The sequence below is a fragment of the Melospiza melodia genome, chromosome 4 (assembly GCF_035770615.1).
Source record: "Melospiza melodia melodia isolate bMelMel2 chromosome 4, bMelMel2.pri, whole genome shotgun sequence".
Lineage (NCBI taxonomy): Eukaryota > Metazoa > Chordata > Aves > Passeriformes > Passerellidae > Melospiza > Melospiza melodia.
This window is the reverse complement of record NC_086197.1, coordinates 82,435,823-82,507,911: the sequence shown is the minus strand read 5'-3', so window position 1 is coordinate 82,507,911 and position 72,089 is coordinate 82,435,823. Positions and strand designations below refer to the sequence as shown.

The window sequence follows — 72,089 nt, the reverse complement described above, 5'->3', positions numbered from 1 at the left end:
CATTTGCCATGGTGGCAACATCCACACAGGCAGCATGTTCAGATACTAATTAAACATTCAGCTCCATTAGGCCTGGAATTAGTTTCTGCCTGCTGTGGCATCTGTGCTTATCTCATGTTCCTGCTGTGGTGGCTTATCTTATGGGAAGTTCCTTCTGTGGCTTTTGACAGTGTTTTGACACACTTCAAGTGCATTCTTTAAGTCCTTACACTGTCCACTCACCCTCAGGTAACTCTGACTACTTGTAGTGGCCAAGTGTCCAAATTACTGCTCACAAAAAAGGAGCCAAGGAAGAGCCATCAAGTTGTGAGTTGTTTCTTCCTCATTTGTATGTAGGACTGTTTTCTTTCTTATAATCAAGGTATGAACTCTTGTTTGGTGATGTCAACATAAAGACCAATGACAACCTGATGGATTCCTAATTCCTAAATGTAAAGATTACATTTAAATAAACAACATTAGTCTCCACCTTCATATTCCTCATTAGAATTTCAGCTGAATACACTAATCTTTGACACTTCCAACTGGAGAATAGGCGCATATTTGCATTTTTTCCACACAATTTAGTTTGAAATACTAAGTCAAGAAAAAGTCAGGACAAATAAAAAAAGCTCCTTTACAATCTCTGGAGGCAGAGGACACTAGTTGATGTTACTGTCTGCCAACCTGCAGAAATATGGATCTCACATGCCATAAGATAACTGCCAGAAACATACCTGGGTCACTGCTGAAACCCAGCCACCCAGGGACTGACTGGAAGTCATTACTGTCTGACAATGCCACACGTGAAAACACAATTTTTCGAAATCTGTCCTGACCTTTAGACAAGAAATTGTACTAACACAAAGCAGCACTCTTAAGTTGCTGAGTACTATGAAAAAAAACCACAATCATTTTTCTAAGAGTGCTCAATGTATCAAGGCTGCATCATATATAACCCAGTATTTTTAACAGACCAGAGAAACCAACTCAGGAGGATTTAGGCCACACTGTCAACATTCAGGTAAGAATAATAATGAAAATACTTACTGGAATTCCATGCAATTGTGGCTTATCTATCAAGCTGTGAAGCTCATTCTTTGAAGCTTCTACTTTTTCTAAGTCTGCTGCATCCACCATGTAACTACAACAAAGAATAGTTATTTTTGGCATTGACCACTACCTGCAGAAATTTGTATTAAAACATTTGAAATGTGACAAATGTGTTGATATTGACAAGAGCATTAGAAAAATCCAAAGTTATATAAGCCCCGCATTTACTGATATAGGAAAATATTGATATAGGAAGATAACAGATTTAGGCTGTTAAATATAGCCTGTGGGGGGAAAATGGCTTGGAATATGCAATTACTTACATGTCTGGGTTGCTACATGTGCAAAACACACTACTTTTATTGTATTGGGTCTTCTTATGTGATAGAGGTCAACAGAAAAAAACAATCAATTTTCTTTATGTGTAATATAAAGTAATACCTAATTTTACAATAATATATATTACAAAGTACATTTTCTATGGACATACAAAAGAAAACTTACACAACTGCATTGACCCCTCTGCAGTAACGCTCCCACATGCTTCGAAACCTTGGCTGTCCTCCAATGTCCCACACCTGAAAAAGGACAAACACTCCAGCCTCAAAACACTTTTTAACTACATAGCCCTAACCCAACAGAATAAATTAAGTCTTACATGCAGCATGCAGATTGCATTGCCAATTCCAAAATTTTATTAAAATGTCTTCTTGGTCCCTTCTAGCTAATGGAAGGGGACATGCACATTCACAGAGTATTTCAGGCCTGTGACACTAAAAGCTCCAAATGTTTTTTGGAGAATGTTACTCTTTCCCACTCACTAAAAGAAAAGTCTTACTCAGATACTGAAGTGAATTATTGCAAATGCACAGTCTCAAAACCAAAAAGAGTATCATCATTGTATGAAACAGTTATGCAGGTTAATATTTAATGTGGCTAGAGAGACCTGAGTTAAGAAGGTATCAGATTTTCAACAGGCTAAAGACAGATAGTAAATAAACAAAGAGTTGGTCAGAGAGCAGACTGAATCCACAAAAGGGATAATGCCCCCCACTCCAAGGAGCTCCAATACCTCCACAGTTCTCCCACTGGTTCAACAGATGTGCTTTAACAGACACATGGATTAATTAATCAGATCCAGAAAGGAAACAGTAGTACAGGTAGGCCTGAAGTGATTAAGCAATGTTTCTTGAAAAAAGCAAGCTCACATTCTGCTTATCCTACCACAAAAGCTCAAATCCTATAAATACTTACACACGCTATTAGTGCCCAGCAACCCCATGGAATTCCTAAATTTGTTAAAACATTAACACACTATTTTTCCGTACAGGAGTTACATATTTTCCTTTACTAATTGGTATTTTTGGTGGATGACAGAATGTTGTTTCAAAACTGTTTCTCAGATCAAAGTACCAGGTAACATATATACATAATGCAGGTCAGGGCTATAGGATAATGTATCTGTTACAGCTACATCCAAAGACAGTCCTGTTACAAGTGACACACAGATTAAGACAGTGATGAACACTGAAAAATAAAAGTAATGGATTTGTTCCTCTGCCAAGGACAAAGAGAATTATTTCTTATTTTAAGCAGATTTAGCTGTCAAAACAATATACACTGCATACCAGATCTAGGAGACATATATATTACAGAAGCAACTGAATTTGGAAGTAATATATACAGAAACAAATTTTTTAAAGAGTTGTCCTCACATTTACACTATAAATCTAAATTAAGCCTTCTGTGGCAACAAAACTTTTCACAAAAGAGCAAGGCTTCACAGACCCATGGGGTAAGGCCTTTTTCAATGAATGTCCACTATTTTTTCACAGCCTGTAAATAATTTTTATGTATCAATTTCTATATAATTTTCAATATCTTATATTCATATTTTAGAAAGAAGTACTTCCAATTCACCAGTAAAAATCATTCCCTGATTGATATCTTAACAGTCCTTCCAACATAAAATTATTGTATCACCTAAATGTAGAGTGCTTTTGGATTCCCTGAATAAGATCAAAAAATTTTACACATGAAAGAGCTTCTGACCATGAAGTGGGTATCAATTAATATCTGGACTGACATTTGAAGCACTGTATCAAAGGTCTTAGTAAAATAAACCTTTATACTTTAAAAGCTTGAACGTAATGAGTATTCAGCATTATGGTTAGGTGACAAAACTTACACCAACACTAATTACTCCAATAACTCATCAAGACCTTGAAACAATCCAAAGCCATCTGGTGCACATCTGCGTGTCTTGAAAAAGAAACTAAATTATTTTCTTGGTAGACCAGAGGAAAAAGAAAAGGGAAAGATGATAGGGCAGGCTAGTAGTCAGAATAGATTTTTGGAATTCTGATAGCCATGAAAATCTACAAGATGATGCAGCATGGACTAATCACAAAATAAATAATACAAGATAAAAAATCCTGGGTTTGTCCTTGCTTGATATATATCTTGCAGTATTAAATTGCACTGCAGAACAAGATTACTCTCATTAGGAGAAAAAGTCACCTTGAAACAATGGAAAGATAAGTCATTTCCAGTCAGTTTCCCTAATCAGGCTTACAGCTATTCATTAAAGTACAACATGAAGGACACAATATAGACTAGGTGTTATTAACAGAGCTTTAGAACCAAATTTACATCAACATAGCAATAAGTACGTGATACATGAAAAAAAATAAATGCATTAAATTAAAAAAAACATTACTTCTTTCCCTTTGAAATCAAATTTTTTTAATAGCAACTTTCTAATACTCTTTATTATATTGAATAGCCAATGAAAGAGTTAACTACTTAATTCAAAACACAAATTGCTGCACCAACCATTTTCATAGTACACAACTGAACAGACAGAACTGTGAGAATACAAGAGGTACCCAGGAAGGAAAGGGGAGAGGTCTTAGTGTTAAAGAAGTTTTCTTACATGATCCTTACATGTTTTGTATACCAACGATTTTTGCATTCCAGCATTTAATACACAGGTAAAAAGTATGTTCTGGGTATGAATAGGCAAGAGACTAAACTTGAACGTACAGCTAACTATAAAGAGAAGTTTACTTTGGTTGTTTTTTAGAAGATGTTGGTCTTCAAATCCTCCCATGGCTTTTACTGGCCCCTCAGGAATAAAAGTTTCTTAATATTTAAAGATAATTTTACCCCAATTGATAAAAATTGTGATTTTAAGAATCAGCGAAGATTACAGTATGACCAAATTGAGAGAAAGTTTCTTTTGATACACAGTACCATTGACTCACAGGAGATTAAAATCTCAAGGATTTGTTGCTCAGGCTCAAACTCAAAGGCACATATCTTGTTGGTACTGCATTTTAATCTGTTTTATTCATTTCTATCTACTTCTGTAGTGTAGTAATTCTTATTTGTACTTGCAGGTCTACAGTGTTGTTATTTAGTGCAATGTTTTAATCTGTAAACTAGATCACCAGGATGGAACCACTGTTTACCATGTACTTACCTGAGATACACTGAATTCTTCTGAAAGAGGAAACTTTGGATTTATCTCTTTCCAATTTTTCAGGAGGATCTAAGGCTCCATCTTAAGACTGTAGCTATTAGCTGTGTTTAAGGAGCAGATCCTTTTCTTTTGCACAGAGCTCTATCATGGCAGTTGAGCAAAAATGCACATGAATAGATTCAAAGATTTTTGAAAGCTTTCAGTTACAGGAAGGTTCATTAACACTCTAGCTGTGTTTCTTCAAATTAGCTCATATTGTGGGAAGGCTTGATGGTTCATGAGAAAGTTGCAGGAAAAGCATTTTCTAGATGTCATGTTACATGGCTTTTTTCAGATATGCTGGGTAGGAGATTTCTTGTGGACAGAGATTACAATGACAAATTTCCATCTTGATGTCAGCGTGTGGGCTCAGTACCTACAATCTCACAGTAGTCAGCAAAGTCTAGACAGCCTTTCAGCTGATCAGATACAACATCTTGTTTAGGATGACAGAATTATGCTCTAGGCTTGACAGCACTGATGACAGCTCCTCTGACTATTACTAAAAGAGCTTAAGCCTCACTGCAGACATATAGCTGTTAACATGCAAGATGAATCCAACACTGCAAATATTTGAACTTGGAAATGTATCTTTCCTCTTGGAAGTATGCAGAAAGTGCCAGCCATAAAACCTAACCCAAACAAACAGGTGAGGAATTTGTTAAGCAGAGAGGAGTATTTGGAGAGAATAAGGCAGCACCAGTAACATCCACCACCACAATGTGCACAGAGAAGCCCAAGATGTGACCAATGAGCTCACACACACACAGCAGTCATTGCACTCAGAGCCAGCTCAGCGTGTAACAGGGAGCAACTGCAAAGCATGGGACAACTTCAATCACCTAAAATTTAGGCATTTAATCCAGGTGACCAAAATTTCTCTTTGGCTACTGAAGTGCTCAAAGGGCACCAACAGCAGGAAATTTTTCTGTTTGTTTCACCCACCTTAGCTACCTAGTGAAGCACCCACTGCTCCCCAGCAAGTTCAGACAACTGGCTCAGGCTGGGTTGCTTAGCACCTGTCCAAGCTCATGAAGGACAAATCCTAAACCATCACCTATTCTAGACTGGAATCTTCAACCAAAAATATCCTTTTTTTTTTTTGTCTAATAAACAGAAGAATAAAAAACCTAATAACCTTAATTTTTTTAATAAATTGCCCTGTATATACAAACCTACACAGCCTGACCTGTAGTACCTACCAGCCATGCAACTTAATATGGAAGTTAGAATATCTTACAACTTTAGAATACTTACTAATTATTATCCTATATAATGGAAATGCCTTCATAGTTGCCCTTAAGTGTCAAAAAAATGTGCGATGTGGTTACATTTTCTGCAGGCAGTATTTCTCAGAACAATATGTTCTTTGAAATCAGTCTTGGCCCTTTAAAGAACTCTGTTCTCCCTCCTCCCTGGTGATAAAGTCCAACTTTTAAACACATCATTTAGGCATTTTAATCAGGTCAAATAAAAAAAAAAGCTATATGCACGTTTCAATGTTCATAATTTAATATTTCCACCGAAGAACTGAAAATAGAATTGCAAGAAAAAATGTTCACAAAGTATCTTCAACTCTTGACAACAAGCACTGAGGCATTTTAATGGGAGAGAGTATTTCTAAGTGATCAGGGGCTATTTGCCATTTTATAAGACACAAAACACAACGCTAGAAGGATCAACAGGACACAAAAGCAAAGTCCTTGTACTTCCATAACTTCCTAAGGGTCCTACCAATCTATTTCTCTCGCCTGTCAAGGTCCTTCTGGATGGCAGCAGAACCCTCTGCTGCACCAGCCACTCCTCCCAGCTCTGTACTACCAGCAAACTTGTGGAAGGTGCACCCTGTCCCACCGCCCAGGTCACTAATGAACACACTGAACAACCCCTGGGATTTAGCACCAGTAACTGGGCTTCCTGCTGTGGATCACAGCCCTTCTGAACCACCAGTACAGCTCTTCCTTGCAGACAACTATCGTTAAACACTGGGACATCCAGCAAAAATTCTTCTTTTACAGAAATAACTGCTTTGACTTGAAATCGGGCCAGACACAGCACAGCTTCTTCAGAGTGATCCAAATCATACAGAATAGCCAGTATGTGCTGAAACACTGCTGGAGCTACACTCAGAGTACACACATAAGCTTGTATTTGAAATGACAATATGACAGGTAAGAAATCCTAACTAGCAGGAGGAAGCATTACAAAGCAGGAGGATTCTGCTTCTACGAGGATGCAAAGAGACCTGAAAACACTACTGTCCAGAGCAGGAGAGCTGCAACAAAGGAAGCTGGCAGAGGAATGCACAGAGCTGGTATCCTTCTCCTGCCTCCCTGCCTCATGGGAGCAAAGTGCAGCAGCAGGACGCGCAGCCGGGCTCTCCCGCAGCCGGGCTGTGCAGGGTGCGGTGGAGGGACACCGGCACCTAGCGGCGACAGCCGGGGTGACCACAGCCCAGCCCGCCAGCTCCGGGGCCCTGAGCACCTGCTCTCCCCTCCCTCCGGATCACTATGGCCACCAAGGGCAGAATCTGCCTGGCCGTGCCATTTTAAGAAAAACCAATGCAAGAGCAAGAGAAATGAATCTGTGGCATTATCTGTGCATACACGTCTGTGGTGCTCTATTTCCTTTTAACTGAGACTGTTCTAAACCATCACTGCAATAACCAAAGGTCGCTTGGCTGAAGATTCCCAATCACTTTAAACAGGAGTTCACAATTCAAGTCTTCTGAGGTTCTTAAAACTTGGCTTGCTAAAGTAAATTTTTTTAATTGCTTTCTAGCTTGTTGAACAGTAAATCTCACCTAAGCAAAAGGACTGCTAATACCAAGCAGATCCAGAAAAATCATCAAAATCAAATCACTCACCAACAGCAAAACTTGTTTGGAATTAAAATCTCAAAGCAATTCAGTCAGATATTTTTCTCAGGGAAAAAAAATATATAGCCATCAGTTTTGTAATGAACTTCAATAGAACAGTTCTAGCAGATCCCTACATTGTAGTACATAAAATGCTTTGATGCTAGAAATCATTCTGTACTTCAGTACCTCAACCACAACCTCAAAATATAAAGCTCCCTGCTTAGATTTCAAACAACATGTGGTAAAATCCTTCCTTTATTGCCTTCTCTTCTTGGAAGTAATAGGTGACAGCTTATTAAACATATTGCTAAGTCAAAATTTGACAATTCATGGTTAAAGCTGACAGCCTTACATTTCTAAACAGGTTTAGCTTCAATTCAAGAACATCTGAAACTGGCATTTTCCTATGAAATGTTTTGGCTCAAGTAAATAATCAGCATTTTTCTTTTAGCATGGTTCAGATAAATACTCATACACACACACACACCAGTGACCATATTTTTACATATTTAGATTAGATACTAAAAATAAGTGTAAATCTACCAGCTTTTGGAAATGACTGCCAAAATTAGAAGACAGAAAAGAAGACCATGGGTTTCAGTTCTTTCTGCCTTATGGAATTGTGTGGAATCTGCAGATGGAACTGAAGTAAAGAAACCAGGCAGTGACACTGCCCTAGCATAGTACTCCCTTCTTATTGGCCTACCCCAAGGTAGAGCAAATAACAGATAAAGGATTAGTATCACCTAATTGCTGGGTTTGCAACTTACTTTTCCAAAAGTGATCAATCTTAATACTTCTAGAATGCCAATTTTTCACTTGATGACTTTTTGACCTAGCTGACTTCTCAGCCTGAACTTTAGAGTAAGTTTAATTGATTCTGTTTAGCAGGGTCCCATGAAACCTTCAAAAAAGGTCAGACACAATGTCAAGTCTTTGCTTAGCAAAAACATCATTCCTGTCATGTTTAAAGAACTTCATGGGTTTAGTAAAATAATAGTTTATCCATTAATTTTAATAGCTGACAGTTGAATATCATAGTATTTCTATGAGAAGGGTTACCTGTTTTGTTGGGATAAAAAGGCTAAAGAAAATTTTATTGTGAATTCTTGTTACTGGGCTGCATAGTTCATAAAAGGATTCTAGCAAGAGGCACTGCCTCATCATTCTTGAGTCATCAACTTATCAAAAGATTATGTCATTTTTCTCTAAGTAAAATAATTTGGGAAACCTTATCTAGCAATAATCTGTAAGAGTCTGACCTAGATACAGGAATAGTGACATACAAGTAGTTTATCCTGACAGACTCTAAAAGAAATAAGCATCTATGCCTAAGAGTTATATTCCCTACACCTCTTTCTTGCACTGAATGCTGTTGTAGCAGAGACACTGTGAGAATGAGTCAAGATATTGTCCTAGGCAGATTGGCTTCCAAATTAAATATGGTTTTTGAAATTATTAAACATATTAATTATGTTAGCATTATCTCCTTATTCTTAAAAATTCTATTATAGCAACTACATATAAAATTACTTTTGAGATCAAAGAGTAAAACAAGGCACAGTTCCACAGAAACTCACCCACACACTCTGCACAACTTAATCTTGCAACATCATTTGCTCAGACAACTCTGTTATAAACTATTAGTCAGTTCCTTCTTGAACTATCCTGCCTCAAAAAATACTTTATCTTGATAACTGCTTACTAGTAAAAGATTTTTGCCTAGTTTAATGAACCATCCACAACTTTTCTGTTTTCTGCTACATCTGACAATTCTGCAGCAGCATTGGTACACTCCTCCACCTATGCTTTATGTTTTCTCTCTATCAATCATGGCCTCATTGCTTCTGTGCAAAAGAAAAAAAAACAACAGGAAATTCCTATTCCTGTGGATTATTTATCAACTATGTCTGAATGCAGTAACTTTTTTATTGACTGTGGCACCTCTGGAATTTGATCAGTAGTTAAGGACTCATGCCAGACCAGAGGAACTGAGGGTGAAAAGAACTTACATATTATGGAAAAGGAGGGAAAAATCAAGGTAAAGACAAAAATCCAGACTCCCTTAATCTAATTTTAGCTAGAAGTTGTGAATTTCATTAAGACTAATCAAACAACAGGCAGCACCTTAATGCTACTGGAGTGATTTATCTTTATTTTGATGCCTATGTGTCTCTATAGCTGTCAGAGACGGTTCTCTGATAAATGATTTCAGCTAGATGTCCTACTTCAGCATAGCTAGCATGTGAGCTAAACCACACTCTCCACTGAGACACCTAAGTTAAGGGGCAAGCCACTCCAGATTCCACTTACAGCTGGGAGCAGGGGGGAAGGGGAAGAGAGAAGATAGATACACCCTCAGGAGTCAACTCAGTTACCTCAGTATCTCCACATTTTATGACCTTCCTGAATCAAAAAAGTGCAACAAAGCTTCTGCCAGGCATGGAATACAATGAAATCACACAGATTAATATAACAGAGAAATAGATTACTATTGCTTTAAATAAAGTTAGTCTGGAGCTAGAAAAATAGATAAGGGACCCTATAACCTTAAAAGAAATTTCCTGTCCTTCATATTTCCAGTTAAAATTGCTCTATTATTTATTCATTCTGTATCAATTCAAACATACACACCTACCTTTATGGTAACATTGCCTTTTGTTATTTTTCTCATATTGAAGCCTACTGTAGGAATCATATCTTCTGTGAACTGCCCCGACTGGAATATAAAACCAAAATTATATTTATTATAAAACAGTTGATACGTACAAGAAAGATTCTCATTTGCAATCTAAAAAATGTTATTTTACAATATTGTAGATTATCACATTCATTTTAAGCAAGAGCACTGGCCAGCACTTCAATTACTGCATTGTCACATAATGGAAGACTGTTCATTTCAGTCCCTTTAAATGATCTTTTATTCTCTTCAGCAAGAAAGATCACCCCAGAAACCACGAGACTTCAGCTAATTCTTTATCTGATCCTTTGGCAGCACAGCCAAAATATAGAACTGTAGGATGATTTCAGTTGAAAGAAACCTTCAAAGGTCACCTAGTCCATCACCCAATACAATAAAATATTATACAACTGGCCACACCATGATTTTTCCTGTAGTTTCTCACTACTGTTACCAGTGGTTTAACTCCAAATATAAAAACAGTGAAGAAATACCCATGCAGAGAGCACTATGTGCAGACTTGTTCCCTCTGCATAGGTGACAGCAGGGGAATCCTGCTGCAGAGCTAAGAGAATGCCATTAATATAGAAAAATACAAGGTGCTAACTCAGTGTACCATAAACCCCAAACATAAACCCTCGGCACAAAAATGCTGCCTCCTCCCCCACTTGGGAGAAATATTCCCACAACAGAAACACTTCTCATCAAACCAATGGGAACCTTACAGACTTCTACACACTACAAAAGACACCTTTGGAGGATTAAGATGGAACTCAGATCTGAGTAGGAAGCTCATCACTCATTCTTCCTTTTGAAAATGAATCATTAACAAGCTATTGTGTCTCCTAGACAGGATACAGCAACAGGCAATACCTTACGGATGTCCATACAGAGGCCCAGGTGCTCTCTGAACCTGGTTTTCCAATCATCCAGCAAGGAAAGCAGCACCTTCTGGGCCTGCCACTGCCCTCCCACATCTATCAGCCCATATTTACCTATCAACCCTTGTGCCCTGGGTTGTCAGTTGTTTTTGGTTTTGTTTTTTTCTGTAGGAATATAGGGGTATATGGACAAGGCAGGATGCAGTCGTGTTCCACCAGTCGCCTCTCATCTGAGAAATGGAGGATCAGAGCTTGAAGGTGCACTGGAACAGGAATGTGTCTCTCAGTCTACCCCTCCAGGGCTATTCCTGGGATCTGTACAATTTCTGAAACTTTTCTCTTTCCTGTTTGTGGAGTGAGAATACACTCTGCCTCCAGTTTGCATTTACAATTAAAGGTTAACAATTTTTAATCTGGGGCTTTAAAAGTTGTATAACTCTTAAAAGTTACATGATTGTCTCACAAGATTTTAGAATTAGATCCTTCAGGAAATAAACAACTTCTACGTGTTTGTTCAACCTTACTTATGGGAATCTTCTTGCTAAATTCTCTACTATACATCTTCATCATCCTTTGTCTTTTTCTTCCCTGCATCAGTAACTTGTCAACAGCAGTAGGCAAAAAAAAAGTGAAAATAAAAGCCCATGCAGTTTTATACAGATACACATACCCAGCACTGACAGAAGATTTAGATGGATGCAGTATGACAAACCCAACCAGTAAACCCTCTTGTGTACCAGGTACTGGTCTGCCCAGGAAAATGGTGGAGTCACCATCCCTGGAAGCAGTCAAGAATGGACTGGATGTGGCACTTCGTGCTATGGCTTAGTTGACAGGGTGGTGTTTGGTCAAATGTTGGACTTGATGATGTTTTGACTTCTTTTCCAATCTTAATGATTCTATAATTATATGATTTTTAAAAAATATGTAGCACCTGTATTTGTGGAGGACTGATGTATAAACACATATGAACACATAAACACTGAAAATGTAGCATCACTACTCAAGGACAGGAATGCCTGGAAAACCTGAGTTAACTCAGGAGGCTGTAGGAAGTCAGAATTCTACTTTAGTCAGCAAATTATACATCACATGTAATACACTAAACTGGAAGACAAAAAATAAATAGAAAAAAACAAACCACCGTAACTCCTCCAGTATTGGGGATAGAATGTAAAGAATTAACATGCTCTGGATTGGTCTTCAGTCTTTTGCTCTAAAAATTCCCCATTCTGGTTGAACGGAATCAGATACAAAGAAAGTATTATGTCTACAGTTTTTCATTTTCCCACACAGTGAAGAAAAGAAAGGAACAGGTTCAATTATTTGCTCATGTTAGTCCAAGAGCTATTTACTCTGTTGTAATGACTTGACCACCACAAAGTCTGTACTACTGTGCTTGCTAAGGAAGGTTACGTGACCTAAAATTGCCTATTTTTGTGAATATGAAGTGCAAAAAAATTTATTGGCATATTTCAATAAAAAACAGATTACCTCCTGACACAAATGAAAAATCACTGATGCTACAATGTAACGTCCTCTGAAAGTTTCTGAATATTGAACTGATAAGGAACAGTGTCATTACCCCCTACCATATCAATAACCATGGACCAGATTCTACTCCATTACATCAATGCACATCCACAGTACAAGGCAGTGACTTTATCCATGGTTTCCATTGGTAACTAAGGACTAAATATGGCTCTAACTCTGAAGAGTAGAGACTGACTCAAAGGGTGTATATTCAGTCTTAGCATGACAGGATCTCTGAGTGCTCTTGCAAAGTGAAAAAAATTGTAATTTCCAATGTTTTTTCTCGATCCACTGCAACAGCTATTGTCATTGTCACACTCTAGATATGTATTCAGAAACATACTAGAGTTCCAAATCTGTTTGCCCTTCACATATCAACGGTATTCAACAGAAAATTATTATTAATATTCTAATATGAATATTATTTTATTGTTATTAAATATACAGTTGTTATGTATAATATTAGTTAGCCTTGTCCTAATTTTTTTTTTCAAAAATCTCCAACTACTTTTCTTTGATGATTATCATGGCACTTCATCTCCAGACTGGAAGATCCAAAATCTATAAAACCTGCAATGTGTAACCCTCCCTAAGTCACAAGACACGAATGCCTTGTAGAACACTCTTAAGAAATAACATTTGCAGGGAAAATCAGATCTGCAGTAACAGGAGTGCTCTGGTGTTGAAGATAACATCCCAAACACCATGGGATTCCATTGGTCCAGGGAGTGGACAAACAGTTACACACAGAAATTCTGCCACCACACACTACTGAGGTCTCTGAGCCGCTGTGCTCTTCTCTGCTCTGTTCATGAAAACAACCCAAGAAGCAATGTAGTTTGTCATGCCTTTTCCCCATTCCTCAGCAAGGCCCTCCCTTGGGAAATGAACACTTCCAATGGGCATAAAATGCACCGAGGCCTACCTCAGCAAGACTACCTGAGTGCCTGACAAACCAACTAAAATACCAGCTACAGGTGTATTCCATTGATTGCTGATGTCACCCAAAGCACACTTCCACGGGACACCTGCCATTCCTTTTTCTCTCCACTTCTTCATTCACACTAATGCATACTGTCTTATTTTTCCCTTATTCCATAATCATATACAAAAGCAAGTACCAAATATCATACTCGGGTTTTCATTGCCTCGATCTCTCTGACTTTAACCCATACACCTCCCAGTTCAGTTTTTAGCTTTTCACAATAAGGACTGAAGAACATCTAGAAATTTTCATCTTCTAGCAGCTGAAGCTGCGATACACCTAATAAGAGATACCACCTTGCAGAAAAGCTTCAGTAAGCTTCATGATTAATAGTAAGCAAATATAACATATTTACATATATATATATATATTTATTTATTTCCATCCTCTGAAGGAAAGCAAATCTGGACTCAAATGCAGTTTGGAGGGCACAGCAAACGAAGAGGAGAAATGTATTTCAGCATGGTAAAAGAGAAAATGTCATGGTAGGTGTCAGCACTAGTGAGGCTGCAAGGCCATCACCACAGGGGGAACAGAATGCTGGAATCAGGCTTGAATGCTGGGGAAGAGCTACGGAGGATTTGTGGGAGGCATCAGCATTGCTGCAACTGCTGGGAGGAGAGAATTCAGTAACGGACAAGTCGCGGCCTTGAGGGATGCAGAGCGTATTATTCTGGGATACACTGGATATGGAAAGCCAACCTGAACCACGGCAAGAGCCCATGCCCACGAATCTGCTCCAAGATGGGCATACTTTGCAGCCAGACCCAGAAGACATCTTCCTCCTCCCTCTGAAAACACTTTCACACACACCTTAGCATCCTGCTGTGAAATTCTCGAGGTGGCAACGATGCAAAAGCTGCCTCATGCTCTCTCCCGCCCGGCCCCCCTTCCTTCCTCCCTCCCTCCGCATCCCACCGCATCGCCGCGGGCCCTCACAGCAGGCGGTGGCACCACCGCAGCAGCAAAGCCCGCACTTGTTGCCGGGGGAAGGCCGCGGGGCGGCGGCCCCGGGCGGGCGGGCGGCCCCTCCAGCCCCGCCGGGCGGCCGCGCCCGCCCCTGCCCCGCCGGTGGGCACCGCTCCGCACCGCACCGCCCTGCCCCGGGCCGGGGGCCGCGTACCGCCAGCACGGTGAGCAGCGTGGTCTTGCCCGAGTACTGCAGCCCCACCAGCGTGAGCTCCATCTCCTCCTTCCAGAACAGCGAGCGCAGCCACTCCAGCAGCCGCGCCACCAGCGACAGCATCCCGCCCAGCGCCCCCGACCTGCGGCAGGCGCCCAGCCCCAGCGGCACCGCTTCGCTGCTGGGCATGGCAGCGCCGGAGGAGCCGAGGCGAGCTGAGGCGAGGCGAGGCGGCGGCGAGGCTCGGGCCGGGCTGGGGCGGCGGCGGCAGCGGCGGCGGCGGGGCTGCGCGGGGAGCCGAGCGCCAGGCAGGGCCTCACGTGACGGCGCCGCCGCCCTTCTCCCGCCGCCACCCGCTGCAGACAGGGGAGGGGCCGGGCCGAGCCGAGCCGAGCCGAGCCGAGCCGAGCCGAGCCGGGCCGAGCCGAGCCGAGCCGGGCCGAGCCGGGCGGGGAGCGGCGGCAGCGCCCTGCGAGCGGCTGGGGCTGGCCGGGGTCGGGCAGCCCTGAGCGCCCTGCGAGCGGATGCAGCTGCGGGGCGGGTTGGGACACCGCGGGTATCCTGTGCGGGAACAGCTGGTCCCTGGGGTGGTGTGGAAGGATGGCACGGCCCGGCACAGTCCTGCTGCCATGGGCGGGCTTTACAGCATCCCCCACCCAGCGAAGGGGGGGCGAGGCCTTACGAAAGTTGCTGGGTTTGGGCTGCGTGACAGCATCGCTTTTGTAGGTCCATCACGTCTGGTGGTGGCAGTTCTCGCACCCCTAGGCTAGGACCTCCACCGTTCCCAGAAAACTCTGCCCGAATTCTTCATTGTGGAGTGACAGGCTTTCAGATCCAGGACCTACCATGGTTTTATTTGGTTTTTCCTGTGATAATTTTTGGAAAAACACCCATAGTACGATCCTTGGCTCAAGAGATGCTTGTGATGGTTGGTTTTGTATAGTGATCAATGATGAGAACATGCCACTTTACCAAGAATCTGCCTGCACCGAATAAGTGACGTTCAGTATAGTCTTGCCATAGAGTATTAGAGGAAGGCTTGTTTTTCCCATACCCACAGGGCTAACACTTCTGCATCCATCTGCCAGTCTCAGAACTTGGAACTGAAATGTGATGCTCTGGAAAGGTCACAGTGCTGGTGGTATTGGGTGATGAAGGACATTCATACAGCTATAAAGGCGCATACACCTTTACTGTGGATACCTTTTCTATTGAAACATGGCACAATCATCAAAGCATTTTGAAATTTGGTTTTCTTGGTCTTTTTAGAGACATAATTCAGCAATCTGGAGGATGCAGTTGGTGACAAAACTTCATTGATTATATCAATTGGATCTCAAAAGCATGAAGCTCCCAAGAGCAGTTGGTTGTGGGCTAGCTGTAGAGGTGAAAAACTGCATGGTTTTTCATGCCTTGGTTTTAGATACAGTCAAAACTGCTAGTAGTGTAATTCTTAAAGTACTGAGTTATTACTCTTGTAAATTTAATTGCACAATTCCAAAATTAAATTGGGCACTGGAGCTGGCCCTGCCACCCAATGGTAATGTTGGAGAATAATTTTTCATAGCTTCTCTTAAATCTGATTGCTTTCAACAGAGGGCACTTCTTTTTTTTTTTTTTTTTTTTCTTTCCCAGTAGCATCAGGTTTTGTTCTGGCTTCAGGTAGTCCATTTCTCCTAATGCTGTTGCCTAGCATTGGTATTTTGGTTGGAGTCAGAATTTTGAATGCCACTCTTAAAACTGTGACAGTGATCATGTCTTCGACAGTTTCAAAGTATGATACAGCTCTTGAAGTTGCTTGAAAATTGGTGGCAGAGTCACAGGAACCAGGTCAGATCCTGTACAGAGGGAGAGTGTAGCAGAACTCTGCTGGTTTACTTGTCTCTGAGCAGCAGCCAGATGGCTGCTCCATACATAGGTGCATCCTCAGCAGCAGTCACAAATGTTTGGGCCAGTTTACAATTTATGCTACAACTAAATGGGGAAATCACTGGGGAAATGAGTGGAAAGTTGGTGAAGTGATTTATTCTGGTTGGATGTGTAAAAGGACTGGGAAATCATTCACAGGCAAATCACTAAACTTTCATTTTTCCGCTATGTGTCTTGCAATTTTTAAAAACTTGTTTTGGCCAAAGCAGTTACTGAATTTTGGGTGAATAGGTGAAATGTTTCTGGCTGCCTTAAAACTGATAAATATAAGAATTTCCCCCATCTCCCCTCATCTGGTGATGTGTAAAATAAAGACAATCCATTTGTGAGAGTGATTTCTGGGAATGAAGTGGTTCTGATATGGCATGGGAGACAACTCACATAAAATTGAGCATTCCCTATTTTTGCAAGAAATATTAAATTTTTAAATAGTGCTTGAGTTTCATAGTGCTGGAAGTTTACTTAAAAAATAGATAGTGCTTGATGTTTACTTAGCAATACATTGTAAATATAATAACATTCTGAAAAAATACATTTCAGGCATATCTTCATAATAGGCTGGCAGAAGATGCACAGATAAATTCCAAAACATTAATTCACTTGTACAATGACTGAAGTCTTTTATAGTGTCTCAGGGGATTCTCCAAATTTAAAGTTCTGTTACAATGTTCTAAAATCTGTTATATCTTTTGCAAAACTGCATGATTATAAAATGCATTCTTAATTTTACAGACTCTTTGGTGATAGAGTATTGTACATGAACATATTGCTGCCTTGCTACAATTAGCAGCTCAGAGGACATTTGTTTTCATAGCTAAAAGCTATCCTGTTATCCTGTGTGGCTGTAGACAGACAAGCCGCTTAATCTTTCTAGGAAACATTTAACCACTGATAAAATATTTTGTGGTGGTGTTCACAGGGGTCCCAGGAAGAGGGAAGAGATGAGAATCTTGACTCCATGTTTCAGAAGGCTGATTTATTATTTTATGATATATATTATATTAAAACAAAAGGATATATAAAACTATACTAAAAGAATAGAAGAAAGGATTTCATCAGAAGGCTTGAAAGGGAAGAAATGGAATTATAATAAAATCTTGTGACTGACCAGACAGTCCAAGCAGCTGGACTGTGATTGGCCATTAATTAAAAACAACCACATGAAACCAATCAAAGATGCACCTGTTGCATTCCACAGCAGCAGATAATTAATGTTTACATTTCATTTCAGGCCTCTGAGCTTCTCAAAGGCCTCTCAGCTTCCCAGGAGAAAAAATCCTAATGAAAGGATTTTTCATAAAATGTGTCTATGACAGTATTTTTACTTTTCTGTCTTTTCTAGTGAGTTTTACACACTGCAGGACCATTTTAACAGTGTTATGGGACCATGCAGCACCCACTTGAGTCTTCCAAGTGCTCTGAAGGGATAGCAAAGCTGCTTACTCCTTTCAGAGACTTATTTGTGCTATAAAAATTCATAAAAGTGTATCCTACATTTCAGGTAACAATGGTGGGGATGCAATAAACACATGGTCAGCAAAATGACTTCAACCAACACTGCATATCCAGATCTTTCACATTAGGGGAGAAACGAGGTATTTGAGACTCAGATTTGTAGTTCGAAGCACTACCAAAGAGACTGAACCCCATTATCTGTATTTTAAGCATGCATTCACTAAAATGCATGAAAATTCACTAAACAGCTGGAGATCATAGAATGATTATGATTGAAAAAGACGTCCAAGATCATCAAGTCCAACCTTTGAGTGATCACCGCTTTGTAAACTAGACCACAGCACTAAGTGCCACATTTAGTTGTTTCTTGAATGCTTCCAGGGATGGTGCTTCAGCCACCTCGCTGGACAGATCTTACGGAGAAGAAGCTTTCAGCTGAATGAAATCTCCAGAGAAGAGAGCATGAGAAGAAGTAATGTCTCACTGGTATATTCAGGTTTGTCCTGATATACCAGATGTTTGGGGAAAAAAGCCTGTAGAATCAATCATTTCTGCTAGTGAAGCCCTACATTAGGGAATGACTAGTCATCTTTTCTGTTTGTGGGCCAGAGTCAAGCTGCTGCATTGCTGAAGGGAACAGAAAACCATGTTGAACTTTTTAGTGAGATGCCCACCGGTGTCTGCAGGTGTCATCTGTGCCCTCTGCTGGCTGCAGCCCCTGAGGCTCTAGTATGTGCCCTAAATTCTTGTCATGCTCTGGTGAGGGAAAAGGTGAAGAAGGATTTCTGTTAGGACTGTTAAAGCGTCAGATTAAGGTTTTTAACTCAAAAATGCTGTGATTTGGATGCCTAAACTTGGTATATGCAGTTCGTGCTGAAATAGTACATAGGATTTACAGGCAGCCTAAGTCTCTTAATTACTGGCTGCCCCAGCACCAAGGTACTTTGTACTCTGTTGTGACATTAACCATGTTATTGTTGTGGGACTGCAGGGTGCCATTAGCCTCCCTTTAAACGGGTGGTTGTTTTGTGCCTGCCTCAGGAAATCATCACTTGACACAGGCAAGCTGTCTCCTGTCTCAACCTGCCGGTAGCCTGAGGGAGCAGTGTGGTCCATGAGACTGCTAACATATGGTATATTTCTTCTGCATGATCCTGAAGAGTTCTGTTGAATAAATATATTTCCTGATATGAAAACAAAGGCAGAGACAGGTGATTGCATATGGTCTAGAGCCCACATAAATATTATGCTGAACACCACCCTCTGGAACTGTGTGCACAGAGCCAAAATGTCAGTTGAATATATAAAGTAATGATCCATGTTAATTTTCATGCTGTCTGTTTGTGTCTAATTACTAATCAGTAAAATACTTTATCAGTTATAAACTAAGGCTTATACAACTATATACTAAAAAAGTCATCTAATGACTACTAACTAATGAGAAATATAATCAATATACCATGATGGTGGTAACACAGTAGTGAACATAATTAAATCCAAATTTATTCCCTTAAGGATGTTAATATTGATAGGTGCCCTTTACATTCTTGCCCTTTACTTTCTTATATATAATAAGGGGACAGCAAATGGGGGAAGCTTTTGCAGTCCTGAGTGTCAGTGACAGTGAAGAGAGGATGACAGTGAAGAGTTGCAAGAGTATTGAAACAACTGCATGAAAGAACTATTCTCTAGAGACCCTGATCCTTCACTGGTGTACACAAAAGCTTAGAATTCATCTTGAATACAGCATGCTTGCATCATCATTATCATCATGAAAAATATTGTGAAGTAGGATTAATATTCAGTGAAGCACTTCCAGAAAAACAGACAGGAAGGCCTGGAATAGCCACACTTTAGGAATAATTTAGAAGTGGTAAGGGATAAAGTTAGACTACTAAATTTTGTGAATCTGTTTCCAGCCATCTATACAATGGCTTTCAGTAGCACAGGAGAAAAATTAGAAGAACTAACAACAAAAAAAGTCTTTATGAAAGATGAAATCATTAAACAAAACAGTATTTTTAAAGACACACAATAAACATTTTTTTTGTATCAATGTTTTTTTTTTTAAATGAAACTCATTACTCCAACTTGAAGTCTCAGGCCCTAATTTTGCTGGCTATCTGCCAGTGCAAAAAAGCTGGCACAAGCACAGTGTGAAAAAATCTTTCAAGTAAGATTTAAGTGCATATGCTTAAGGGATGGAATTTAGTTGTCATCTTAAAAAGGTCATCAGTGCTCTATAACTGAATGTGTTTTAAAATTATGTAACTGTCTCTACTGTCTTGTTGTTTGTACTGAAAAGTGATGGATAGGTGCATGTAGAAATCTAATCTGTCTGGAAGTTGTCTAGAACTTATTGCACAGGTCTGAAATCTTCTATACAATTCTTTGCTGATATATATATTTACAACAGCTTATCCCAGTGTGATGCAGGGAATAAAGCAAATTTTGCTGAACTCTTCAGGATCACATCCTAGGCTGTCTACAAAGTGATCTTGCTGGCCTCACAAAACATCTCTTCATATTGCCATTTTTACCCCAAAAAATGATGATTAGACTATGTTTTTATTCTGTTCAGATTCCTTAAGTGCCAATTGCTATCTCCCTTTGATGTACTAATATCTTTGTATGTCCCAGAATAAGCAACACAAGAAACTAGATCCAGATTTTTCAGATGGAGAAGCAGAATTTCAATTAAAATTTTAGCATAATGTCAAAACATCAAAGGAGGGTATTTAACAGCTTTCACTTAAACAGATCCTTTCATCAAACCCACTTTGCATTTCCCTGTCCCTAAGTATTACCAGCCTGAGGTTTCTCTAGAAAGGAGAAATACAAAAATAATGAATGGGAATTAAAGTGAACTATTCCTCTAGTGTTTAATCTTTCCAAAATTACAAGAACGCAAGAAATTAAAACTATAAGGCTAACTTATGATTACAGGCAATACAGTGAATAGAAGAAAATCTCTTTGGAACAGAGTCCACTTAGGAGAAAATAAATTTGTCTTTGAATATATGACAGTCACCAGCAATCCAAGCCATAGCACTCCTTTCTTTCTTTTTTACTTTTACTCCATGGAAACTCACTGACTCCATGGTGACTCTTTATCATAGAATATAGGTAAGACAAATATAATAAGAGAAAAATAATATATTTGGAAAATACTGTAATTTAACACATAGCAGACCTAAATCCTGAAGTCTGTAGGATTTAAAGCATGAATTGCAGATACTCATAGGTAACATAAATAATCCTGAATGAACATTTGAATGGTGGCTGGCAAAGCACTGTGCATCAGAGCACAAGGTAGATAGCTACACGTGCAGCTTAGGAAGGCACAGTTCATTGCAATAGAGTGCTTTCCTCTCATCTTCCTTTTACTTTCCTGGTCCTGGCTGTTCTCAAGAAAAAAAAGGTATGGGATTGGATGAATAGGTCTAATGTATCAGTTAGTGTGTTCCTTCATCTTTGCAGTGAGCCTTGGGGAAAGGTTGTCAATATTAAGTAACAGGTAGATAAAAATGCTGAGTGGGAAGAGACTGGTCTGTCCACATTCCCTACTGCTTCACTCTTTCATTTCTGCAGTTCACTTCCTCTGCATCCATTGGGAGGTCCTGGGTGCTCTGTTTCAACTCTTCTGTGTTTTTTTTCTTCTCATTCCTCCTTTTTTGATGATTTCCTGCTTGAATCATCACAAATGTTGTGCGTGATATTACCTGGCTGATAGTCAAAAGTATTCATGGCAAGACCTGCAGACTTTTTGAACCTGCAAGCTGTCTTACCATAAAGTGCTCAGATCCAGTATCTTTCAGTTTAGCCATGTCAAAGTGTTGTGAAAAAAAATAGAATTTCATATAAGTCATACAAGTTTTGTTAAGGCATTACTAGTGATATTTCCAGTTTTTAGACACCGTTTGATAGTTACCATAAATGCAGTGTGAAGGGAGATCAGGCACAGGAGTTATGATACCAAGCCTTTTCTTTGCCCAGGATGAAATAACCAATATCAAAGCTTCAGTGGAAAAAAGCATGCTTTTGCACAGGTGATCAAAACCAGATGGACTCTTTTGTGCTGAACAGTCTGCTGCACATATATATTTTTATTCATGATTCCACTTGGAACTGTAATGGCAGAAACAGCTTTGATTCATGGACTTACCACTGTAACTGGGATGAGAAAATTGTTACTTCCTCTTGATAACTTGCTCTTCAAAAGCCATAAAACATTATTTCTCCATGTTAAGTCTAAAGGCTTCATCTATTTTTTCTGCATCTCTATTATGACCAACAACCTGAAAATTCAAAGAAAATGGATATAATAATATGTGTTTTCTGCTAGATTAAGGAATGAACTTTTTATAAGTAAATGACCACTATATTGAAATCCTGGTTATTTTCATTAGTGAGGCAGGCTATATCTGTGAGAGATGGTGAATTATTTATACAGATCATGCCTGGCTCTGGGGAGATTTTTAATGTATCCATGCCGGCAGCCACTCTTCACCCATCGGAAAGCCAACTGTCTATTAGGTGTCTGACATAATAATTTGAAAATGTTATTTTATCAAATAAACTGCAGCTAATTGCTTCTAAATGCTTTAACTGACTATATGTTAATCATAACTAGAGTCCTGATATGATACTGAAAGTAGTTTTCTTCTGAGGTATCTCTGCTACTTTCATAATGCTTTTGGCAATGGAATAGTATTAAGCAAATACTTTCAGTTCTGTCAGCAAACTGAATCAGAAAGGTGGTCCTGAGATTGTCTCAGGTCTCCAGTGACACTTATCTTTCTGCCTCCACTGCTGGGTTTTCCTAAGGAGCAAAATGAGGAGTCTCTTTTTACCAAAGAGGCTCCTCAGGAATAACAAGGCACACAGTCCCATGCACAGACTTTTGTCTACATGGCACATACAACCCTATCCAGTTCCTAGGGATGGCTGCATGGAGAAATTAGGACTGGTGACCTGTGCTGCAGGGAATGCACAGGCAGAGCGGGCTGAGATTCATAAAATTAGAGGGTTTTGTGAAAGTGGTTAAAAAAGCAGGCCTCTGAGAGCAGATTTGTGAACATTGCTAATACAGCAAAAAGTTTTCTAAGCAGTAGCATAGAGAAATAGCACAATAGACTTTTGTAATGTCTTTATAAATTGCAACAAAGTTATTTAATGTATATCTTTAGAAAGTTAGTATGAATGAGTCTCTGTGCTTTGTCTCTCATGAACAAGGCATTGTGTTAACTACCATTACATATGTTTCATATGATTAGATAGAATTTTTGTCAACATGTTTTGCTCTATGTGTGATTAGCTGAAACCTAAGTTGAGATGGCTTTATGCTATGCTGTAATGTAACACGTCCCAAGCATTCCCTTTAGATCAGAGAGCTGTTAACATAATCTGTCTCCATTGTCCTAACAATGTACTGAGACTGATGTGCTGAATAAATAACTCACGACACTAGTTCAGAGTGCCCCGTCTCATTCGTGAATGTATATAGTTGCCAGCAGCAGAGCAGATGAGTTGTGAGTATTGGCAAGACCAAACAACTGGAAGCCAAGAAAGGGAGATGTTGGGATTTTGGCTGGCTGGAGACTGGAAGAGTGCAGGGCCGTGGCTCATTCCAAGTCCTGCACCTGCGGGGTGGCGTGTCCTTGGGCCTAGCTGGGTGTGGTGGCGGGTGGACAGAGAGACGTGGGGAGTGGGGAGTGTGGGCCCAGGGGAGCGGGGGGGAGTTGGTGGCGTGGTTTGGCCAGTGGATCGCATGGCTTGCAGAGTGTTCATGGGCTTATTGCTTGCTGTGTGGGTGTCTGATGCTCTCTTCAATGGACGCAACTTGTTGATGACTCATATTGAGCCCCGAGTTTTCCCTGCACCCGACAAATGGCTCATCCCCGACAAATGGGCCTTTCTGCAACAAGGATATCTGAAATAAGAGAGAGGGTTTGTGAGAAGAAAGGATAAACTGCTACAGCTCAATTTTTAAATAATGAAGCTGTAATATTCAAAGTCAACATTGACACTGAAATTAGAACCTTTTGAAGAGTTACAAATATATTTAATTTAAATAAAAGCTACAGCATCCCTAAAGGTTTTGTGAAAAGTGGAGGGACATTACATTAATAAGATAAATTTTAAGCTGCAAAGTTCCACAGATCTAAAGTTAAGCCAAATATTTTAAAAGATAATTCCATTCATATGGAATGAAATTAATTCTTGCATAGAGCACCAAGTCTGATGACATATTTTACATATTATATGTTTAACTGTCTTAACTTGAAGTAGACAAAAGTGCATTGTCAACCATTACTTTTTTCCAAATATAACGGTTAAAAATGTAAACTGTAAAAAAATGGTTTTTATTCTGGATTATCCTCTCATATAGCATAGTCAGTATATATAGACCAATATCTCTTTGGCACAGATAGTAGTTTATAGAACTAAACTGAAGAAATACATTCAAGCTGAAGTGGTACCTGTGGATTATAAAAGGTTACCTGATAAGACCATAAGCCTTTCAGGAATTCTTTAGTTTTTTTGTTTTGTAAAAAAAACCTTGAGAATTTCAAATATAGTCAAGGAAAAGGAAATTCTCGCTTTCATGGATCATTTGTATTAGGGTTCTCAAAAGGAGAATTAAGTGAAACAGACTAAACATCCTTATCTTATAGGATGAAGAACTACTGAAAGTACGAGTATCATTTTCTTCTAAATCATAGCTACTAGCAGCTGTAACAGTGTTATTATATTCTCCAGTTGTTATATTAAGTATATTATTTCCAAAGGTAGATTGGAAATCTTCTACTTCAGGATGTGTAGATAATGTCACCTTACTCTCAGAATTTGAGGATATCTGAATGCAAATATCTTCTGAAATGCAAGCATGGAGGTAATGGATGTCATTTATATCAGGACTAGGTTCACAGCTGTGCCCTGCATAACAATGGCAATCAAATTTTTCTATGAATGTTTGCAGATCCCGATATGATGGTTGCCCTTGTAAAGTGTATTTTCCATCCTTTGTCATTTGAATTGCAATATTCTTAGGGTTCAAGTGAAGATAGTCACTGGAATTCCATTTTTTCCGTGCACAAGCACCAGAGTCTTGGCATAGCACTTGGCTACATATTCTGGCTGCCATTGTGACGTTGATGAGGTATGGGGTCAAAGTCCTCCTGACGTAGTTGTCCAGAGTTCTACAGGTGTTCTGTGAAAAGAGCATTACACCTCCACAATTTAGTATGGAAAGCATTAAAATGTTGTCATTCTAATAACAGTACCACAGTATATATCTATAAATGTTTCCCCTGAGGATTTGATAATAGCTATAAGTTGTTGTTGGAAGCAAATTTATCTGAGAAGCTGTTATAAAACTCAAGGATCTTAGCAAATTCATGTTGTGTAGTTGCTGGAGATGTTACAAAAAGCAGTTAGATCAGAAAGCAATTGTCTTTAACCTTTCATTTTATCTATATTTCATGCAGTTTTTTGAATCAGATGTATTTAAAGATGTTTCATGAGGACTTGAAGTTCTTTTTTAAGTCTTAAATAGTTTGAATGAGTCTGGGAAAAAAACTCACACTACTTCAGTCTAAACAAATACTTTTTCTATCGTGTAGTCTCTTAGACTTTTCAGCTTTCCCCTGGCCTGAATAGCTTGGCTACAGGGTAGGGACCTTTCATGGCATTTTTAAATGAAAAGAATTGTGGTTGGATGGTCAAATTGAAGGTATGCTAAGACAATTGATTGTTCTAACTGATCATTAAATTGGCATATGTTCTGTGCATTCTTGGCACAGTTTAATAACCAGAAGGTTTGAGAGCTCTCTCTTGGTTTCTGACATTATGAACATTTGCCCAATACTGCATGTACATGTGCCTAATATTTATACCCATGGAGATCACTTTGGTGAATCTAAGATGTATGTAGGTCTTTTAGTTTTCGTTTAGGTATATATATAAATACTTCCAAGGAATTTTGGTTGATGCAGAAATGAGGCTTACAGAAATATTTAATTGCTGAAATGCTACTGACTGTGAAAGCTGTAAAAAAATCAGGTGCAATTAGTGTTACAAATATATAGTCTGACTGATCTGTGGAGAGGTTTTTTTTTTTCTCACAGGAATCTCAAAATTAAGACAATAAAAGTTGCTGCTCATCTATATTCTGATATTAGATAATGGGCAGAAAAGTTCCAAGCGTAACTGATATCCTTTCTCAAAGGCAGGCACATACAAAAAAGTCAAGGTATCATGCTTTGGGGAATAACAACCTTACAGAGCTGTGGAGGTGTATTTTGCCAAGCTTTCTGTGGCAGGAGGTCTGGCAGAGATGAAGCATTTTGGTTCATTGCCCTATTGCACTCAGAAGATTTCACAAGAGTCTTCCCATACAATAGTTTGTTAAATCTAACTTGCCTGGTTATGAATGAACTACCTGGAAAGAATTATGAGAACATCCTTGTAACAGTCTCAAACGATGTATTTCCCCTTCCTAAAACAAACTAGAGATTTTTTCTTCTGACTCAGATGTTTCATACAATGAAATTAATCAAAGTAGTATTTGCAACACACAGAACAGGCTAGGGCTGAACTTTTACAGACTGACTTCTCCTATTGTTGCCAAATTCACCGCTCCAAAAAGCAGAAGGGTCTTCTAAAAATTGTTCTGGGCAAGCCCATGTAATTTTTTCTTTACCTCATTACTAAAATGAAGTGAAGATATAGGAATTCTTTTGTATACTAATTAAACAAGTGCTAACTTGCCTGTGGTTATCATAGTAATTTGCCCAGTTACCCAGAGTCAACAGAACTGAGACACTGAAAGATTGAACTCTTGTTCTGCGTAGCCAATGATAACCTTAATAAGCCTCAGATATGCTTGGGTTTTGACTACAAGAAACTGCTGCCAATATGGAGTCATATTTTAAAAGTAGAAGATGTAAGTGATCAAAATGTTTTACATCCTTTTTACTTTATTTCTCTTTAAAAATTTCATATAATAATTGATGTAGCATACCTTATTTTTTGTTAAATTCATACCACCCCAAATCACAATTCCAGAAACACCCAGTGCAGCAGATTCTCCAATGGTATTTACCAGGTCTTCCTGAAGGAAAATATGCTAAGAATCATATAAATGTAAGTAACTTATAACATAAGGGCAAATGAAAAAATCCGTATAGTAAATGACCTATCCACAATAACTACTTTGAAGACAGCAAGCAATGATACACAATGCAAATGTCCTACTCTCAATTGCTTAATTTTATCCTGGAATTGGATTGCACAGATGATACCAGAAAATGTTGCCAACAATATCCTATTTATATATGTCATCTGGTTAAAAACAAGGCTGTAAAATTGAGCCAGTGCTTAGGCATATGACATACACTCCCCCAGCCATGTTACAGCTTATTTTGCTGCATTGCCTCCTGGCTGCTCAGAGTTGGTAGCAACTGGTTTCAGTAATGCTATGGGATAGAAATACTGGAAAGCACAGCTTTTTTTTTTTTTTAACTTAATTTCTATTACCACAAACTGCTAAAACTGAAAAGATGCAAGAGAAAGAGCTTTCAACAGTAGGAACCTCCCTTTTCCAGAGAATATCTCTAGTCTTTTATAGAAATTGATTTGGGAAATTTGTTTCTCTTCATTCTCTTCATTTATCCTTTCGGGTCAGCTCTTAGACCAGTCGTAGAAAATGTTAAGGCATATATGGGATGGGAGAGGACTATGATACTGACAAAACAAAAAAAAAGAAAGTTACTGTAGGGCACAACACACACACACAAATCTAATGTAAAGATTATAGGATTTCAGTTATTAATTGGGATCCCAGCAGGGCCCCTGAAGCACCTCTGGCTCCCTGAAAGTATCCACAGAACTGGGGGCAACACTTGCTAATGCTCTGTCCAGAATGTGGGAGGACACCAGGTAGAATGCCATCACCAGGACTCTGACTTCCCCTTCCTCATGGGCTGGAACAACAACAAGAGATTACCCAGAGTGGTGGCATCTCTGATGGGGTGGGTGTCTATAAAAATGTGATGGGAAATATAGCCAGAACTGCAATAAGATGATTGGATTTTAATCAGAGCCTAAACTTAACTAACCCATGACCCCATGACATGTTGAAATACCATTTTTGTACTTGAGTACAACTAAGGACAGATTTTTTTCACTAGCTTTAAACATGTTTTAAGGAAAGAAAGACTCCATTGTTTCATATTTTTTTCTTATAACCTAAAAAGCAGGCAGTAGGTGAGCCCAGTATTACTAATTCTCTTTGCAAAACTTTACTCAAATTTCTTTCCTCTGACCAGGTGTGCTAAGTATGTTTTCTAGTTTTGTGATATTTTGTTACATGTGAGGACAACTCAGAGAATAAAACTATTTGATAACTATAATGAGAACAGTTTGAAGATAGACCTCTTAGTGTTTCGTTTGGTCAAATTTTTTTGATGGATTAATTTAATTTTTTAGACAAAATTGCACACTTCTTTCTGATGCAAGTTAGTATATTTGCTAAATAAGTGTCACCTGGTGATTTTTTGCCATATAAATTTGAACTCTTTAAGGTCTAGCTTCACTCACCTCAGAGAGATATTCCTCAGAGACATCTGTGAATACTGGACGTGTATATACAAAAACTGGAAGGGGATGTCTAGAGTTAGAGACATAGGAATTTCTAATGGCTTCCTGAACTCTGTTGCGAACAAAGAGTTGAGCATTTCTGGAAGATTTTAAGGCTGTCTCTAGATAGATAGATGGATAAAGTGCTGTGCTTTTCTCCCACAACCATTTAAGCTCATTATTTCTTTCTATTTCAATATCTAAACAGGCTCCTGTATAATTGTGGGGGTTTTTTTTGTAATCATAGTTATAACAGTCTGGAAAAAGGTAATATCCCCACAGACGATTTGGTTTCGTTTCTATGCCCAGCTTCAAAGTTTCCAGCATAAAGGATTTTGCTGCAGATTCAAATTCCATTTTAGCTTTAGTTCTGGCTTCGGCTTCCGATAGACTGAGGTCTCTCTGCTGAACTAACTCAATGGATTCCTGTCTATAAATATCTTTTGATCCCCAGTTCCTTATCCACAGAGGTCTCCAGTTTTCCCAGTCAATGACAGCCAATCCAAGCTGTTCATCTGAAGGAATGTAGAACTGGATGTCCTCTTTGGCTTTTTTTAAATGATTCTCCAGCAGTGAGAGTTGAGGGAGTCCTCCATTAAATGCCTCTCCTGTGACTTCATTTTTGTGAGGGTAGTATCCAAGCCTGTCTGGATAGAAGAGAGTGACGTTTTGCCCAATGGATGTCTTTAGTGTACTTCCAATCAGAGAAAAAAATTTCATGTCCAGCTGCACTCCAGTCTTTTTAGTACAAAGTTCTGTAGGAGCATTCCAGATAGAAAGAAAAGGTGAATTAGAAACAAGTGGACGAGCTCTTATGTTCAAAGATGAGCAGCAAGAAACTAGAAGAGTGGCAAACACCACACCAGATGCTACAGGGTATGTACAGGTAACACAGATGCCAAAACTTTGTATTTGTCTCACAATTTCCATTGTAGAATATGCAGTGACATTAGGTGCTTCTGATCAGACAAAAATTAAATGCTCTCTGGGTGTTCAGAAGGTTGGTAGTCTGTCAAAAACTTTATTGTAAAATATACTTCTTCAGATTAATACCTATTAAACAATATTCCTTGGGTGTGAAATAGGGGTGTCCTTTTTACAAGGCTCTCTGTCATTTCAGGCTGCAGGAAACTTTCCAACAACTTCTCAGACCTAATGCAGAAAAAGAAGCAAATGTGAAGTAAGAAATTATAAGTATTTAATTTCTAACCTTGAAACAAGTACCATTTCTAATATTGAATATATTGTAATGCTTGAATACAATTACCCTTTGAAGGAAAAGAACAATGTACAACCATAGAGAAATAAACTGTACTATTCCACTGTCAGTTTTATGCCTAAAAAATAGCTTTAAAAAAAACTAGATTTAAAACAGGCAGTGAAACAGTATTCAGTGGCTCATAGATCAGAGTAAGCATGCTCAGAAGTACTCCAGACTGTGTCAGTTAAATGTCTGTAAAAATGAGCAGTTTCACAGTGACTTCTTTTAATCAACAGCAATATAATATTTCTCACCTACATCAAAATAAAGTTCTGATCCTTCATTTGTTAAATTTACAGAGTCCTTATGGGAAGATACAAGATAATATAAAACAAACCTGAGCTGTTTTACACTTGCGAAAAACCAATCGATGGATACTCATTTAACTCCGTGAGATATCTGAAATATTGTAGGTACTCTATCTTCTGTCCAGGCCTCTTTTAAACAGGTTCAAACACCTGTGAATCACTTTGGTATATAGCTGGCTGTATGTTATTTCAGGCCATTTGAGATGTACAGATTAAGTGGCCCTGAGTCAAAGTCTGCCCAGGGGTGTAGTTCAACAGGAAAGCTGAGGCTGTCCATACTCCCACAATGAGCAGTCACATTTAGTGGTGACAGCCTCAGTGAAGGCATCAGCTTTTACGTAGAATCCCACTAGCTAAAGCATTCTCTGTGCAGTAACTCCTAAATATTCATTCCTTCTGATTTTGAAATGGTTCAAACCTCAGTCTGTCACTTTCTGTAGAGGCCTTGATATGAGGCAATAGAGTATGTAAGGATTATATAAGAGTGTACACAAAAATATAGGGGTCATCATGAAGTGGGCCATGGAGTGGCTGGCAATGTAAAATCTCCAAGGACAGATTCAAGAGAAAAAAACAAATCGTGTTTTAGTTTGTATTTATTGAATTCAGCCAGGAGTGGAATCTACAAATTTTTGTATAGAATCAGCAGATGACTTGAAATCTAAACATTCATGCAGATAATTCATCATTCCACATGCTAATGTGATAAGTAAAGAAACCCTGCTAAGAATCAGTTTTATAAACCAAATTTGCATCACAGATCCAATTACCAGGAAAGAAGGTGTGGCTCTGTTCATTTAAACTGCTTCAAGAGCAGTACCTCATTTGCATGACATCTGCTTGATGAAACTTGCAGAAAAGCTGTCTGCATGCATTTCCCACAGCTGCCCAGAGGTGACAGCAGGAAAAAGCCATCTCTCCTCCGAGCTAAATAATTTTGGCTCTCTCATGTCTCCTCATATGACAAATGCTATAATCCCTTATTCATCTTTGGAGCAATTTGCTAGATTTGCTCCAGTATGCCCATTGCTTTGTTGTACTGAGAAGCTCAGTTGTGGGCCCAAAACTCCAGATTTGGCATCATCAGTGCTAAAGAGAAGGAATAAGCACAGTGCTTGACCTGTTGGTGGTGTATAGTCTTGTTAATGCCACCCAAAAGGCTGTTGGTCTTCATTGCTGCAAAGATTCATTACTCAATCCAGTCAACTTTGTGGAGCCTACTCTACAACTTCATTCCAGCCATTCAGCTGACAAGCCTGTACTGGTGCATGAGGTTATTACTCTCCAGGTGTAGGGCTCAATGTTTTCATACATTGGACTTCATGAGGTGTCTGTGGAGGTCCCTCTAAATGGCAGCATGATCCTGTGGCACATCAACCACTCCCAAGTCTGGATTATCTGTAAACTTGCCACAGGAACACTCTTCTCCAGGAATTAATCAGGATGTTATATAATGTTGGACCTAGTATGAAGCCTTAGTGTACATTTCTAGAAACAGGCTTCCAGCTGGACTTTGATGGGCCTCCAGCTGTAGATCCTGAACTGATCTCAACCCTGTGAGCCTGACAGTTCAGCCAGTTTTCAGTTTCACTGTCCAGTTATCTGTCTTGTACTTAATCAGTGAGAACATTACAGGAGACTCTGTTGAAAGACTTGCTAAAATCAACAGTATCCAATGTCTCCCCTTGTCCACCAAGCCAGGCATCTCTTTAGAGAAGGCTGCTAGGTTGGGCAGGCCTAATTTTCTCTTTGTTAATCCATGCTGACTACTTGCAATCACATTCTCGTTCCTAATGTAAATGTTTTCCAGGATTATTTGCTCTCTCAGCCTCCCAGGGTTTGGGGTGAGGCTGATCTGACCAGCTTGTAGTTCTTTGCTTGCTCTTTTTTAAATCTTTTTAAGAAAGGAGTTACATTTGCTTTCTTCTAGACCTTGGAACCTTCCCCAGTCACTGTGACTATTCAAAGATTATCAAGAGTGACTTTACAATGACATCAGCAGCTTCTTCAGCACATGCCACTTCTTGCAGGCACATGCCATTATGTCCCATAAACTTGTGTGTGTCCAGTCTGCATAGATGTTCCTGACCTTGCTTGTCCTTTGCTACTGGATCTCCGGCCAGTACTAGGGCCACATTTTTCTTGTCTTCTGCTGCTTCTATACCTCTAGAAGCCCTTCTCACATCTTGCCAGATTCAGGTCTAGGTGGGCTCTGGGCTTCTTAACCAGATACCAACAGCTCAAATTGTGTTTCTTGTTCACTTGTCCCTGCTAGTACCTCATGTGTGCTTTCTTTCTATGTCTGAGCTTTGCCAAGAGCTCATCCTGCCATTTCTTGATTTCCTGAATGTGGAGATTTTTGAGCTTGGAAAAGGTGATTCTTTAAAATCAGTCAGCTCCTGGACCCTTCTCTCCAGGGCTGTCTCCCAAGGAATTCTTCCAAGCTGATGCCTCTAGATGCCAAAATGTGCTTTCCTGAAGGCAGTTGTTATGATCTTGCCATTTCCTTTGTTGCCTCTTTTCAGGATCCTGAACTCCACCATCTCATAATCACTACAGCCAAGACCCAGCCTTCACGTTTCCTGTTTGTAACTATGAGGTACACCAGAGCATCTCTCTTCCTGGCTTCTGCATTATCCTAAGTGACACTTCCTGAGACAATACAGATTGAGACTTCCAGGACAAACTCAAAGAATTCTGTACTGAAATTCTGCAGAAATACTTTTTCCACTTATGCAGCTTATTCAAGTTAAATAAATTTTCACACATAATCAGCTGATACACACCAGCATTTGCCAGGACAGTGATCTTTTATGTGATTAGTTTGATCATAAGTGGGAAGACCTCAGAAAGAAGCCGTAGGAGTAGTTTGGCTTTTTCTGTTCCTCTGGCTTTGATTATAAGATATTTCTTGCCCCCACTGAAGTCAGAAAACTACAGAACACAAACTTTATTATTTGTTCCTGTAAGGTTGTTTTTATGAGTGGATTTCAGTAACAGACTGACTTGATGTATAGAAAAAGAGGAAAATATTGTTTGGAATGTTACATTTACTGGTCTTGCTAGAACTCATTTATTATTGGCTAATTTTGCAAAGTTAAATGTAATAGTTTATTGGGAAATGGTTTTCCCCAAATCTTACTGTGATGTACTCTACTGAGTATGAGTTAACAGATTATTTTATGTGATAGTTTCCAGTTAAAAGGATTGTCTTCATCCCAGCCTCACAATGACAGCCTGATAAATGTTACTCTCTTCAGTCTCCTTGATGGTGGTCTAAGTGAGCTGAGTCAGAAAGCTTCCCTTCTCCATGTCAAAAAGTCATTTACTTTACAATATATTAACACTAATTGTTCGTGGGATAGCTCCATCAATATGTACTTCCAGTCAGGCAAGTGCCTTTTGTCTAGGGAAAAAGCTTTGACTTTAGATTTTCCCAAATCTGGCATTTGCAAAGGTTAAGCATTACAGGAAATCATATTAATTTTCTTGACTTAATTATTGCATCATTTTTCACAGCATAAACTGGACTGCAGAAACACACATGGTTGAAAGTGCAAGTGTGCTCTTGTGTTTTGGTAACTACACAGTCATGGATTCAGGCCATGGCACATGTCCCTGAAAAAGTGGACACTGAAAAGGTTCCACTAGACCAAAGAGAGTCTGAAAACAAAAAGGGAAAGAAGTATTATACATACCCTTGCACTTCACACAATCCACCAAAATGGATGGTGTAGTGCATCAAAAAGCAGTGGTCATACCCTTTGGCTTATGTTCAAAGCTTGCCACTAAACATTAGAGGAATTCAGCTTGGAGGCTTTTTATGAAAATAAGACATGAGAGTCCACATTCAGCCTTGATATAATTAGACATTGCTGAGTCAAGTCAGATCTGCTAACATTAAACTTAAGCCAATAAACAAAAAGAGTATCTGATGTTATCTGTTATGTTAGTGGTGTTAATTACACTTACTGAATTTCAAACAGGAATCTGTAAAATCTTGCACTTCCACTGTTTTACTTTGAACACAGAAAGCAGGCGTGCTCTTCATGACTTCTAAGGCAGAAGGTGAGTGTCACTAAACTGTGCTATCTTGTTGAACAACAGCATGTAAAAACACTTGTTGTACCAAGATCATCAGTGTAGTTATTTTAGATTACAGATTACATACTCCTCACGTGTTTATTAACTGTTCCTTTCATCACCAACAGTATGATATTGCCTATTAATTAATGACATAATAATAAAAAAAATACAGATGTGAGAATTGGCTGGTCTTCTCCCTATGCCAAAGAAAACATGGATATAGAAGTTGGCATGTAGAACTGCAGGTTTTTATGGGACAGAAGAATCTAGCTCTTTGAATCTTTGCATTTAAGTCTTTAAATGCCTGAGGCTGTGATGTAAGGTATATGGTCAAGAATGCAGATAGGACCAGAATATTTAAGGATTTATTCCTTATTCTTTTGTTTTCATATAAACACTAGCTACTTCAGTGTAGAAATAACTCTTGATGTTACAGACAAAATAAGGTATTAGACAGTGTAACTTAGGTTCTCAGGAGAAGTTGCATTTTATTTTCCTTTATCTGAAGGTTACAAAAATGTAAAGTTGTACAAATGTCTAAGGACTCAATTCTAGCTTCTATGAAGATGTCAGCACTGATTAAGTCCTAAGGAGAGATGGAATACACTTCTGAGGAGCAGAGTAGGTATATAATAAATGTTAATGTATTTAAACTTGGAAGCAACCTGAAGGAGAACCCAAAGGATTTTTTTAAAGTTACCAACGATACTGATACAGCCACACACAGTCTCTCTAAATAGGATCAAATCAGCCCACACTGCTGGGAAAGAGCTCTCTGAGGTCAGCACGTGTATTTTTTATAGGTCAGTGGAAAACAGTCAATGTGTCTGGTATCTGTCCTGCTGTCCTTGGGTGCCCCAGTGGTGCTACTGTGGGAAATGCCCCGTTCCCTTCCATTCTGTTCTGGAGGGATCTTTCTGGATGAAGGGGACAGTATCATCTGTTGCAACTTCCAATTAAACCCTCCTGCTCTTTTTTGAGATTCATGTTCTGGCTAGAGGCTGTTTGTTCATTACAAACAGGTATCAGAGTCACGAAACAGCCACGGAAGAAAGGGAAGTATAACCTTGTAGTTGTATTGCATTCCCCATTTGTGTCATTTTTGGTATTTCTTAACGAAGAGGCAATGACATTCAGTTAACACAAACACACATGGGTGTTGTGGTGATAACATGAACATTTGTGAGGAACAGAAAGCTCCACAGAAAGCAGGTCCACCTCTGGAAGTATGAGCCATCTGTGTAACACTGCTGAGGGCAGGTTTAACCTGTGAAGGGTGATATTTGCATAGAGTATGTGGCCTCATTGTTACAAGCACATTAAGCTAGACATCTCTGTAAAGTCATCATTTGGTAATCACTGATCTTGACAGTGGTTTTAAACTCCACCCTCAATTCAGTAGATTCTTCTCAGCTGGGCTAAGACAACTGTTAATGAGGCCACGCAATGAATTGCTGAGGTTGAAAATGCCTCAGCTGATATAGAGGAGAGGAAGGGGTTTTCCAAATTAGGTACATGAACCAGCAAAACTGGCTGGTTTAGTCAGCATGTCTGATTTAAGAGATGCTTGTCAAACCACCCCAATGCCGTGGCTGTCCTTATCATCAAGAACTGCCAAGTCATCTCTTTCGTCATTGGTTACTTCCATAACTGAGTACAGGGCAATGAGTACATGAGGACCTGAAAAAAACCTCCTGAAAATTTCTGCCAGCATTCCTGACTGTTGCTTGTGGAAAAAAAAGTCAAAATATTCCCACGATGTAAATGTCAGGACCTGCGCATCCACATTGAAGACAAGTCTCCTTAAAAATACCTATGCAAAAGTAGTCAAACAACTTTTTAATATTTTAAATGAGTTAACTATATGGTTTTAACTTGTTTTATTTAAATTAGTTAAAATATAAATTTTTACTAAACTTACCAAATTATTTTCATACTCCTATGATGACTGCTGCAGTGTTCCAGGATTTCTTTCATGTATTTAGTAAAATCTCTACACTTTCATTTTCTTTTTTCTCTTGCAAATTCTAATTCTTAATTTTATAAAAATTCTTAATACCATAACAGCCTGTTAACTGATATTCTGATTTGTTTTTTAGCAAGTTAGCTAAATAAACTATCTGAACACATTTCCAAGAGTACTTGGAAAAATTTCCTTTGCTGTACTCTGTATAAATAGATTTGGCAGAACCCAGATTTTATAATAACAGTTTCCATTGCAGAGGAATCAGGGACAAAATAGAGTCAATCATGTGTGACTGTAAAGTATTCTATCTCACTAAGATTACCCTGCAAAACATTCACTGTCTGCGGAATCTCTAGTATTTTGTGGCAAAACAAGCCCAAACATATTCTCTATAGCAAGAAAAATACATTAGCCATCAATATAGAAATTAAAAATATAATTGTATCTTTACCATTAATACATGGCTAATTGAAGGCAAGAACAACCTGAAAGCATATTTGAATCATTAATATAGATTATTAATATATAGGTAATTAAAGGCAAGAACAACCTGGAGGCATATTTGGATAACTGTACTACACCACTGCTATCCCAACTTAGAATACTGGGCAAATCACTGCCCGGTTTTTAAAAGCACCTAGTAGTTTTCTTTGGGCTCTTTTTAGTCAAATGTATTTTCACGATACAACACTGAAACCTTTTCAATAATTTTAATTAGAAGCCTTAAAAAAAAGCACAAAAAAAAAAAGCCCCAAACCCAATTTTCTTTGGGCTTGTATATTCTATTCTTTGTTCTGACTACTTCTCAAAGTAGGAGGTCAAATTTTCATAGCCATAGAAGGGTTTGAGTTAGGAGGGACCTTTAAAGGTCACCTGGTCCAACATCCACTAGGGATATTACTTAAGATGCCCAGTGTCATATTTTCTGCAGCATCATGTGTTCCAGCATAATTCTAAATTCTTATGGACAGCAATATTTACAAAGGACTCTAGTGTAGATCACTGTGCTTCCTGCAGTACAAGAACAGTTTCCCTAAGTACTTCCCTAGATCTTCTCAGGGAGCTCTTCCAAACAAGGCAATGTCATACACCTACATGTGTATAGACAGTATCAAAGGTGGCCCATAATATGTAGGATTATAATCCACTATTAGTAAGCACTTAATGATCATCATCTCCCTTATGAGTACTATTTTGAAAATCAGAAGTCTGAACTGAACATAAAAATATATTTCTTGCCTTCTAAGCCAACATGCAGCACAGAGATAACCGCAGTACATTTCTTTACAAAGCAGGTATCATTTCACATCTGTGTTAAAATTATATTTCCCCTTCAAGAAACTATTACTCTAATCTAGGATTTATGAAAGAAAAAAAAAATCTACACTGTACAAAGGTTACTGTGCCTTTGGAAAAGGTGAGATTGCTCTGAAGAAGAGACCAGGACAGGCTTTTGCATAATCCTGGGAAGTATTGCAGTATTGAAATTAACACAGCAGTCAATTCTGTATCTGAAACTGTTTGAGTCACAAAATTGTGCTATCCTTTTTAGAAAAAAAATAGAATCTTCGAGAAAGGTGATAAGCGCATTCCCTTTCAAGCGTAAGGGAGCAGAAACACCCCTGGGGTAAATGAAACCTGCATGGATGAAATTGTTCCTGGATATTCAGTAGCCACACTCCATAGAGTGTGTTGCTAGAGCAATAGGAGGTTTGAGAGCAGGGGGAAGGGTCCTCAAAGCAAATTATTCATGGAAATAAATATGTATTATTAACCTCATACCAGTTTGTACATTAACATATGTCTTCACAGTATGACATTTCAAGTTCTCTTCTGCAATACCTGAATGCTCTCTTTTTTTAATCTTCCTCTCCTAGGATTGTAATTCATTCCATATTCCTTTCCCCCACGATTGCATATAAATAAATACAATCTGACAAAAATATGAAACTGCAGTAAAGAAATAAACCTTGCCTCAAGAGTGATTTCTCTTTCGCACTGCGTTCTCTTTCACCTGCTGTTCCTTCACAGCCCTCACATAGCCTTTTGTTATTTTGATAAACCTACTAATACCAAGAAGCCTGTGTAATTGCCACCCATCCCTGGAGATAAGTGGGAGAGATGGGTAAACAGATGTCAAAGTCTCAAAACAAAAGTGAGTACAAAGCTATGCAGAAAATCGGTGATTTATTAAGGAGGCATTAGCATTTATCGAGCATTGTTTTGGGAAACGGGTATGCAGAGAATTAACAGTTCAACTGAAAAGAAGAAAGAAGCACAGTTGGGCCTGCCTGAGCAAGAATATTAGCATAACCCTTGGAGAAAGCCTTAGGAAAAGGATTTTCCGTGGCTCTGAGCTGAGGAAATGAGTTTTTGTTTGGGCCTGCCACTGGTTAGGGTGGCAAAGTTGGTGCTGTCTCTATCGACATGCAACTGGGATGGCTGACCCACCATCTCATCCTCTTCTGAGACAAACTGCAAACCCTCACAAACTCTGACTAAACAGCAAAGCTGAGAAACACAATGGAGTCTACTGGTTTTAAGAGACCTTAACATGTTGAGAGAGTAAATTTGGACCACTTGCTGTGGGAACTGGGACTTGGACAGTGTGTGGCAGCCAGGCCTGGCTCTCACTGCCCACACCCTCACTCTCTGACTTTTCCTCCTCAGAGGCTTTAGTGGATACCCATGCCAGCCCTCACCTGTCTGAGATTACCCAGCACGTGCTCCATTGCTTACATGCAACTCTGACTCAAACCTCTTGCCTCATATTTTGTGGGTTGTCTTGCCTGCCTGTGGCTTCATGTAAAAAATAACTATTACACTGCACCATATCATTTACCTGAGTTGAAAGGCTGAAAACATACAGGTGTCTTCTCTTTCACCCCTGATTAGAAGCATTCACTAGGGAGAAGTAACTTCATATTGAGTTTTCCCAGGTGTAAGTCTATACCAATAAACTTTAGATTCCTAAAGAAAGAGAAATCCCTATTAGCACACTCACACCTGTAAAGGAAACCTATTCCCACGTCCTGAGAAAAACTGCCTAGACTAAGGACTTTGCCAAAAAAGCTTGAAACAAGACTTCACTAAAATAAAGTTGTTTTAGCAATTTTGTTTGCCTGGAGACATAGATTTTACTCAATACCTCTGACACCTATATATGTGCAGTTAATAATATTTTTTTTGTGTGTAATAGTTCAATGAATCACTGGCATGGAAAAAAAGGAAGTTAAAATACACTGAGAAAAAAACAGCTGGTAGTGTCAGTTCAGCTGATAGATACAGTTCAGTGTGTGTAACACAGGTAAGTGGTTGTTCTACCTTACAACTCCTGACAATCTTTCTAGAAAGTCCTATCAAATTTTACCTTCCCTCAGTGAGATCTGAATTTTAAAATAGTAAAAATTTAAACAGCATAAAAATAATCAGTAAATACTCACCTCAGTGAATCCACAGGTTAGGACTTGCTGAAATGAATGAACCAGTGAGTGGACAAAATTATTACCCTTCTCTAGAAAGGCAGGGCTCTGGCCCAGCCAGTTGGGATTCATCATTTGCTGAAAGCCTTAACATAATTATAGGGTAGTTGATGAAAGTGTCTCCTGACACAGCTGATTGCAGTTGAGTAGTACAAAACACATTAGTTGTCAGAAGTCTTGCACCATATTCTGTAGTTAACTGAACAAATTCTTTGAAATAGTTCCTTTTTTCCCAAAATAAGGCAAACTGTATTTGCCTTAATTTTGCTTTTCAATGTAGCAGGGATTTGTCCAACGGAGGTTAACAAAAATGGGATGGGGAGAGCAAAACTGTGTTGTGCTTTGCCAGAATCTAGAGTACCCCCAGGTGATGCATTCACACCAAGTGTGAAACGAGGTCAAGAAGACATCCTGTGCTGGAGAACAGATAGCAAGATTGCCATGCTTGGAGATCACTGAGCTGAGTGCATGTGTGACCCTCTGATTGCTCTCACAGGGATTCAGGCAGAACCTTGGAGCTGTACAATTAAACAACAAACCACTCTCTGTCATTAAACTCCCTGCTCTGATTGTGCTCACACAGCACTTTGGGTTGGTTGAGGGTTTCCCACCCCAAAGGGATGGCAAGCAGTGCCACATGTTAGAGTTGTTTGGAGCTGTGGACCCACTGCTACACTATTAATACTGCAATTTACTTTCAATATTGCAGTTTTAAAACTATTTTTCTTCTTCCCTGGCATAAAAACAATTTTTTCTTTGGAAACAATTTCAGTTTCATGGTAGTAATTTCTATATTGAAAGGGTTTTGTCATTTTAGATGTCATACATTGTTTTCTTTGTGTAATATTTTTTTACTATATAAGTGTATATATTATGATAAATTATCCAAATCAGAAAATAATCAAAATATTCAGCTATCTACTTTTTTTTTAAGTCAACTATAGAACAACAACTTTAAATAATTATTTTATAAAAATAATTTTAAAGCATTAATTTATAAAACTATTCTAAAATTATGGGAAAATATATTCTAAAGCAGTTTACTATGATGAAGAAAGAAGATAGAACTTTTCAAATCACACATTTTAACATTATCATTCTTCAGTAACATGCTAGGATATCCATTACTCTTATTTTGCAGAAGAACTTTAAATCAATATTATTTGGTTAAAGTTAAGAAATGAAGTTTTGAAATTTGGTCCTAAAATGTTTTAGTCTGTATTGAACTCTTTCACCTGCTGTTTTGTTATTTTTTTAATGGAAAATAGTCAGCCATCTTTACGTGTCAGAAAAACAAGGAAAATAAGATAAACAGTAATTAAACTATGTAGGTCAAATTACTGCAGAGACACTCATGGTAGTAGTTGTGCTTCAGCCCAAGCTGTGGACTACAAGGCTTTGCCACTTCACAGGTAGCAGTGGTTTTGTCTCCTGTAACGCTGCATCTTTGTGATACAGGATCCACTCCACAGCATTCTTACAGTCAGAAATCCTACCCAGCATCTCTACCACTCTAGCATTCACTTCCCTAGTCAAATAGGAATTTCCTCACAGAACAAGCTATCTTTTGCTGGGTGCAGTATTAAATAATAAAGGGAAATAATTGCCAACTTTTGAATGAACCATTGAATCATTACTGTACTTGGTGGAAGTGATGGTGCAGAATAGAATAAAGCCAAGGAACCTGAGGAGTTACACAAATGGGTCTGCAGAGATATGGGAAACAAAACAAAAAGAGCTGCAGAGAACAATATTTAAACCACTCTTCACACCTTGTTAAAACCTACCAGATTGTCTCCAATGTCAAGCAACATCCCCCTGGCTTCTATTATCAAAATATCCAATATATTTCTTTCAAAACAAGACTTAGAGTTGCTGGTAGAGAAGGTTCCCATCCCCACAACAAACCTCACAGAGGTGTGGCCTGCAAATTGTTCACTCCAGTGCTTTTGGGCTTTTCTTTGTAGATACTGCTCGGTGTAAGTACAGCCTCACTGCCCACTCTGTGTCCCTGCTGAGGCTGCCAGCAACAGTGTGAGTTTTTTGTTGGGGTTTTGTGAGGGGGAGCATCTGTCCCTGAGCAACTGAAGAAGAGCCACCAGTATCATGCCCCACAGCTGCCAGCCTGTCAGCAGGCATTAACAATTTCCAGTTGCTGCTGAATGAGCTGGATTCAACCCAATAACCTGGTGCTAAACATTTCTGTGCTCCTCCAAATCATAAGAGTATGGCTGTTGGGTGGCTCCTGATTTCACTTTGATATAACACAAATTAAGTGTTCCTGCTGGCTGTGAGGCAGCAGGAAAGATGAAATAATAGAACAGCCACAGCTGGCAGCTGAGAGAAGCTGGTAAAGATCTTCAAATACCACAATACACTATAAATAAAAAGTAGGATGCATAATGTGCAAAGGCAGAGCTGGTGGAAAGCTTCCAAGCAGTGTAAACAAAGGTTGAACTCAGCTGATCCAAGAATGAAACATGGAGGAAGTAATCCCATTATTAATGAGTGGCAAATATCAACATTGTGATTTTGGCTTCTCTGGATTGTAAGGCTGAGGGTACATGGAGTGGAGTGATAGGAGGCAGGGGAATTATCTGAAGATGTGGGATCTCACTTCCCTTCTCACCACACATCACCTGCTCTTCTGCTAGGATTCCACTGAGATGAATGCCACCTCCTTGGCACCAGCCCCTTCACCTCTCAGCAGAGCAGGTCATCAAGGCACCTGTACCCTGCTTCTCAGCTCCTGTCCCCTGAGCCTCAGTCACACATGTCGGGTCCTACCCTGCACTCACCATGTCTATCCCCTTTGCCTAAGCCCACTCTTCACTGAGGTCCTCTTCTCTTTCCCCATTCCAGCACATCCCCACCTCCAACCCTCACTTCCCCAAAGTCCCACCCAAACCTCCACAAACCCCAGGCAGAAGGGCTTTCTCTGTATCATGCTCACCCACCATGGCCATGGGACAGAACCCATCCTCCAATTTACACTGTTCTGGGCACTCTTTTCCTTCAGCCCTTCAGAAGATGGGGCTGACTTCCCTGACTTGCTCCCAGGATTCTTGCCGCTGGTGAGCATTGCCCTCCCATGCAGTCAGACCCAGGCAGTGTTGTGTCTCTTGCAGGTAAATTATGGGAGCTCAGGTTGCACTGGTAGTTCTGGTTAGCACCACGTGCATTTGGCATGCCCTGTGCACATCTAGGATTTTCTTTCCTCATTTAGGAATGACTTTGTCAACTGCCTTTGTCTTGGTTTATCACTTATTTCTCCTTAGTCAAGATTTTCTAATTTTCCACAGTTCTTTGCAGCTCCAGCCTAAAGAATTTAAACTGTTTTTTGGACAACTATGGCTAAACTCCATCCAGTCCCTCCCATCTGGGGTTCAGCTACCTATAGAGGTGGCACTTTATAAGCAACTATCACTTGTGTCCTCTTTTGTTTGAGAGAGTCACTTCAGGTGCTAGTGAGGTTGTAAATCGTTTTCTAGGACTGGAGTCTGCAAGAGATCAGACCAACAAGCACATACTGTAGACATCCTCAAATCTTATTGTCTGAGCATCTGTGTCAGGGAACTGACCTGAGTACATGTGTTCTCATTCTGGCCTTTGTCACCAGGCTTCTGTTCTATGGAAACCAGGGCACTGGGGAAGGAGCTCACAGGTCAGTGAGCTCCTCTTGAGGATGTACATTAAGCATACAAGAAAACGAAGGAGCTTGGGAAGATTCTGTTTTTTAACCTGAGACTATTTTCCTTCCAATGTGTGCATAAACTTTCCAGGTGGAAGTATGTCCTGAATGCACCAGAGTCCTGTTCTGTATTACAGCAGTTCAAGCCACTGACAGCTCCTGCTGTCCACTGAGGCATCTGATGCTCTGTGGGTGAGTGTCTATTATGCAATGGAGACCAAATAAGTGTTTACCTTCTTTCCAAATAAAGCAGTTTACCTGCAGGGTACAATGAAATACAGAGACACCAGCCTGGATTTTTAAATGGTAAAGTATGAAAAATTGCAGTATATTTGTTCAGTATAGGACATTTTTAGTTTGCCTGGCCTACTTTTGGGACCTGAGATGGTCTCAGTGTGGAATAGTTCTGCACTGCACCTTCTAAGCCCTAAAGCTGCCATTGACCAAACTGGCAGGTTTCAGTCCCATAGCTCATTTGCAGGGCAGCTCTGCTGTTGCTGTCTCTGCAAACCCTTTAGTTTGGACACAGCATCACATTCCTGCAGTTACAATTATTTTTCCTCTTCTGGCATATTTGCATATGCAAGACTACCTCTGACTTGTGCTTCTCTGTGCAAGCTAAGAAAATACTAAGAGGAGCAGCATAACTCTCCCCTGGGAGGCCTCCTACAATGTGGCTTGCGCTCAGTGCTTTCCAGGGCTCACATCTAAGCTTTTAAAGGCAACACAGAAGGCTCTTTTGCCTTTTCTTTTTTTTTCCCCCTACAATTTTGAATAACTAACTTGTTTTCATTTTGAGAATGACAGATCTAATTTATATTTAAATCTTTCTAATCCCTTGCCAAGCTACCATGACAATAGGCATTGAAAAAATCAGTAAATAACAATTTTCCTAATTACCTGATTGCCATTCATGTTTCGTTGTCTTTTATGTCATTCTATGCCGATGTACTTTAAAGTTATATCTTCCAATGTGAAAGCTAAAATCAATCTGGGTGAAATAGGTTTATGTCAAGAAAGATAAATTCCTGTTTATCACATGTACATAATGAAAACAGCAGTTTCAACAAATAAGCAGAGAGAGAGACACCCTTCCTCACAGAGCCCAAGTGAAAAAAGCTTTGGGAATATAAACTGCAGTTTAAACCAACAGCAGTAGCACAGGATGCTTTTGAAGCTTATCTCATCCCAAAGTGTCTCTGGTGAAAACCCAAACAATACAGGTAATTAACTGGTGCATGTCTGCAGATTTATTCCAATGAGCCCACGTTCCTTAATACAGTGAGTGTTTGGAATCATGCCTCTAAGTAAACTGGCTTGTTCATGTCCACTGACGTAGTCATCTGGGAGAGGATCCTTTCCACGTGAACAGGTTCAAAGCACACTTGGGAAGAAGAGAGTGAAGCACACATCCTCACCACAACAGCAGAGAACAGGAACTTAACCAACTTTGCCACTGTAAATACTGGAGAGGACAAGAGGCACTTACCAGCATTCCCTGGACTCCTTAATTCTTCTCATTTAGGATACCAGGAGCACTGGATCTCAGAAAATCTGGCTTCTTGTTCTCAGGTGACAGAGTACTTTTTTGTACCAGTGTGTGTCTTACAGGCCAGAACATTTATTTTCTGTTAAGGAAATATAATCCACCTGGGTGTTACTCATGTGGTAGACATGCAAAATCCATGTTAATGCTCTCCGCCCACTTTTTTTCTAAAATACTGATGCTTTTATTAGCCATTGCAGGAAATAACACAGGGTAGAGAATATGACAGATGATACTAACTAGCAAAAACTATCTTTGGTTCAGAGTCTTGGCCTTTACCCCAAACACAGAAACAGATCACTGCCCCAAGCAAAGATGCACACAAGGCTCACGGGGGAGGAGGCTTTGTTTCCTGGTTATTCCTTCACAACACGTTGTGCAAAAGGAGGAAGGAGAGTACTTGGGAATAAACTCTGTCCCCTGTGTCTGGGGTGACTGGAGGAGTTACAGCCCCCTCACATCTCTCACCTGGCTGATCTCTGCAAGTGCAGCAAGACAGGTAGCACAGATGTGGGCAGCCAAAATCACCTTCAGCTGTCGTTTACTGGAGCACAGCAAGCAGGAGCAGGGAGATCAGTGCCTCTTCTATTTCCAGCTCTGAGAAACAGTATTTGACTCATTAATGTGGACTAGATTAATTTCTTAAGGACTGCTACAGTCCCTACTAGTTTCTGATGGGTATTTTTATTTTTTAGAACAGATTGGTGTTTTCTCTTAAAGAACAGTTTGATCAAACTGTTCCCATCCAGTAGTCCTCCACAGTGTAGTTGATTGACAGGGTTTTTGTCCTCCTCACCTTTGCATGTATCAACTTGATGCAGATTGATTTCAAGGATTTTCTTCCAAAACCTCCTCAAAGTAAAATCTGTTCTTTCTCATGAGCTTTCAAAACTTGTCTGGTGAGTCTGCTTTCCCCCCACAACCTGCTTGTAAAGGAGAGTTAAAACTCCTTACAGCTTTGCTATGACCATTAGTACACTGGAAGTTTTGGGATGTAGATTCTAAAAGGTGATGACAAATCTTTGCCCTGTATTGCAAAAAATTCAAGGGTTTCAGAAGCTTTTTTTGTTTATTTTCTTTCCCTATTACTGGTTTACATATCACTTCTGAAGAAATCAAGAATAGATCAGTACCCATTTCTTATTAGATCCATCTAGAAGTGGTTTGTCCCTCACGCAAAAACTACTAGAAGATTCTTTTTACTCCTTTCTAGTGGAGTGAGATGTCAGACCCAGATTTGCTTGTGATTTCCATATTGAGAACAATAATACAAGTCATTTTAAGTCCAGTCTGACAAAGCCTTTATGCATTATTTAAATAAATAAGAACTTCAGTTTAAATGAATGCTTGAAGCAACAAACCCTACTGTCTCTCATCTTTAAAAACTAAGTGTCCAATTTACTAAGCCTGCTGAGAAAAGTGCCCATTAAAGTAGGCCATAAATGTTCTGTGTGAAAATGTCTACCTGAATTTGAATTAAAAATAAAAAACCAAGACTTTTCAGAGGGACTGGGGTAGGAGGTTGCTTACCTGCTAGCTCCCATACCAGTAAGCTTCCACATCTAACACAGCTGGAATGCAGCCTTAAAGAAAATCTGCATTATAAACTGCCTTGGAACTGCTTCACCTGCTTGGGGAACTAATTTAAACGACTTCTGAAAGCTACAGAAGTAGCAGTTCATTTGGATTGCAAAGCAGTGTAGAAAAGGTAAGTGTTTTCCCAGGCTAGCAATCTACATGTTAAAGACATGAAAAGAACTACTTGGAGTCATAAAGGCTAGTGCCAAAATACATTCAGGAAGACCCATGGTAAGTGAAATGGTGATTCTAGGCAGCAGTGACAGCGTTCATGGGTTATTTATCTTGCATTGTCTTAAAATGTTGTTGCATGCTATAGAAATTGCACTACACTGCAAGACAGCAGTATCCAATACTTTTAGACCCTAAAGGAATAGCTATAGGAAATGGCAATTTCCATGAGAATTTCATGTCCAGACTACATTTGATTTCAAATAGCTTAATTCTTTGCAATATAGAAGCAGAATTTCTGGAGGGTATTTTTTATACTCTTCAACTAGTCATTTGAAAACCATTACAGTTTCTTCTAAGCTTGACTTTACTTGCAAACTGTCTATATAAAGATGATATACCATCTTCTGGAATGCCTCTGTAAAGCAGAGTGAATTACTAATTTCCAATTTCACTTTTCAAACCATACAGATATTTGAACTTGGTAACAAAAACAACTATAATCAGATCATTATGAAACAAACAGAACATGAGTGTGAGATAAAGATTAAAAAATTCAAAAGCTTTATGTAGGATTGTTTTAAGCAGTGAGTTTTTGCTATTTCTTGCTTCTGTGTTGAGCAAACCATCTAGGACAGGTGTTTCTCTGAACATAAAGGAAATTATCACTTTACTGAGGAAAAGGGAAAGATCTTGCAACTGGTGAAGTATGCAAATGTAGGAACCCCATTCTAAATATCATCAGCAAAGAAAAAATGTCAAGAAACACCTTTTTCTCTGCTGTTATATTACTTCTGAATCCACATGTTCCCAGATAAAAGAATAATTTAATAATGGATTAGACAATAGTTAGAGTTTCCTATTTCACAAAGAGGGATTTTTGCATACTAATTTTTAAGAAAAGCTTATGGAAGTAATAATTAACTTTCAAATAAGTAAATCACTTCCGATTACCACAGGATACACAACCATTTTGCAACCATATTTAGCAGATCATCTTTTATAGCCTACAGCTCTGCCAGAGCTCTGGCCTAGGGTGCAAAAAATTAATTCTCACATGTAAGGAATGACCAGAAAAAAGTTGGATTCTACTGAGTAGAGACAAATGCAAAAATTTATACTGAGGTTGAAGTGATCAGCTAAGTAGCACAACAAAGACAGCGCAAGATGGAAATCAATGGAAGTCTAGGAGAAAGAGAGGAAGGAAGGATACTTTAAAGGAGATTATTAGGGAAATATGGTAATAATTTTTATTGTTATGAAATGGAAAAAATATTAAAAGAGATGAAGGAACATTTACATTCTCCCTGTCCACTAGAGTTTAGACAAGGACTAAGGAAGGCAAGGGATAGTCAGATGATCTGCAGACCCTTTCATATGATCAAGACTTGAAGACATTAAAATCTTCCTTAACCTGTCATCTTTATCCCAGAGTTAAACAATAGTGTCCTTTCCCCATCTCTTATCTTAATGGGCTCAAAATATCTACAGTTAAATATATTTTTTTCTTTTATCATGGCATCCCAATTAAGTTGAAATTTTAGTTCCAATCTATCCAGTTAGTATCTAATCTACCTGCTTCATCACATAAAATTTGTATAGTGAATATTCAGTGCTCTGGCATAAAATCTGTGGTGCAGCTGGAAGTAATTGAGTTAATGGCAATGAAGACTGTGCTATTTTCCCACTCTTCAGGCAAATTGGAGCCTAATAATTTCAATGACATTCACACATAACATTACAGTGAAGTTTTCATCCTGCTGCCTATTTTATCCTTCTGGGCAAGAAGATGACTCTTAAGCTGCCAAATTGATACTTTCCTTTATCGTTTAGAATTGGATTTCTCTCACCCATCTAAAAGTTATGTCTCTGCTCTGAGGTAGTTATTCCAGACACTCTATCACTGACAGAAACCTCTAAAGCATGACCCATCCCATCTTTGTACAACACCTATCTAGTAGATTTAGCCTTGCCAGGAGATACTTTCTCCTTCTGATAATGACTGAGTAAATCATGGACACATAACTGGGTCCACAGACACAAATGGTTGAAGTTGTACAGACTGGATGCCACAGAGCCCCTTCCAGGTAATTTCAGGCATTTAGCTGAGATGCTTGTCTTAGGAATGCAGACTATCTCTGCAGGAGCCTCTCAGGTCCTTCTCAAATCCTCAGCAGTGTGTGAGGGAGGAGCAATCACCCTGCAGAAGTGCCTGGCTCTCTAAATTGCCTGCAGGTGGTACCTAACAAGATCAGGCCTCTAATTAGCACACGAAAGGTAAGTTGGATGAATTCAAGACCTAAATAGCCAGCTATTCACACAGAAAATGAAAAGTAATTTCTCTCCCAAGGAGATGGAAGTGCTTTCTGCACTGTATTGCACTGCTCAGGATGTGATAATGGACAGTGTGAATACCATCACACAAAATTGCTCTATCTGAGAGGCAGTGCACAGTCTGAAGATAGGCTGGGGACCCACTGGGGCAGCAACTCTCTGGTGTAGTGGCTCCTCTATTTCTTCTCCAGGATACTGCATAACTGAATACTGCATGTTTAGCCTAATAGTCAATAAACTTACATAAATTCTAATAATCACCTACTTCAAAGGAAAAAAAGGACAAAAAATAGAATGAAAACATGTCTATTGATAACTTTTCCAAAGAGCATACTGTGTTAGGCAGTTAAGTCAAAGCATTGCCTGTACCAAGTTAGCTCCAAAAGATGCCCAATATGTAAGCAATTGTTTTAATCCAAAATAATTCAGGCAATGAAAATGTACATACTAATTATTTAATTTTTTATGTACAGGAACAAGGTGTCAACTTCTTGTATTGAAAAGCATTGATTAAATTGAAGGTAATGACATTTCATTCCCTGGATATATTTGTCAGAATCTTCAAAGTGAGATAAATTTTAATAGGTCACTTGGTCCCTTCTTTGAAAATGTATGTATATCCCCAAAATTCACATATTCTTTTCAAATACTTGCCACAGAGTAAAATAATCTTACAAATTCATTTTACCCTAATAGTCACCAGACCATTCGTAATCTTTGACATCATGCAAGATAGATCCTCCCTTTTCTGGTGTCTACAGCAATTTTTATTATAATTATGTTTGTCCTTTTACCAGGACAAACACATATTTATATATATATATATATATATTCTTTTCCCCTAAATTGCTTATAATGTTTAACATGTTTTTGAGGTAGGGCTCTATTCATATCAGTGGGCAATATTGCAGGTGCAGGGACACTGCCTTATGTCCCACTGCTACACCAAATTCCAAATTCAATTGTTTGGGGGTTTTTTGCAGTTAGATGAAGCTACTTGTTAGTTAGCCACTGATATTTGTTATGCTCTTTCAGCATTTCTTTTCTTAGATACAACTCTTTCACTGAGCAAATGTTTTTTGTTATTTTTCTCTATCTCCCTTCCTTGAGGGAGAAAAATCTTCCATTCTCTGATTCTTACCACTGAGTTTCCCCTATACCCAGTGGCCTGTGAAACTTGAACAATTTACTACAACTAATTCCCTGAGAACTGCCACTAACTCAGAAAATGTACTCTGATTCCCAGTGAATACAATTTGCTTACTGGCTCTTCTTGTCTCTGAGGGAAAATCAAGCAAACACAGATATTTTCTTGTTTTTACTTGTGAATCAATCTGAATTTGTTCATGCAAGGTAAAACTAAAATACTGCAGAATGGAAATACAGGTTGAAAATAATCAGGACCCTCTTATAACAAAATTTTTTTGATAACTGGGTGGAAGAAGAACTTGTTCTTGCATAGGAGGGCTAAGGAACAATTCAGAAATAAGACAGGAGGATAAAAAAGGTAACCAGATTCAAAAATATTGAAGGTTGCTAATACAAAGGAACAAAGAAAAGAGAATAAATGTTTATTGTCAGGAAGCAGGGTGGTGGCACAGGTAAATATATTTATTTATTGCGTTCATTAACAGTTTTTAAAAATTGCTTATAAAGTGCCTTGCCTTAGGATCTGACGCTGTGCCGTCAAAATCAAAGCACTTTTCTTTTTGTTGATTGTGCTATGAGTAGTACCAGGCTCTAGAGATACACAAAGATTCAGAATGTGAAGAAATCAGTGAAATGTTCTGAAGAGCTGAGAGAGAGGATTATTTTATAAGTGGAGCACAGGAACTACTGCTCTGCTGTGGTGGATTTTTATGTTGAAACTTGGACTGAAAATATTTCCAGGAGCCACAGGAAGGCAGTGTGTAGCAACTTCATTGTAGTTTTGAATACATGCCCAATATCTAAGGAAAGTATCATAAATATCAATTTTGCTACCCGAACTCAGCTTAGTTAAATATTTTTCAATGGCACATTAGTTTCAGGCAGAAAATATTGACTCTTGACCTTTTGCTTAATTCTGATTTTATCATTTAGATTGCTATAATGTAAATGACTGATACAATGTAAATTTGTATGTAAACAACCACAAGATTGTTTGGCATTTACAACATTTCCATCTTCAAAGTGCAGTTGGCTTTCTGTGAATGACCTGAAGTGATTGCACAAAAAGTGAGTTTAGGCCAGTAAAAGATGAGATGTGTCAGGCAGCAAAGTGCCTAAAGCCACAAACACTCAAGCACCTTTCCCAGCCCGTGCTGGCCAGCTGGCCCTGGGTGGGCAGAGAGATGCTTTCTGAAGTTCCCTTACCACAGTGAGGAGGCTTCCCAGGACTCAAAAATCCCAATTTCAGGGAAAACTAGTGTAGGCAGCAGGCAAAGAACCCCTCTTTTTGGGGGCCGGGTTTTAAAGCCCAGATGCTGAGGTCAGATAACCAGGGTATGTGGTGTGACCCAGGCCCCGATTTCACTCCTTCACCCCTCCAGAGGAACTGGCAGGCGAGGGGGTAAACCCTCACCTCTTCTCATGTTCGCGTACAAAATGGGTGGAGACAAAATCTCTGCTTTCATGCTCTTCCAGGGTCCCAAAAGTAAGACATTTTGAGGGGAATCCCAAACCTGCTTGAATGCCTCCTTTCTGGTTCCTTGCAAACAATTGCAAGAATCGCAGCAACTGTTATTGCAGAGGTATGGGTTAATAATGCAGTGTGTGATTTACATTTCTGGAGGGGAGGGATGGGGCACTGGTGAATAGAATCCCCTGAATACTGGTCCTGAGTGGCTGGTGTGTGTCCTGGTGTGAGGCTTCATCCAGCTGGCCTGTCCCCAGTGCTCACCCTCTGCTATCCCCATTTTGGGAATCTGGCTGTACCAGCCTGGCAGCTTGGGAAAACTGAATTCCCTGCAGAGCTGATAACGAAGTCTCTGATGTGTCTGCATGGAAAATAATAGATTAAACATTTCTGGCAAAAAATTCATAATCCTATTGGATCTTATGTAAAAGTTTCCAATTTGACTTACATTTTTCTTTTAGAGCACCATATTTTCTAACACAGTAATTTTTCCCCCACCCCAAGCCTGATACTCAGTCTTTTTGGCAATAAAGCAATCATATGAACTCTCTACATACTTGATTATTTTTCAAAGGGAAGAGTATATTTTCTTTCAAAAGTCATTTTTCCAAGTTAATTAGTTTGCATTAATACAGACTTTTCATTATGCAAATCACCTTACAAGCCCATTAGCTATTGTGGCTGTCACTGGTATTCTTGACTGGTTTAATTCTGCAGAACAGTGAGCAGCAGCCCCACACAAAGGGTTCACTACAGAACCATAACCTTATTATCTCACTCAACCCCACAAGGATAAATTTCAGCCAAGCAGAATTTCAGAGCAGCTCTGTTTGCCAATGGGTGAATGTCTGTCACTGAACTTGGCTTTTGATAGACGATATAGAGAATTCTTGCAGAAAGGAAGCAGAAGATTGAGAGGGAAGAGTTTTGTGGGAGAAACAGAAAGTGTAATAACAGTGGGGGAAAGCAATAAGCCGGTGAGTTTTACACTTTACATGGGGTGGAAAGGAACAGCTGGCTTGTGACCCTTAGAGAAGTTTTTTGAGGTATTTGCTCTTTGCAGTGTGGAAAACTGACAACATTCAAGGCCCAAAGGGAAGAACCTTCAATTTTGCCCAAAGCCAGAAAATTCAGTGTCTTGTTTTGTGACCTTTTTACATGCTAAACTTTCTGTTTTGCCTAAAGTGCTGTTTAAAGTACAGAAGTCTGATTTTATATGCAGAAGTATAAACATTGAAACCAAAGTTTTCATCAATAAGAGAAAATTCAGAGACCTGAATAGTCAGAAGCATTATCCAGCTTGCATAAAACTGTCCAACTGTAACTCATCTAAGTTTCCTGAACGAGACACATTTCCTAAGTGAGTTTTTTGAATGCAATTTCCAGTAATTTCTCTCCTCTTAATTTTGATAAGACCATCAGAATAGGATATATGTGGCATTTTTGTGCCATTTGTATTTTTAATTTTTTAAAAATTTTGCAAGAAGCATAGACTGTGGCAGGCTGGAAGAAAAGAGTCCAAAAGATGGAGTCTTATTTTTCCCTGGGAGTTCAAACTTAGTTTGCTTTGGGCAAGGATTGCTGGAAGGTGATTGTACCTGAAACTTCTTTTCTAGCCTTAGTTTTTACTCAAATTTGAGTGGTATTTCTTGTTCTATTTTCAGTGCTGTAATCCCTGAATTACCATTCTCACTATACCTTGGACCAGAGGGAGTAGGGTTTAGGCCTACAGAGCCACTTAAGTATTTAAAGCTTTTCAAAGCCTGAATTCTATTTAAATCAGTTGGAGCTGGTTGGTAAAGCACATTCTTGAACACAGAACATAGAGCCTGCAGTGTAATGTTAGAAAAAATATATCCCTATCACCTGTTTATTTACATTCTAAATATCTCAGGCTTTAAAATGTTAAACACTTTCTGCAGGAGTGCAGAAGCAAGTGTTTCAAAGAGTATTTTGACTTTAGTATTTAAAGCACAGGAGGTAAAGCTGCAAGAAAAGCTGTTTCACATTAAAATGGCGAGCTTTCTGATTAAATTTATTTCTGATAAAAATGAAATTGTTTCTTTTTTCTCTAACATAAAACATCAGTGTAAAGGGGAGAGAAAGTTCCAACAATATCAAAATGTCCTGGGAAGAAAAGTTTGTCTGTTAGTTGAAATTACTTTTCATTTTCATTTTATATTTAGTTAGAAATTAAAAAGCTGAAGGCAAAATCATTTGCTGAAACTAAACAGCTATAAAAGGATTTTGTCATTTCCTAACTGAAAAAATAAAAAAGTGTCTTTAAAGTGATAGCCAGAGAACCATCTGGATTGCATTATCTGTATCCCTTGGAAATAGGAGGACATAACTGCTGGAAAATGCAGTTGAAAATAAAGATCTCTGACAGTTGTTCCAAGTTGTTGTTTCTTTGGGTTTTTTTCTCCAAAGCCTTGCCTTTTGCCTGCAGGTTTCTTTCAAAAGCCCTGGCACTGCTGGGGCTCTGCACCGGCACCTCCCCTTCAGGGGAGCAGGAGCATCTCCTGCCCTGGGCTGCTCCTGGGCCCTCTGTGGGTGCCTGGGCTGGGCTCCTGCTCTGGCTGGAGCCCTTCCCTGTAGGACATCAGTCCAGGGAAAAAGCAGCAAAGTTCCTAAGCCATTGCCCTCATTTCTGCACTACCTGTTTCACTTTTCGCTTTTTGCTGCTCTTTGGGAGGAGGAAAAGGAAGAGGTATATATTGACAGGTGAAACTTCAATAAAAAGAAATCCTTTGCATGCTCACTTCTAAAATCTCCCTGTGTTGATTTGGCTTACAGGCTGTTTTATGCTTCTTAGTAGGTGAACTAATGGTAAAAATAAATTTATCATAATGTATGACTCCCTCAATGAGGAGATAAACAGGGATACAGCAGGCCCTGTCTAGGCTGTAAGGTGTTCTCTTGGATAAAAAATGGGTGGTGGAATAGCAGTCCAAAATGTATTCTATTTAGTATACTGCTTATCTGGCTAAAAGCTAATTATAGTACCTTGTTAGAAATAATTCCAAGTGACAGGTCTTTCTTTATTGCCATTACCATGTGCAAACACCATGAGCTGGCAGAGATTAACAAGCTCTACCATTTTGTACTGATGAAGTTTGTCCACCTGCCAGCATCACTTTTTTCCCCAAGTGGGTCTGTCTAAGAGAAGGTGATTTTTGATATCTCACTACCACTACTATTGCCATTAAACTAGTATGAAGACATCTTGAGTATGTGTCAATTCTCAGTAATTTTTTGTATTGTAGCCCTGGGTTCTGCCTGTTAGGAGATATTTTACTTTTTACAGTGCCAGACTGATGGGAATTAATGTACACACTGAAAATCAAAAGCACAGTCTCGTTGTCAACACTAACACTGTTAAGAGCAGCAAGTAATGCTGTAATGTTTATAACAGGTCTGTCTGTGTACGTGCAAATAAATTTGACAGACTGCAATATATTAATGAAATGATGCCCAGTATCCTCAAAAAGCAGCTTTTAGTAGATACTACTCACAAAGTTCAGCTATATCTGTGTGGTAGAGCTATTCTTTTGCTATTCTTAGCTTGTTACTAAAAGATGTTCCCTAATGTCTGTCTTAGTTTTCCTTGTATTTCTAGTTCTCCACATTACTGACCTGTCTCTATTAAATTCTAAGGTTAAATGAGACAGACAATGCTTTAAAAAATATGTAAATTCCAGTCAGGAAAAAAAAATTGTATTAGGAGTAATTAGTGCTGGGTATTTCCACATCAGATCCCATTAAAATGATGAATTAAAAAGCTTTTTGAAGGTGAAAAACAATCGCAGACCTTCATACGGTCACAAAGTATGTTCAGGACAGAGGGCAGAGCAGTTCTGACAGGTCTTACCTCAGCACTTTGCCCACAGCCTGCAGAGTTCTCACCTGGCAGGGAGGGATCTGGTCCTGAATGTTTCACTTGTAGGCTTCAGGAGATTCTTCTGCCCTGCCTTTCTCAGGACAAACACCCAGGCAGGGCACCTGCTGATGGTTTAGGGAACTTGAGGCTTCTTCCTGCTCACCTAGGTGTTAGGAGAGGTGCCTGTGTTACAGCATCCAGAGTTTCTCAGGGATGTAGCTCCTCTCATGCCTGGAGGTCACATCTTCAATGTGTTCTTGGTGACTGACACGAGAGGATCAAACACTTCCCTGCTGTTGCCCTGAGGGCATTGATGGCCTTTCTGTCCCTCCCTCTGTCCCAGCCTGGATCAGCCTGGGGCTGTTGGTCCCTGCCCCAGAGATGTTGCAGACCTGCCAGTCTCCAGCCCTGTCTCTGTGTGGATGCCTTGACCCATGCAGTTAGCTGAGCAAATACACATGTCCCAGAGCAACACCCTTATTCCCCTCAACCAGGCTTCAGGGGGTCAGGCTGCAGCACAGGAGAGCAACATTCAGTGAAAATTCTACTATATAACAGTCTGGCTGCCTCTGGGAAATAAAAGGTATAACAAAACTCAGGTCATTCCTACCAATTCAGCATATTATTCCAGTCAGAGTCCTGAATTCAGACCAAATACTTTCCCCACTTTATTAGACCCTTTATTGGTTTCCCAACCTGAAACTACAGTACTAGGCTGTTGAATAAAATGGGATAGAGTTGGGGTTTATCAGCATCATCTGGTTCTCCCTCACATATTCAGAAGATATATTCTAAGGACACTTAGCAATTCACTCTCTGCTGGTCACATAGTTGAGAATTTCAGAGAATGGCACCAAATCATAAATGTGAAATAGGTCTCCTAGTAGCCAGATGGTGAGAGAGCCAAGTGGTGATGAGACATTGCTAGGAAAACTGCCTGTGTTGAGGGAATGTAACAGTCTAGAGTGCTAGCAAGTACCTGAGCAGAGGATTTTAGGGCTTTGGTAACATCTACAGGCTAGGTATAAGAATCTTGGTTCATTGTGGTTGCTACCATTCTGCATTTATTAGCAAGCACAGAGAAACAAACCATCTTTGTGAATGATCCCATATGTTAGGAGACAGACATTTCTTTTATAAACATGAATTTATGCAGACTAAACCCACAAAACCCCAGTGCAAGCGGTTTTGAGAACACTTGGTGATGATCTACTTTTCTATGTACAATATAAGCATTGTGTTCTGTCCCAGGCATCTCCATAGGGTTGGCAGGTGTGACACAGGGTGCACAGGAGTTCCATGTCCATCTGGGACAGTGGCTGAAGGCCAGGTAAGGTATACCTGAATCCCACCCTTTACTTAGGAATGACCCAGCTCAGACAATAGCAGGCTTAAACCAAAATAAGGAAATTGATACAGAGGTTTTTTACCTGGTTCTGATGAGGTCTGCTGCTTACAAGTTTTTGCAGGAGAGAGCTACCAGAACTGTCTGTTCCCAGGCTACCTTACCTTTATACTGGCTGGCAGACATTCAGTTCTTCCAGTCCTTCCCTAAGTGGCACGGAGTGAAGTTTGTGGCACACCACTTATGCCCACATTCACTTGTTACAGCATGTACTCTTTGGCACAGCAAACAAAGCAATCCAAACCTCCTCCCAGCTTTGGAGATCAGGAGGGGTGAGGGCCCTTGGAATGCAGACAGAAGCATTTGGTGCTTTGTAAAAACTGAAGTCCCTGATCATAGATATGAAGAGAATGAAAACCAGCCATTGGAAAATCTGCAAGCTCCTGAAAAGGCACAGGTCAGAAATGTGACAGACAGGTGGAGGCTTGAAGTGAGAGTGTTTGTGCTTGTGACTGACTCCTCTTGACCCCGTGCTCCTTGGTGGAGCTGGACATAACTCCCTGACAAGCAGAGCTGCTCAGCAGTGGCTGGGGCAGCCCCAGAACCTTTATGACACCTCTGCCCATGGGACAGACCCAGGGAGTCTGAAGGGCAGAGCTGCCAAGGAGCTGTACAAATTCTGCTCCTCATGAGGAGCAAAGCAGGGGGGTGCCCAGCTCTGCCAGGGTACACAGGCTGATTTCTGATTCCCTCTCCCTGTGTGGCCCAGACAGGGAGACACGGAGGAGTTTGGTTTGTTGGCCCTGTTGCTGTGCTGCCTCACCAGCTGCGTGGGCTCTGTCTGGAGCACCGTGGCACAGGAAGGGACGCGGGGCTGTTCAGCAAGCAGAGCCTTGGAAGCCAGCGTGGACACAGAGTTACCAAGGCAAACTGAGCTGCAAAACATCTGCGGTTTTTTGAGTTGTCCCGAAAGAAGATTTGGACTGCACTGTGTAAAAATAGTCAATAAAGAAGATTAGAATAAGAAAAGGCAAGGTCACTCTTATATTTCAATCAGCAGACAAATTCACCTTGTTTTGGAAGTGGTCCATTCCCAGGAAATTTGAGATAATATGGATAAGTCATATTTGCTCGTTTCTACACCATCAAATCTTCCACTGAGGAATGAGAAGATTTAAAAGATTATCATGTTTTTCCAAACCATGAGTTGATTACTACTACAAAGTCTATTTGAGAAACCAGGTAATCACATTCTTCTAGGTAGATTTCAGTAGATGTGAGACTCTGCATAACACTTTCTGTCTGTTTCCAGTTAATATTTTAATGAGCAAGTTTTCTTCAGCAAGCCTCTTAAGGAAACAGCAAACTATTTGAAAAGAGAAAAAAATTCTAAAACAATACATTTTACATCTTTCTCCATTAACATTTGCCTTGAATATTGATTGAAAGAATTTGACTGATCTGGTCAGAAAGATTGAGTGACTCACAAGGCACAATAAATTTGTGGATAAGTAACCTATTCCAAAAAATGACAGAACATTAAAAAATTAAAGATTTTTATGTAAAATTCAGGTGCTGCATTCTATTTGATAAATAGGCAAACCATGCAAGTAAAGGTAGTCTGCTACAACTGAAGCAAATTTTTATTTCATAGGTTTTGTGACAACATGAAGAAATGCCTTTTCGTGCACTGTAGTTCTGTTATGTTGAAATATGTGTATGCAATTGTGGTGGGATAGAATGTAAGAAAAGATAGTGCAGAAGGTAGTCTCACCCCTGAGGAGTTGCAGCTGTACTAATCACCAAAGATTAGGAACAGGCCTGCCCTTAATAGGCCACAGCTGTGTCCAATAAGAGTGCTACAAAAAAGTGGATTAGCTGGGTGAGGAGAGAGTTGGAGTTTATTGGTTATGCTGTGAGGAGATGACCATGAGAAATCACTGAGAAGGTATGGGGGCTTTTGCAATAAGATAGTACCATGCAAAAATGTTTTAAACAAGTAGATGAGGCAATTCTCACAGTGCTTCTGTGTCTATAGGTCTGGTGTTAACGCTGTGACCTAAGCAGACACTGACCAGGCCCCACCAGCCAGGGGGTTCATGTCTCTCTGCAGTGCTGTGCTCCACAGGTGTGCACCCAGGGAGGCTTTGTTCCCACCCTGCAGCGTGGGCAGCACCAGAGCCCTGCTGCCCCAGGAACAGCCTGTGACAGTGCCACAGGTCACCAGAGCTGATCACAGACATTGTAGAGACCCTTTTTGGTTGACTTGAGTTCCTCCCTGCTTTCTAGGTCTTGAGCCTGAGGGCAATTCTTTGAGGCTCACATCAGCAGTCTCAGGAGTTAGTAACTTAGGAGTTTTTTATTCAGCAGCTGAAACTGGGAGCAGGCTGATGGGAGAGCTGGGAATGGGGCTGTGAACTAGATAAGCCAGGTGTGAGTTTGGAGTGGGACTGAGTACTTTAAAACCCTTGTGTGGCATTTTCATTCAAAAGTAAAAGGCTTTTACTTGAGTTGCTTTAAGTCATTGTAAGAGTATAGGGAGGAAGGGTGAACCAAATCTACTTTTAACAGCTAGCTAGAAAGCATTCAAGAAAGGATATCATGTAGTTTAGTAATCCAGTTAAGACAGATAAACAGCTTATAGCCTCACTTGGCAAGATCTGGCAACACTGCTAATTGCAATTCATGGTTTTAGTTCTTTTTATACAAGTCTTTGACTCCTTTATTTTGAATGAATGACTGAGAGTGCACAGTAGAGATGGACCATATATCATTTCTGGTACCACTCCCCCCATTTAGCTGCTTTTGCTGAGAACAATGGGATCAGGAGTACAGCGGTGCCATGACTGCTCTTACAAGGACTCTGCCTGTGCACAGGCACTGAAACAAATGGGAAAGAGCCCAGGGGAAACATAGCAGACACCTGAGGTGAAGAACAGTCCCTTTGTCCTGTGCTCTTCTTGCTGGTGTCTGCTTTTGCAGAATGTACAGTTGCAGTGGTTTGTGGTAAGGCAAAACTCTGTTCATCCTTTGAATTTGGGAATAGCCTGTTCACCTGGGATCTGAGGGCTCTCACCATGTTCATGGCTCAGCCATCAGCAAAACTGTCTCTGGACTACAGTTTGACTATCTGTAAAATGGTTGTTTGGGGCTTTGTAAAGCATTTCAAGATTCATGGCTGGACATGCTATAAAAGACCAGGTGTTTACTGGGAACATTATGTGAGTGACTTAAAAGTCACCAACTATTACAAACAGTAGGCATTAGGCTCTTTTTGATGTTTAGCTTTGAGTTTTCAGTCATTTCTCCACACCACACAGGTCAAACAGTATGCCTTGATCAGTGGTCCAGCACCTTTGGGATGTGTTGGCATCTGGGGCAGAAGTTTTTAGAGCTGATCTGCAGAGAAAATCTACTGTGTCTGAGACACACTGGATCTGCAGCATGATGAGAATAGACATGACACTTTTTGAAAACGTCATATTCAATGCTCAGATGTCACTCATCTGATCTCATCTGTAGCCATGAACGTAAATGCCAGACTAAACTTTCAATCAGAAAAAATGGGCATGCTTGGAGAAATCCATCCACAAGCTAATCCCAGCCAAATGTGTTCCTTCATAAATAAAAATTATTATTTCTTCTGCACTCTATATTTTGCCTGACAGCACTGGGGGAAATCCTCCAGGTCCTGAAAAGCAATAGTAAGTCTGTAGGAGTTAGCAAAGCTGGTTGCCAATACACCAGGCAAGGAGCTTACTGAGGGCAACCAGCAAGCAGCCCAGCAACTCACTTTCCAGTGACTGCAGAGCAGCAGGTGACATCCCCCAGGGGTCACATCTCCCACTCACCCTCCCCATTGCTCCGGGCTTTGCACTGCTCGGGCACTCTGCCTGGGCACGGTTCAGGTGCATGGCACTCCATGCGTCCCCTGCTGGAGCTGCCTGACAGGGAAGGGGCAGTGGGGCAGGCTGGGGTGCAGATGGAGCTGCCAGCACACCCTGCCTGCAGGGCTGCACCAGGCCTGGCTCCACAGAGACCCCGCCGCCCTCACGGCCCTGCCACCCTCACTGCCCACCTCCGAGCACAGCCCTGCCACTGCAAAGCTGCCAAGTGAAATTGTTCCTCTCCAACTCTGTTTGCCAAGATTGCACAGGACCAGTCATGCTGATTGTTCATTAGAAACCCTTAATATGAGTTTAATGACACCAATTTTTTTTTTTGCAGCGCCAGCTGGTATTTTAATAGCCTTAATAATAGCACATATTAGTAGCATTATTACTTGTTTGTGTAACGCTCCACCTTCACTGTGCTATGCCAGCAGTAACTAATGAATGTGTTCTAGGAAATTGATCCACCTGAAGCAGATTTCTCTGAGTGGAGCTCTAACTTTGGGGAAATAGGATGTAAGCTTGGTGTGGGAGTGGATATGAGAGAGATTTAAAGCTCTTTTTAGATTTATGGAATAGCTTCCAATTCCTGCTGATGCAGAAATCAGTTTAAAAATAGATAATTCCACCTGGGCCATTTGTGTGTGCCTGCTGCTCCAGACTCAGCCAAGAGCAGCAGACCTGCTGTGTAAGCCAAGCTGACGAGAGGTAGGAATCCAAGATGGGGGGAATGCCAGTGTTACATCTTTCAAACAGTCTTTTCCATCCATCCTCCATATGACCAAAACAATTAATAGTAAGAATAGATTAAATAGACCATATTACTAGACTACACAATCAGGGGTGTCGGATGAAAACAGCTTGATCAGCAGCCTCAGACATGAAGACACTGAAAACAAGAAAACCAAGGCTACAACTAATTTAGGTCTTCTGTTTGGGCTTGAATATTCTGCTTTACTCAAAATACTTGCAGGCCTAGATTAGTGTATGAAGTTGGCAAGATAAAATACTAGGCATATAGACAGCAGAAGCAAGAGGAAGCTAAATTTTACAGCTGAGATCTGGCCCAGCCCCTGGTCCATGCTGTAGCTGTATATGATGGCAATAGCTATAAATGTATTGAAGCTGTTACCCAAAAGATGGTAGTCAGCACCTCCAGAAGGAGTCAGAACTTGGGTGGTTCAGTGGGAGCAGATGTCGGCCAGACTTGTGCTGAGCTCTTGTTCAGGTTGGGTGTTTGACTTTTGCTATTTGTTATATGCTTGGTTCCCACCAACGCCTTGATGTCCCACATGGATCATCTTTTACCGGCACTGCCCTTCTCCCTGTGATATTTAGGAATCAGAGAGCTGTTGCTAATTTTAGGCACAGTTATGCTAAGCAGGACTCACAGCAGCTCCCACGATGATTTGTGTGGGATCTCATTTTTATGCAGTCACCCGGGCTCTTCCTCTAGATCCACTTTGCTATCCAGCCCTTTGATTTTCCTACCTACCTGATAAATCATCCCAGCACACAAGGCCCAAATGGCTCTATTCCCATTTCTCACCATCTCACCTATTTCCTGGCTCCTTCCTCTACTGCCCTAAAAAAAGCACAAGAGGACGTAGCAGCTACTTTGAGGAGAACCTGTAATTGCTGCTTGGGCAGTCACTAAAAAGGTTGAGACAATTTTCTTTGCCAAAATTCCACCAGAAAAGTCAAGGAACGAACTGAAGTTCAATGCTATTTTTCACATACCAGCTGAAAGGTTTTCTAATTGATTAGCAATTAGCCAGACTCACAACTGGTATAAATCAGAGAAATCCCACTGAAGTCTCTGATTCATTTTCTAGATGGTAAAAAATTCAGCAGGACCTTTAAGCTGCCAATGTTATCCATCCAACAGCTGGCTAAAATTCAGAAAGATAGCACATTTTCTGTAATGCTCTTTGACTTTAAGTACTCTTTATGGGGCAGATATAATCAACACAAGAGCTAAAGTGAAAAATCAGAGGTTTTAAAAAAAACAGAACCAAAGAAAGCATGGATCTGATAAACGTAGGTTTTAGGAATAAAAGTCAAAATGCAAAGTCAGATTTTTACAGATGTGTGTTTGTTACCATAATGAATCAAACCCAAGTTTTAACAGTTCTTCTGTCTCTTGGATGGAAGTTTACCACTCCTGTCAAAGTGACTGGAAGGATTTTGCTAGCTTTTGGTGGGGGTGGACTGCATCCCTTATGAAGCCCAATTCCCCAGCAGGTGTGGGCATTGCCTGTGTGCACAGCAGAGTTGTTGCATTTTGTTCCCTTTCTCTTTTCAGTTCTGCTTCTCAAAAAATTCAACTCAAGCTGTTTGAGATAAATATTCTAATGAAACTGAAGGCCTGGGAGCTGAACAGCCTTGGGAGAATTAGAGTGGCAAAGGAAGATGGGGAAAGCTCCAGAATCTGCCTGTTCTCCTGTAACAGACAAAGGCTTTGTCTTATGCAATAAACAAACATTGCCCGAACTTCGTTCATGTATTCTGGGAAGCCTAATAGTGGGTCTGTTTCTAACATGCAGATATATTAGAAAAATTAGAAAACTTTTGTAAACTTGGTAATGCTGAGGGCACTTCTATATTTTTTTCAGCTGCCTCACAAAACAGAACTGGTTTGTGGCTGCTGCTCTTTAGTGTATGCATCTTATTTCAGGACATAAGTTAGGACATACTGTTTTCTCTGTCTGCTTGACATTGTTGGGCAAGTATGTCGCTGCTAGTGAACTCTATAGCATATCAAGATGAGACAATTATATATGTGATACTGAGTGGTGATATTTCATTTTACAGGCCAGCAACTCTAATAATCATTTAGATAAATGCAAGACCAGACTGTAAATTACATATTTTCTTTAATCTTCTATTTATTTAAAATATAACTGAAACTATTTATGACTTTATTAGAATTTTTAGATTTACTCTACAATAAATCACAATGCAGAATATAAAGCAATATAAGAAAACGTGTATTATTAAAACAAAAACACTATACTCAAGAAGTGGAGAAAAGGATTTTACGACGTATAGGAACACCCCTTTCTTCCCTCTCAGGAGTTACTTGTAAACCTTTTGTGGTTATGTTGCCATAAGTGAATGATATTAAAATCTGTGTTGTGTTCTCATAAAGAGGGACTTTCTTGGTAGCAGAGGCATGTATTAGTCTTTATTTCAGAAATGCAGTCATTTAAACTAAGGACTTTTTCCCTAAATGCTCAGCTGCCATCCTTCCTCCCACTCCCTGGGAAAAACTCAACATTGTCCTGTTTGTTTAACATAGTTTGTGTAACTCTGACAGAGAGAGTGAAAAGCTGAGAAAGCCTTTGCCTTCAGTACTGAGGCCATTTAAATGACATGTGCCTGAAGATTTGGAAAGAGTCTGGACTTAACTTTGCAAATTCTATGTGCAGCAAGAAACTGCAGAACTGCTCCAACTCTAAACAAATCTACAGGGAATAAATGCTCAAGCCTTCACCAGCCACAGCCACTGAGGTTTAAAAAAAGAGCCACAATTTTCCACACTTCTAAATACTCAGAAAGTCACATTTAGTTGAGACTTCATTTTTCTGTGGGGAGTTTGTAGTTTTGCAGGGAGACTGTGAAAGCTGATCTGAGTAAGCAGCCTCATTGGCTAAGCTAGAAAATCCTGCATTAAATTTGGAGCCTAATAGAAAATTAAGGTATCAATTCAGCAGGTTAGGGTTCAAGATATATTAAGATTTAAATATAATCCTGTAATTTTTAGAATGTGGCATTCTTCAGCCTTCTACATCAGTGGAGCACAAGGTGAAAGTATCTGTAAAAAGATACAAGAGATAGGTAATTTGTTCCACTATTCTCAGTACAATTACATTGGTAATTAAATTATACAATTTATGCATAAAATAATCTGTCATGGTTTAGGGTATGAGGAATCAGAGCAGTAGTTACTTTTTAATCCACTCTATATAAAAAGGGCAATAACAGAAACAAACTCCTAACTATTAATCTGAGTCATTAGGTGTACTTAGGAGCCCTATTCCCATCAATTTCAATGTAGAGCACAATTAAAAATGAATGTGAGATGCAATCTGTACAGAGTTTAAAGTGCTGTATTTATTAGTGTTATTGCTGAGTTAAGGCATCATTTCAGAGAGTTAAGCACCTGAGTTATGCCAAGGCAAATCTACTTTGCACTTGACTGTCAAACTGATTTGCAGCAAAGCCCCAGTCTGGGATTAAGATCAACATCCAGACATCTGGAACTGGTTGAGTGATAACGAAAAATCCTGACTGTAATATCAAGCAGCAGAAATGGGCAAGAAGGTGTAGCATTACCCTTCAGCTGCCTCAAGGCTAATGGGAGAAAAATAATTTAATACTGAATAAGGCAGGATGGTTGGGATGAGGGCTGCCTACACTGCATCAGAATTGCTGATTTAATTTGTAACACTAACTGAACCTTGCTGTCACATGGATCTGTACCTCCTAACTGGCTGAACATACAGATGGGGTTTGCCTGATTGGATCTACATGAAGAAACAAGGCCATGAATTTTACAGCCACTTCATGGTGTAACAGCAACCAGGTGCCAGCATCAAACATCTGTCCTTTTCTGGGCCGAGAGGAAACAGAAGGGAAACAAGAAGATATCTTTGTTGCCAAAAGCTGGTGGGATATGTGGTACACAGTGCCAGAGAATTACTAAATGTGAATATTCCAAATAACCTGAAATTCAGAATTAGTATCAGATTTCCCATTTCAAAGTGACTCATAGAAAAGCCTGGGAGAGTGATCAGCAGGTAATTATGTCAGAGCAGCTTTCCTTCTGTCCTGTTCTCATTCCCATCTACAAAACCATTTCAATAATCTTGGTTGCCTCCACTAAAAGATTCGATGTTCTGAGAACTCTACATAGTTTCAATTATTAGTGAGATACTAACAGATTTGTATCTACTTGTTAATTTTTTTATTAGGCCAAGAAACATTTAAGGTTATTCTCATACCTTATACCAAAAAGTATTGTTAAAATCCAAATCACATAGGATATTTTTTGTTATCTAAATGCTCAGGAGCTTATCAAAATCTTAACCAATTTGGATAACAAGCACTTTCAGATGTAGCTGTGTTTAGGCATCTATACATGCTTCTTTAAAACATGTTTTTGCTTGCAATGCATGCCTTCTGATTTGTTTTAGGAATGTTCTAACATGGAAGAGACACCTATCAAGAGCACAAGACCCTGGTGGTGTAACTCCCTGGGAGGCACCCCCACTTGATGCTGGGCCTACTGAAACCAAGGGAGCTTTCCATTGACTTCACATGGCTTTGGACCAGACCATCAAAAGCACTAAGAGGGCCCTGTGCTTATGATCTGCTCCTTGACTTTTATTTTCATCCATTATTTCCACTTGATATCGCTAAGAATTGATAAGTCTCACAAACATGAAAGAAAGAATTCCAGTTTATACTATAATGGGAGAAAGTATGTTTACTATATTTAAAAGCATCCATTCTTGTAGATATACAGGGATTACTTAATTTTATCACTACCACTCAGTAGGAATAATACCAGAAATGGAACTTCAATCCAGGGCAGGAAAAAAAGTGTACAACTAGAATAATTTTGTCCACTGTCAGTTTCATTGCAACACATTGTATTATGTTTCACATCCACAGTTTTACCATGCAACTGCTGAGAGCTCAGGTGTAGATTTTCAGGCCTGCTTAGGTATCTACCTCCTGTGTTGTCATTGTATTTCAAAAGTTCCATACCTTCTCAGTGATTTCTCATGGTCATCTCCTTGCAGCACTGACTCCTTCTTCTTCTCAGCACAACCAACAAACTCCAACTATCTCATCACCCAGCTAACCCACTCTTTTGCAGCACTCTGTTTCTTATTAGACACAGCTGTGGTGATTGGTACAGCTGAAACTCCTCAGGTGTGAGACTGCCTTCTGCACTATTCTCTTACATTCCATCCTTCCACATTCATGCTATAAAATAATTTAGTCACTGTAATAGTAATGTTTGGTATGTCTAAATCTTAGTGATATAGGCATCGAGAGAAACTCATGGTGTGAAGTTCACAAGATGCTCTGTCATGGTTTCATCCCAGGAAAGAAATGTGCAAATGCCACCACATCAGTTAAAGAAAGCAAACTGTGGCCAACAGGAAACACAAAGAGAAGAAAATAGATGTCTAAAAAGTTATAAAATTAGAAATCAGAAGTGCTCTTCACAGGAGAACAGAAGAGAGAGGATTTGATCTTAAAAGTGCAGCTGATCAAATGTACGCAAATATCTCTCCCGTAGCCTGTGTCCAGCCTCAAAAGGAGAGGGATGCTAGCAGAGGAGCAGAAGGACACCTGGGACAGCTTTCCCCATGAGAGCAGATCATGTCGTGGGGTTTGGGAAGGTTCTTTTCACTGTGCCATCCTGCTCATCCTCTCACACTGCAGATCCCAGCCTCCTGACCCTCACAAAATCATCTGGCCTGCCAAGACTGTTGAGAAATAAAAGCTAAATCCCACTGGGGGTTCCCTCCCAGCTAAAAGGTGCATTTCTAGTTTAGCTGCCCCACTTTATTGGGTTTATTCAGTGGCAAAAATCTGGGCCTATGTATCTGGATATCAGGGTAGACATTTATACAGGATGCACCAATGTATTAGAGACAGTTGCAAATTTAACATATTCACAGAAGATTTTATCAAATACTGCTTCACTCCCCTATTGTTCAGTTACTGGGAGTGTGACTGTCTTTCTCTAACAAGTGACCTTAATGGAGACAGCAACAAGAGTCAAACTAACATCTAATTCAATGCCACTCAGAAAATATTGAAACATTTTGTTTCCCACTAACATGTACTTCAGCCCTACAGCACAAGCAAAATGTCAAATGAATCATTTTTACACCCTTCCTTTGAAAAATCCACCACAACCATACTCTGATTTTTAAAAAACTGCATTTCTCTGAGAAAGTCATTCCATTAAAAAAAAGTCTTTAATTTTCTTCACTATGAAGATATGCTTCAGAAAAATTTTAGTAGATATCCTTCATTTATTTTTTGAAAATAAATAGCCTGAATTAAGTTTAATTATTTTTTCTTTAAAGAAGGATCATTGTAAAGTTGATTAATTTCTCATTGATTAGCTGTGTTTTAATCACAATCTCTCCTAACCTAAATGGAATCTTAAATATTTCTTTCTACAATGGAATCCTGTTAAAAAAATAATGAAAGTTCTTCTCACTTGCCTCCAAGAGCTCTATTAACATAATGTTTGTTCAATGCACAATTGCTTTTCTAACATATTTATTACAGCAATAACTCTCTGAGGATATATGAGGATAATAACCTGTGTTTAAAGAAGGAAAAGCAGCTAAGAGGTGCAAATTCACAAAGGTCAAAGCCTGATGGGATCTTTAAGGTTCTGAAACAAAAAGAAATAATAGGAGCAGATGGAAGTTGGATTTTATGTTGCAAATGTTTGCCTGAATCAAGTAGAAGAAAAAGCAGGGAACAGGTCTCACTGATCCCTGTTTTTCCTGCATCTGTGTATTTTTTTATCCAGCGACACATATTCTAATACAAAGTCATATATAGTGCTCCTATATATATGTATTATATATTTTATATATTATATGCTTTATATATATAAATATATAGATATATAATACTCCTGCTTCTAGTAATACTTGTTAATTTTATTTTAAATAGTCATGTCTTTAAAAAAACACAGTGAGACAATTTGTTTTGGACTAGAATATATGCATTCTTGTCTCAGTATATATACTAATATACTAATACTTTTCTTTCTCAGTTCCTGACTGTTTCATTCCTCTTTATCTTGCGGCTCAAAGCATAAACACCTTTATCACACTGACCATGAAAGAGGAAAACATGAACTTGAATTCACTCAAATGGAAAAGAAACTCAGAATCTCCCTTCATGATTCATTTCTGGGAGGATGGTCTGTCCAGTATGACCTCCAGATGATATGGGTTGACTCTTCCTACCTCGTGCTGCTTTATTCAGAAGCAGGAGTTTTCTGCTGTCCTGGTGGTACCTGTCAGCTGAGCAGAAAACAGGCTTCTAGACTGTTAAACAGCCTGATCTCAGAAAATGTTCCTGAGATCTGTGCATTTTTGACTCAGCCTCCAAGGGCCTCCACTCCCTCTCTGTGCTTTATGGGCATTAAGCCCCAGGGCAGAGCTGCAGGGTTTGGGTTTTGGCTGGGACAATGACAATGTTCAGCCCCCAGCTGAGCGCGTGAAACTTTTCCTTGGATCCACTCTGCCTTTCCTCTTGACTGACTGAAGCCAGCCCATTGCCTAAGCAGTATTTAGAGAAGGTAACTGCAAATCTGGGGAAGGCAGAGTCTACAGAGCTGCCTGGATGGTCCTCAACAACTTTCACTTCATCACAGTCAGTTCCTGAATAGCCCTGACACTGTGGCAGACCATGTCTCTGCCATTATTTCCAGGTCTTCATTTGATGATTCTCCTCTAACAATGAATCCTTGGTTCTCCAAGGCATCTATCTGCAAGGTCTTAAAAGTTAAGTGTAGATATGTTGAAGATCTCCAGGTTCTTTGCACAGATGATATATTGTCCTGACAAAGATACCTTCTTCACATCTCAGCTGCTGTTGTGACATTGATAATGTAGGGTTCAAATTCAGAATCAGTGAATTTTTGCACTTCTCTTCAGTTGCTCTGTAAATGGTAGAAATTTTAGCTAATATGAGACTACCCACTTTATTTTTTTCCTCTTGCATTCTAAAAAATATGCAATATGTAAGGAGCCTGCATTAATGAATTCATCCAGGATAACATAAATTTCACTAATTTAAAGGATTATTATGAATTTTTATACTGAAAATACAATCCTATTGAGGAGCAAATGACTTCAGCAACTTGCATTCCCCAGGAAACATCCGTGTGTAGATCTTTCAAGAAGCCATGATATATGCTAGAAAAGCAGGTGATGTCAGTGTGGCTGTGTGGCAAGACTGTGGGTGTCTGGAGCTGATGGAGAAGTTCCAGAAGATTGCCTTTGCCACTTGAATGGGGTAGAAGGAAATTCACCCTCCTATTCATATTGATTCTGACAGAGACCATATCCAAATGTTTAAAAAATTGGCTGAAGTAATTGAATTTGCTGAGGACAACTGAACATTTATTTTTGGCTATTCATTCTCATGCTGGCTGGGTTTTCTGTACTATCTGCTAGGAGAGAAACAGCCCAGAACACCCATTTCACATAGCTCTAAGGAAAAAGTCTTTTTTTATGACAAAGTTTGATGTGTGGCTTTCTGAAAACTCCAGGACATGGCAGAGCCTCAAAAATCAGTCTTTGATTTTAACATGGCTAGGTCTGATATGCAATACAAAACCTCTCCATCTGATCAGCCTGCTTTGTTTTTCTTGCCCACACACAAGGACAGTTCTCAAAACCTGACAAATTGCTGAGCACCACCACTAGACCTTGTCTGGTGTGCTAATCATGCTCTAGATAATTTCCTAGTGTTTTACCCAGCTGGGAGAGAATTTGACCAGGATGATGACTGCTGAAGAACAGCCTTCCAAAATACCAATGGCTTCCCACTACTGGTTGCCTCACAAGAGGCTTGTTAGGCCAGGAAGGGCTGACCACATTCCATGTTGTCCTGGCTGGAGGACAGCAAGGGCTGGTTAAGCACTCAACTCTGCTGGTGCTGAGTACTCAGGGCTGGTGCAGTCAGACACTCTCTATTAACAGGGTAAAATGAGAATCTTACACACTGCATTTAAGTCAGGCTAAGGTTTACCTCTAAAGAAGTTAAATTCATACCTCTCCAAATAATAACACCTGTAGCTCCTAGGGCGTTCCCTCCAATAGTGCTAAAAAGGTTTTGCTACAGTGAGGAGAGCAAAGATATCACTGTCAGGTTAATTCAGCATCTCACAGCCTTTCTAAAGCAATCCAGTAGTATGTTAGGAGGCTGTCTCCCAGACTAGGGCTTCAATCTGGTCCCCATGAACTATATTTTATTGTGGATAAAGGTTTTCTATCTAAACTACAATGAATATTAAACTGAAGTTTCAAATTTAGGTACTGCCTGAGATGTTGGTAATAAGGAAGTGAATAAATTGGGAGAGAAAAAGGCATCTTAATCCACTTTGATGCAAAAACTTAATCACAGTTATTTGACAACTCATCAATTACTAGAAACAACTTAAATCCTTTCAATAAAGTGGGATTTTTCACACGAGAATTCCCGAAACATTTCTTCAGTTCTTTTTATGTTGATAAGGGGAAGAAGAGAGCCATTTTGCTATATCAATCAGTTGTTTTCCAGTCCCTCTCCAATTTGAGAGCTGTGATTCCAAAGGCATGCATCCTTCTTGCTGCTCTCCCTAGGAGCTCATTCAGATTCTTGTTAAAACCTAGAAAAAGCAACTGTAAATAGGCCCACACTATAGGAGGGAAATACAGCATTGTGCAACCTTAAATGAAAGAGAAAATGCAACACTTGGCAATTTTTAATTTCAGTTACAATATTCTTTCAAGTTTACAATGTTTCTCATTTTGTTCCAGGGAGATCTTTCACTGTCCTGCTCACAGAGCAGGCTGTAAGGAGAAGGTATTTGGTGCTTGGATATTTATCCTTAATTTGAACCATGACCAAGGATCAGCAACAAATGAATTATTATGCCACAAGCACAGAATTTGAAAGGCCATTGATAAGCAAGTGACTCCCTAGACAACATCACTGATTTAGGGGAGTTTGAAGGCCACAGTACATGAAGAAATGACTTGATGTGAAAAAGCTTCACAGAGATATGTTGCCTGAGGGGGAAAGGAGGCAGGAACAAGTTATTGAAGTCTGTCTATCCTGTCCTTGCAAAGCTAAGGAGGAGCAAGCTGGGTGAAACACCAAGGCAGGTGTCTCCATCTCCTTTAATGTCTTCAGGATCAAGATAAGTGAGGCCCTTGCTGGGCAGGGTAGTGGGTCAGCAGTGATAAAGGAGCAGTGAGACCTGATAGAAAAGGGAGCTAATGCTCCTTCTCAGACAGCATGCCAACTTCAGATTCAGTACCAAATTCAAACATAGCCTTCAAAAGCAAATACAGCTCACTTGCTAAACTCTGAAACAGAGGAACTGGGGTCTGCTGGTAGTGCAGTCACTGTCTGCAGGTGAGAACAGAACCAGGGCAGTGACAGGCAAACCATGCTGCTTTTTCACAGGAATTCTACTGCCCTTATCCAGGTTCTGGAGAATATCCAGAATCACATTAAAAAAGGCCT

The 72,089-nt window shown here is 39.7% G+C and overlaps 2 protein-coding genes across 9 annotated transcripts in view; both read right to left on the bottom strand.

Annotated features, from left to right (window-relative positions):
- Nucleotides 1-14,860, bottom strand: part of LOC134417762 (ADP-ribosylation factor-like protein 8B) — a 22,776-nt gene extending 7,916 nt beyond the window's left edge. The window contains exons 1-4 of the mRNA XM_063155387.1: nucleotides 14,618-14,860; nucleotides 10,054-10,134; nucleotides 1,537-1,610; nucleotides 1,030-1,123 (exon numbers count right to left, since the gene is read on the bottom strand). Coding sequence (XP_063011457.1) covers nucleotides 1,030-1,123; nucleotides 1,537-1,610; nucleotides 10,054-10,134; nucleotides 14,618-14,806 — 438 coding nt within the window. The 5' untranslated portion in view covers nucleotides 14,807-14,860. The remainder of the gene's footprint in view (nucleotides 1-1,029; nucleotides 1,124-1,536; nucleotides 1,611-10,053; nucleotides 10,135-14,617) is intronic.
- A 6,075-nt stretch (nucleotides 14,861-20,935) lies between these two features.
- LOC134417760 (hyaluronidase PH-20-like) lies at nucleotides 20,936-57,148 on the bottom strand. 8 transcript variants are annotated; one of them, XM_063155385.1, is made up of 9 exons: nucleotides 57,072-57,148; nucleotides 55,589-55,725; nucleotides 45,451-45,579; nucleotides 44,926-45,064; nucleotides 39,106-39,233; nucleotides 28,604-29,794; nucleotides 27,027-27,131; nucleotides 24,842-25,214; nucleotides 20,936-23,933 (listed from the first exon to the last, which is right to left on the bottom strand). In XM_063155385.1, the coding sequence occupies exons 6-9, from the start codon at nucleotides 29,570-29,572 to the stop codon at nucleotides 23,896-23,898; spliced, it is 1,485 nt and encodes a 494-aa protein (XP_063011455.1). In that variant the 5' UTR covers nucleotides 29,573-29,794; nucleotides 39,106-39,233; nucleotides 44,926-45,064; nucleotides 45,451-45,579; nucleotides 55,589-55,725; nucleotides 57,072-57,148; the 3' UTR covers nucleotides 20,936-23,895. The 8 variants fall into 8 exon arrangements, with proteins under 8 accessions (XP_063011455.1, XP_063011456.1, XP_063011453.1 ...); XM_063155383.1 differs by lacking the exon at nucleotides 20,936-23,933 and adding an exon at nucleotides 45,779-45,905 and having other exon boundaries at nucleotides 24,439-25,214; nucleotides 27,027-27,116; XM_063155382.1 differs by lacking the exon at nucleotides 20,936-23,933 and having other exon boundaries at nucleotides 24,439-25,214; nucleotides 27,027-27,116; nucleotides 55,554-55,725.
- Nucleotides 57,149-72,089: the final 14,941 nt, after the last annotated feature.

What these genes read in the sequence shown, in the direction of transcription:
- LOC134417760 (XM_063155382.1), bottom strand. Translation starts at nt 29,572, where the DNA reads ATGGAAATTGTGAGACAAATACAAAGTTTTGGCATCTGTGTTACCTGT. An exon ending in CTGAGGAATATCTCTCTGAG is followed by an intron (nt 27,117 to 28,603) that starts GTGAGTGAAGCT and finishes ATTTTCCTTCAG; the next exon opens with GAAGACCTGGTAAATACCAT. An exon ending in TGAATTTAACAAAAAATAAG is followed by an intron (nt 25,215 to 27,026) that starts GTATGCTACATC and finishes CTCTTTTCACAG; the next exon opens with AACACCTGTAGAACTCTGGA.